General features: G+C 39.2%; 2 protein-coding genes, 1 long non-coding RNA gene and 1 pseudogene across 4 annotated transcripts in view; 2 read left to right on the forward strand and 2 right to left on the reverse strand.

Moving 5' to 3' along the window:
* Positions 1-1,660: 1,660 nt before the first annotated feature.
* Positions 1,661-6,636, reverse strand: LOC107990227 (uncharacterized). The gene is made up of 2 exons (XR_001761780.2): positions 6,379-6,636; positions 1,661-2,453 (listed from the first exon to the last, which is right to left on the reverse strand). It is a non-coding gene; the product is annotated as an uncharacterized LOC107990227 (long non-coding RNA).
* A 4,474-nt stretch (positions 6,637-11,110) lies between these two features.
* Positions 11,111-14,849, reverse strand: LOC103398248 (chymotrypsin-like elastase family member 2A; annotated as a pseudogene).
* Positions 14,850-22,209: 7,360 nt separating this feature from the next.
* bco2l (beta-carotene 15, 15-dioxygenase 2, like) lies at positions 22,210-36,066 on the forward strand. Of its 2 annotated transcripts, none has more exons than XM_008336798.3 (12): positions 22,210-22,366; positions 24,890-25,067; positions 27,558-27,769; positions 28,704-28,819; positions 28,954-29,056; positions 29,148-29,288; positions 31,090-31,250; positions 31,638-31,808; positions 32,349-32,486; positions 33,404-33,586; positions 33,760-33,870; positions 34,763-36,066. In XM_008336798.3, the coding sequence occupies exons 1-12, from the start codon at positions 22,234-22,236 to the stop codon at positions 34,877-34,879; spliced, it is 1,764 nt and encodes a 587-aa protein (XP_008335020.1). In that variant the 5' UTR covers positions 22,210-22,233; the 3' UTR covers positions 34,880-36,066. The 2 variants fall into 2 exon arrangements, with proteins under 2 accessions (XP_008335020.1, XP_024908939.1); XM_025053171.1 differs by having other exon boundaries at positions 22,230-22,366; positions 24,897-25,067.
* A 10,469-nt stretch (positions 36,067-46,535) lies between these two features.
* LOC103398250 (GDNF family receptor alpha-2-like) overlaps positions 46,536-56,624 on the forward strand; it is a 72,429-nt gene continuing 62,340 nt past the window's right edge. Inside the window, exons 1-2 of the mRNA XM_008336799.2 lie at positions 46,536-47,150; positions 48,194-48,550. Of these exons, the coding sequence (XP_008335021.1) occupies positions 47,099-47,150; positions 48,194-48,550 (409 nt within the window). The 5' untranslated portion in view covers positions 46,536-47,098. The remainder of the gene's footprint in view (positions 47,151-48,193; positions 48,551-56,624) is intronic.

Genomic DNA, 56,624 nt, shown 5'->3' on the forward strand with positions numbered 1-56,624 from the left:
CCCAGAAGAGTTGAAGCTGTAATAGCTGCAAAAGGTGGACTGACATCATATTGAACTCTGGGTTAGGAATGGGATGGCACTTCAGTTCATAGTATGAGTCAAGGCAGGTGAGCCAATACTTTTGGTAATATAGTGTATGTGGATGTGGTCGTATGTATATATGTATATGCATAAGTAATATACTATGTATAAATAAATATATTACTAATATCTATCCTATATAAAAGGACATGTATAATTATAGTAACCCCTAATAATAATGGCTGCATAAATATAAGTATATACCTATACATATATATTTATATATATATATGTAACACTAATTTAGTTTAGTAATAACAATACTATAATAAAAATATAATAAGGAAGGAAAGTGAACTACTTGTCATTGTGTGGGCATGGTACCATGCTTAGAGTACTGCGGTGATAACTTGGCAGCTGGTGGATTTGAACCTGAAACCTTCAGGACCCAAGTCTGCTTCCTTAACCGCTAAGCCACCACTTATTATTGATAAATAATAATTGAGATTACAATCTACATCACACACACAATAATAATAATGGCTAAAACTAATCTACTAACACTAACCTATCTATCTACTACTACTAACCTACTAATCTACTAACATCCACTGTTCACGTTTCTAAACAGTGTGCTGCTACTCCTTTTGTATTTGTATTTTGTAGTATTTATTGTACTTTCCTTATCTGTCTATTTTCCCAAAGGGAACTCCCATGGGATTAATACATTTCAATCTATCTCTATCTATCTACTGTACAGGACCCCAAACAGGTGGACAATAGAAAAATGAGCTGATCGCTGTATAAAAAAAAAAGTATAGTAAGTATATATTCTTATAGTATAATGGAAGATTGAGAAGGCTACATCTGTCTGATTGATGTTTTGTGTTTGTCTCCTGCGGAGTATGGTCCAACAATAATCTAATTATAATTTACACTAAAATATGAAGTCCAATTTGTGATGTAACATTATTTAAATTGTTCTCCATAGACCATAACAACAGCTTTGTAAAATATTTTTCATTTGGAGAAAAACAGACAATGAAGATCCAGTGCAAATATAAACACTGTGTAATGGACAAGTATTAGAAAGTGTTTTCACTGGTCTTGTTTGTTCCTGATTAAAAGCAATCAGATGAGGCTACTATTCCTACTGAGACTTTAACTGAACACAGAGACACATATAGAGGAGTAATCTTATAAGTTGGTTGTTGCTCAATATCAGCAACATTGAGCAACAACCATCCAGTACCAGTAGTTCAAATGTGTCCTCAATGATACAAATGTGAAGGGATATGGCTAATTACTTAACTAAGACTGGGAAATTTAAGAAAAAATATAATTATATATTAACAAGTCAGGAGGACATTTTATGAATGCTGATTCATCTCACCAAATCATGATTAATCGTGATTAATCACATTAAAAAATGTAATCATTTGACAGCCCTTTTAAAAACATTCAGGAAACTCAGAGTAGGAAGTGAGGACATGTACTTCTGAAATATGAAAAGGAGAGCAATCTAAAAAGTGTGTTTTCTTAAAGGAGTTGAAACAAGTGCATTCTGCAGCAGGCAATGTGTTGGAGAATTATCACAGACGTGACATCATCACATTACACAGACTTCTGACTAGTGAACTAAAGTAAATGTATTTTTATTTTTCTTCAGCAAGAAAAAAAACATCAGCTTTGAAACCCAAATGGGAGGAGGGTGATCTTCAAGACTGACATGATACTAAGTAATAATTGCAAATTTTAAGGCTTGAACATATAACATTTTCTCAAATTCCTCATTTGTTTTGATCTGACAGGCGAAATCAAAAGATGAAGAGGGGGAGATCCTGGTCGGCCTGTGTGGGAGAAAATGCAAACAGACTGACAGATGGACAATCCCATCGTTGCACAGCAGAGATAAGAGGATTGGACCCAACTGATGTTGTTGTCACTGGCCTTGTCACAACTCTTTGCTTAGTTAGCTCACCATGAGCTCCACCGACTGTGGAGGGGATGTAGGTGACAGAAAGATACATGTAAAAAGAAACCAGAGATAACAAAATAATTTAATTCTGCCGTTCAACATTTGGCCACTGGCTGGTCCACAGAGTCTCATCGTGTGGTGTTCAGGCTACAGTCAGCAGGTATCTCTGTGTTGTGCTTGGTTGCTTCTGCACTGTGAAAGTGAGCATTTTGTCTGTGTGTGAAGGAACCTTGCAGGCCTTGCAGAGGATGATGAAGAGGACGAGGATAAGAACACCAACCACAGAGTTACAAACAATAGCTGTGATGGCCCACACGGACAGACCCATCCTTAACTCATGCTCCATGCTCAGCTGTGTTCACGGTGCTCACTGTGGCAACATCAGAATTCACACTGAGGTGTAAAATGTCTGCATTTGGTTCCACACTGGTCACTCCACCTCCACCACTAATCTCTGAAAGAAAAGTAAATAGCTCAGATGAAAAGAAATGTTTCCAGGCTCCTGCTCTCACACACTACACACACACAAACACACACTGTCATATTTGACAACAATTAACCTTGATGTCAGGAGAGCCAGCTGGGTGTGCCCCTGAGGTCAACTCAGCAAAGATTACTTTCCTCCTCACAATCAAGTCACTGGGCCAAAGTGGCTCAATCCCATTATTAATATCGTGTTACGGGCCACATCATTGAAAACACCTATTTAACAATGCAAACATCCAATCAGACTTACAACAATTCCACCTGTTGAAGTTGTCAAGAGAATCTTGATGATGATGATGTTGATGATTATGCATGATTTAGGGAACAAGACAGAAAAAAAAAAAACAGGGGTGTCAATAGATTTTTGGTTGGGGAGCTACTATGATTAACTTTTAGGGCTAAAATGATTAACCTACATAATTAACTACATTGATAATATTTAATATGTATTTACTCATATAAACCTAATAAACTTCGACTAAATGCTTAATCCAATACTTATATGATTACTAACTTTAATCATATAAGAGATTCAACGTAAATATAGAATGACATCTTTATTTTAAATTCTATTTTAATTGTCCTCAGTCTATCAGTACTCCCTTTGCGCTGCTAGTATATACAGGAACACCTGATCTACGGTAAGCTTACCCTCTACCTATCTCTACTGTGACTGGGAATGGTCCAAATAAAGTAAAAACATCCAGCTAACACCTTCCAAACTCTTCATCACAGGTGAAAGTTTGGAGCCGAAAAGAAAGCTCGTTCTTAAAATTCAGCATCCTGTCACATGACTAGGATGCTGAATATTGAAGTTGAATATCATCAGTTGCCATATTTGTTTCAATGCAATACGCAAGGTTTAAAATGATCACACAAAAGAAGAATCCAAATACCTTTCTTGGTCTAAATTGTGTCAATTGACGCTGTATCAGAAATTGGAGGAAATAATCCATCCTGCATTGTATAAATGATTCACTGCTGGTGGTGGTATAATAATATTCAATATCAGTGTGGGGGATTCTTTCTTCGCACACTTTGGGCCCATACATACCAACATAGCTTCTAGCTAAGTTCTAACAAGATTGTTGATTGATTGCTTCTGTCTTTTTGGATAACACACTGTGAAGAAAAACCCCAATAATCATGGAGGGGTTTAAGGAACATGAAAATGGTTCAAGTGGTGACCGCACAACTGCACTTTTATTTTCTTTTTTTGAAAATTGTGTTATGTGATGTTGATATTGATTCATTATATAATATGACTTAATTTATCGAGATTTTTGATTCTTGAAAAATTTTGCGAACCACTGTGTACATCCAATACAACACCTTTGATTTTGATGAAACAGGTGATTTGGATAATGTGCAAATGTATAGTATAATGATGTCAAGTCAACGTGAATCAAAATCACTGAGAAACCTTTGAATCCGTCACAAACATTCCATTAAGCTTTAAAGTCAAAAGAGGGTTCAACCTGGAAGTAGCTCCCAAGTAAGGTAACACATTTAATTAAAAACAATATTAGAAATAAAAAAACAAGGCATGAAAGGCATTGAGCTTTATTATGTGTAACACTTGGTGAATAGTGGCAGATTATTACATGACAACAAAATTCTCATTAGCTGCAGTTGCTTTTCAAAGTTTCTCCCTTTTAAATTTTTGATCCCATTACACTGACAAGGAAGAATGAAATTACTAGAGGGATAAAGATGCAGCCTGCAATGACTTAGCCTCCCCTTGGCATGATTTTGAGCAGTAATGTTTTTTTTCCAGATAAATTTGTTAGGATCTAATCGCCTAAATAGGTCACAGAGGTCTACTGCTCTGCTTTGTTTGACACACAGAGAGAAATCAAGCAGGAGAAGGATTGTGAATATTTCCCTCTCCAGGTTCACCTCTCATCCTCTCCTTCTAATGCATTTCTAATGAGAGCACATATTTCCCTATTCACTCCCAACTCGGGGATATATTGCAACAGTCTCAATCTACAGTTGGGAACTCATTTCAAAGTTATTCCTCCTTTTATAGGCATTTTGAGCAGGCAAAATAAAGATGGATCGCTCCGAGTCTGACTAGACAGCAGTGATGCATTTTATCTGCCCTCCAACGTATTTGTTGGGTCTTTGTACCAGATGGGTCCCACTCAGGAAGCTGTTGGCATCACTGTGCAGAAAATTATCCTCGTAATTACTGACTGGGAAACTGTCAATAAAATGGCTCTTGGAGTTTTGATGAATAGATTTCCAAAATGTTAGGAGCTTTTTTGTACTCAGATACAGGAAGATATGGCAGGAAGATTCTGTCTCTGTGTGTATGTTGATCTGAAAAGAGTGTGCAAGCATGTATTGATTTCACACAGTCAGTGGTGCATATAACAAGCACATAACTGTCACACTAGCTATTCATTAAGGCTAATTATAAAAATTAGCATTTATTTACTTCACCAAATTAGATGATTGTGGTTCATGTTTATTTACTACAAGAACAATTTGTTCTCATTTGTTAGACACAGACAGCTCCTTGGAACGCTGTGTTAACTACGGCCTAATGCTGCAATCATTTTGAATTCAGATAAAAATATATGAATAAAACTTTTTCAGGAATTGCATGATTAGAGGGTTCAAGGGTTCAGAAAATCAAACACTTCAAAAACTTCCCTCAAACACATGAAGGAATCAAAATACACACACATTGACAGCCAGAGATAAAATATAAAGATAAAGGTGTAAATACTCGAGGTTTGAGGAACAGTTCTGATTTCTGAAGTCTGGAGTCACGGAACAGCAAAATGCAGCAAGAACAACTAGAGACGAAATTCTCATGCCCGTGACTCAGAAAACAAGGCCTTCTCTGTGCCTGTGCAAACAATACAATGTGAATGTATTCAAATATAAGCTATTGAAGAGAATGGCCTCTTTTACAACACGCACAAACGCTGCCACAGACCTGTGGTGGTCACATGCAAAACAGGCCAATGTTTGTGCCTAAAGCCTCACCTGGCAGCTGACAACTTCACATTAATCTGTTCATTTGCCTGCACTCTTCTCCTTCCTCTCCAGGATACGTGGCTGCTCCATGACCAAAGCTTCTTCAACAGAAACTGAAGAATCAACAGTGTTTGAGGAAGTTTATCAGGAAGTGAAATAGTGATACAGCTTATAACCTGAAGCTGCATGTCATCAGTTTTAGTTGACTGAGATTGGTTGAGATGATACATCTTATCATTTGATGTTGTAACACTCTTCAGGGATGCCATAAATTATGTTGCAGTCAGACATATCTGAGTAATGCAATAATATAATGCATAAACCACAGCCTCGGAGTACTTCTGTTTATATTAACGACACTTTAAGCAATGTTAAATATGGACGTTGATTTGGACTATATATTCATAACATATAATATATCTTAATTGGTAACATATTGAGGTCAAACATTAACAGACTTCACCTTTTGTTACTGTTATCTTAGTAAAGTCAGGGTTTGAATGTATGTTGCATTGTAAAGCTGTAAAGTTGTCAAAAGAAAAATCTCATGCAAATAATATAATTTAGATTTCAATAATACTGTTTTTTAAAAATGCAAAAGTTATCAATGAAAAAAAAAAGTTGCCAGTGAAATGATCAATTTTTAACTAATTTACATACACATTCCATACATACATCTCAGGATAAACATTATTACCACACAATTTCTGCATGTATTGTCGTCGAAACTGGTGTTTTTTTTTAATCCAACATCTACTTCTGTAATATCATTTTCCACGTAGGATTAAGAAACCTGCCATATAAATATAGTGTTGTAAAAGTGTTAAAGGGATACATTAGGGCTTTATCCCGATGCTTTGCCCTGGACATTCATAACATCTCAAACAACAACAACAGCTCACCCAACATTTCTCCTCCGTTTTCTCTTGTCCATGCGTCTGCGGTGGCTTCAACCGATAAATCTGTCCTTCAGAGCGAAGCAGCTTCAGCAAAAACCGAATCAACACATGAACTTTGGCCGTAAACTGTTGTCGAAAACTCCGATCGACCGTTTGTTTGGTCGAAGTGCAGAGTAAAGTGGAGAAGTCGACGGGTCCATTTGACTGCTGACAGGCTGAGGGCGGAGATAGTGTTGTTGGTGTCAAACGATCATCGTCTCCTTCCCCCACCACCCACCACCCACAACCCGTCTCCCTTTGCCTCACCCATTCTGTTACTACTGAGCTATTTATAAACCGTAAATACGCTTCTCATCTTGGAACATCCCATCATGAGCTCGGCCTCTTACCTCTTTAGAGACGTCACATTCCAGAGTGTGTGGAATGAGAATGTCAGTAAATGTGTCAGCTGTGGTTCATGTATTTATTTGTCGACGTTTTGAAGCCCAAAACGATAACCTTTGCACATATAAATGTGTATTAATTTTATTAATACTTTTTCTAATTAATACTACTAGGTGTAAAGCCTAATAATATGTACGTGGTGAGCCTTTCCTTCTCTTTCTAGATACGTATATAGATGATATAAAGTTGTAAGGTCTGTCGCAGCAAGACAGAGTACATGTGTGTAAACGGAAGGGAGAACAGTGAAATAGTGAGGTTACAAGGGGCAGAGGTGGTGAAGGTGCAGGAGTTTAGGTACTTAGGATCAACTGTTCAGAGCAGAGGAGACTGTGGAAGAGAGGTGAAGAATAGAGTACAGGCAGGATGGAACAGCTGGAGAAAAGTGTCAGGAGTGATCTGTGACAGAAGAGTGTCAGCTAAGGTGAAGGGAAAGGTTTACAGGACGGTGGGGAGACCAGCCATGATGTATGGTTTAGAGACAGTAGCAATAGGCAGAAGACAGGAGGTGGAGCTGGAGGTGGCAGAGTTAAAGATGCTAAGATTCTCTCTAGGAGTGACAAGAATGGACAGGATCAGGAATGAGGTCATTAGAGGGACAACACAGACAGGAAGGTTTGGAGAAAAAGCCAGAGAAGCCAGATTGAGATGGTTTGGACATGTGCAGAGGAGGGACAGTGGATACATTGGTAGAAGAATGTTAGAGAGACAAAGAGGAAGGCCGAAGAGGAGATATATGGATGCAGTGAGAGAGGGCATGCAGATAGTTGGAGTCAAAGTAGAAAATACAGAGAACAGGGAGAGATGGAAATCAATGATTTGCTGTGGCAACCCCTGAAAAAAAGGGACAAAGCCGAAAGAAAAAGAAGAAGATAAAGTATATATTGATCTCCACATACCAACATTTGCAAGTACTGTTCTGAGGAACTAAAAGTGTGTCTTAAGCATGGGACTTAAGCTGAGGGCAACAGTTTGTTTTTACTGTTTTTACCTATAATTCCTATAGTGTTAGTAATATTTTTATCCTGTTTGTGCAGTAAGGTACATCAACCATATACAAGAAAACCTATTGAACTAAAAAGTTCTAAGCACAAATGGGGTAGCAGCTGCACAAATTTACCACTTATTGTCAGTTATTTTCCTCATTGGTATGCGGTGCAACCACAGGGTGTCCCTGGGGGAGAACTCTGCTCTCTGTCTCCCTCTTTTGTGTGTGCCAGCGTGTGAAGGAAGTGGGGGACCCTGACCCACAGAGTTGAGGCAGAGACAATGCAGTCTTTCAGAGCCTCACTTTCACCGTTGTGATACAAAAGTCTGGTACAGTGAGCAGCTTTTAATCAAAGTGCTGGTGCTCTTGTCTGATCCATGGTGAGACCAGGACTAAATTTGAATCTGAACTGTCCATGTGTCTCCACACAACATTTTAATTTAAAAATGTTTAGCTGCTTTATAAAAAAATTGATTTTTTTTATTTTTTATTGATGAATCAAAATAAGCTCTGTTGCCCTTGCTTTTCAATTCGGACATAGATGAATGTCGATGAATACAAAAAAAAAAAAACAAACAAAAAAAAAACTTTATGTGAATATAAGTATAAATATGGGTGGTGTTTTAACAGTTCAAGTTGAAGTCCAACAGTTTTCAACACAGAGCTCTGGTTAGAGGTAAACACTGACTACCTTTAGAAATACATTGAATCTGTACTTATTACCTTACACTTACTGACTTGAAAACACACACAAACGCACCCTGCAGTGTCTGGTTAGGAACTGGGTCGTACTGCTTAGTACAAGCAACAATATTTGAAGTATGTAAGTCTGTGAAATGCACTGTATAACAATCTGTCCCAATAGTCTCAGCTTTCAGATTTAGGTTCAGATTCAGAAGACTTTATTTTCCCCATAGGGCAATATTTGGCCTATATTTTGGAGGAAAAAAAACTTTACAAGAGAAACAATAAAAGTTTGTACTGCACATAGTGGTAAAATATGATTTTTATATAATTTTTTCTACAGCCCTAAAATTACTTGTCATGACAGTTGCCTTACATTGGTATGTAACTGGTATATAACTTTCAAACATGTTTATTGTGTGTTTTATCAATGGAGTTAGTAAATGTACAGTAGCTTTAACCACCTGAACTGCACCAGACAGTAAAACCTTTTATCCACCATCATGTCACCTCTTAGGTTCCATAACATGACTGTACATAACTGTGTAAAAGTGACTTAATTTTTCTCTGAAGAAAAAATTCTGCACAGCCCTGACAGAACTTCAGAACTCAAAGTTAGAAAGAGAAAAATGAGGCAGGAAATAAGATCATCCAGGTGTCCTACCTGTTTAAGGAAAAGGCTGACACCACTGTGTTTTCTCTCTTTAAAAGCCAAGGCACGATTCTGCAGCCTTTGCAGTTGCCGTCGGCTAAATCTAGGTGTAGCGTATTGCAAAACTGAGACACAATGTATCTGTACTGATGAGTCTGGACAACTTCAGTTCAGATGTAAAGGCTCAAGAGCAGATGAAATGTACTATAAGCCTTAAAGTACATTTCATGCAAATTTTCACTGCATACCTTGCACACTAAGTTTTGTCCTTCCTCTAGTCAACAGCTTATAGAAGAGTGACCTACAGTGATTTGTGTCAGGAAAAAATGTCACTTAATTGGTCTGAAAATTAATGTATTTTCTGCAAATAATTTCCATTTCACTTCTTCAGTAACATGCAGGACAGGTAAATACTCTTTCACTAGGGGGCAGCAGATGACAATAAAAAATAAGACTATACAATGAGCGCCTAGAGCTGTTGAAGATCTTCTGTGTGTCTTTCTCCAATTCCTCAGTACATCAGAGTTGGTATCAACCCAAGAGGCCCAAGTTTTATACTAAATTGGACCAGAGGGGTTGACAATAATCCTTAAAAAGGGGAGGAGGCACTGCAGACACAGTTTTATGAAACACTGATTTAATGTGACTGACTCTGTAGTAACTGAAACAATGGCATTGCTTAATAATCATAAATAAAAGCATTAAACCAAACCTCAAATGTAATTAAATTAGAACATCAAGTTATTGAAAGATGATGATTTGACTACGACTGCATGAGAAGTATCTCATCAAACACTGCAACATTTGATGTTAAGCTGCAGAGATTTCTAATCAAGAGATTATTTCTAACAACGTAAAAGTGTTGGAGTGTCAGTTCACTTTGTGTGTGTGTGTGAGTGTGTTTTTTCACACCACATACTTCTAAGCAGGCAGTCAATATTTATGAATGTCTGCATCACAGACAAAATAGGTCTGGATTAGTCAGTGAGCAGCACTTGTGCTGGAGGCGACGTGAAAGCTTAGATGGAATAGTTATCAGTGATCACAGGCTGATATGTCTGGGACAAGAAAAAAAATCATCAGAAGAAGAAATGAGACAAATGCACCCAAATGTAGCTTTAGAGACCTGTGGACACACACACACAAACACACGTGACGTCTCATCACTGAACACCCATGCACTCTTCTATTACACTGCCAAAAACCAAACCAGTGAACATTTGTGACTGCGGGTGGACTTTGCAAATGTAGCACAAAGGAGAGTGAATGAGATATAAATGAAACAAGTCATAAGCACTTTAAATCTCTTCTTCATTTTCCCCTCCATCTGCTTTCTTCTTCTCACTCCTCACTGTGAAAACAAGCTGACAGACGGTGTGAAACTACAGTATCTCACCCTTCTCACCTTAGTGTGAGTGTTGTTACCATGACGGAAAGCTAGACTTGTCCTATTTGTTAAGGCCAGACAGGCAGGGAAATTAAATAAATCACAAACACATTTTTTATGCAGATTTGTTTTTATAGGATTCTGCATTATATACCATTAATTCCTATAGTCTTTTTAAGATTATCTTTAAAAATAAACTAAACAAATTAAAGCACCATCACTAAATGTAGGTAAAATGTACATTTGATCTCAACTCTTACCAGAACATCAGAAGTGAAAAACATAATAATAATAATAATTATTATTATTATTACAACAACAACAATAATAATTATTATTGTTATTATTAGTTATTAATAATAATAATACATTAAACCATTGTTGTTTTTAGAACTGCATAACTTTTTATTACAGAAAGCTGTCAGAAGCATTTATATATCACGAGGTAATGAGGACACCTACTGGACATTTGTTGATATTGCTTTTAATTCCATACCAAGGGATTAACCAGTTTCTGCAGTGATTTAAAAACGCCCACATGGTTTTGCTGTATTCTGCTGTGTATAAAAACAAACAAGACAAGTGCAGTGTCACAATTCCATGTTTTATTCACATTTCATCCACGTTAGTTTTCCATCATGACCTGAAAAAAAACAAAAAAAAAATATAGTCATTTAAAACAATTTAGCTTGACGCAGATCTTATGTCTGTGTTCTGTTCTGTTTACCCTGTCGATCCACCCATTGAAAGCAGAAACACGGGTGAAGACGGTGGGTTTCTTCACAAAGTTGCATCCAAGACCAGAGACAAAGCTGGCAATTCCATGGACCTCCCACACATCTTCGCTGTTCTTGCAGTTAAGGGGGCCACCAGAGTCGCCCTGGACACAGACAGCCAAAAGAACAGGTTGTGTTTTATTTGTGTGATAAAGGTTTCATGAGAGAAGAGATATTGGAATGGAAAAATTAAGTAAGGTGCTTTGTTGGCAGCTTCAACCAGATGAATGCGCCTTAAATTCAGGGGATATTCTTTGTTAAGAACACATTCAAATCATTTCTATCCACATATCCTAGCATAACATGGGGAAGCACTGCCAAAACTAGTTGAATAATTTATAATCCCGTGCTGCTTTTTTAATTTCCTGTGAGCTCATTAACACAAAAATGCATACAGAAACAGCTTACGTTGCATCCACCCACGATTCCATCCCCACCAGCGCAGACCATGCTAGTCCTGAGAGCAATACCCCACCAGTCAGGCTGGGAGCAGGTGGTATGATCAGCCACAGGCATCAGAGCCTGCTGCAAATTATCAGCGATGGGGCCTCCAGCTGAAAAACACAGACAGAGAGACTATTACCCCCATCCTCAAACACTACCTGTCTGTCAAGTCTGCTTTATAGCATTTCCCCAAGACCCAATTTTTCAATTTACAAGTCACCACCGCTCCATAGCTCCTGTGGCAAAAGTTTGAGTTAAAATGACATCCGTGGGATTTTCATTCTAACTTTGCAGGATTCCCCAGCTAACAGTGATTACACACATATGTATGACTTTCACTTCATGGGACGACTCTGAAAAGTCTTCTATTATTGACGAACACATAAACACAAAGAGGAACTTACTGTACAATCTGCCCCATCCGGTGATGTAGCAGGGGTACAGGTTGGGCAATACATCCCAGCCTCACATGGTCGTTCACAGGCACAGACTGTGACAGCTTGATCATGGCAATGTCATTACTGTGGGAAAAATCGATATCTGGTTCATAGTGGATTTAGGAGTTGCTTCCAGGGTTTTTGAACAGTGGTTCACAGCCTTTGGAGCTTAAGTGTCTGTACTGCTTTCATTGATTGTAAGTTGTAACATAACTTGCGCTGAAGTCACAGGGGAGGAAAACAGGAACAGAATCCAAATACTGTTGTGCACTTCTACTCCTGTCACTCCTGAAGCTCAAACAACAAGGCTTTCAGCTTTGAATTTAATCATGACAATTCAGAATTCGGTAGAAAAACATTTATCCAAACATTTTCAAAATCCTAGTCAAACAGAATCAAGCCAGAGATTGACACAAACACGAGTGTTTTGATTAACTGATTTTACATGAAGCAGACTGAGGAGAATCATTCATGTTCTCTTTGAGGAAGTTCACACAATGGAGCAGATCTAGGCCAAGGCTGATTAAGGAATGTTGGTGAATAATTATTTACCCCAAACTAAATAAATACAGAAAATACAAAATATGTTTGAAGGAGTTAAAAAAACAAAACATGTAACCTCTTTTCAATGTGTCAGAAGAAATCCTGTTCATTTAAAAAACTATAATTCATCTTTCGTCTTTTTTTCTGGTCTGAAACATATAGCTTTGTGTGCCAATGCACCACTAATGTCCCTGCTTTGGCTGTAAAGAGATGAATAAAGATAGAAAAACTCTTTCAAACGTCTGAGCTGAGCTGAAGTAAATGAATAGAATCTGATGCTCGGTGCAGTTTGTCACCTCGACCCAGGACATCTGAGATTATAATGGACTGTCACAGCAGGAAACTCAGTCTGCTTTTTATACATCACACTGATGCTTGTCTTACCCGAAGGCCACAAAGATGGGATTCCATTTCTCATGAACGATAATTTTCTCGGGCAGGATGGCCTGGGAATCAGCCTCCTCCTCCACCAGGTTGTGTTTGCCCACAAACACTCTGTAGGAGAGCTTGGTGCTGTGGGACAAAGCACACGGTTTAGGTCTCGAGTTGAGTCGAGGACATAAGGTTGGTGCAGTAATTTATAAAGTAATTTATAAAGTCCAAAAATAACAGACATACTGTAAATGTATATAGATAGAATTTACAAATAACTGACAGACACACTGTTGCTTTAGTCCTGAATATAATTGCCTGTCCACTCCAGTCAGTCCAGTCCAGTGCTGTCCAGTCCAGTGCTGTCCTATCCCTTCCTATCCTATTGTATCTAGTCTAAACCAACCTATAAGAGATATAAGAGATAAGAACTGGTTTGCCAAATGTATCAGCTCATTTGTTACATGTGATAACCAACAAAAAGTAAATGTCAAGAAAATGTCTTTTGGTAGCAGTGGGCATCTGAAATGACTAGGTGAATGTAGTAGCTACCTTTCATTTGAATAATTATCATAAAAATATGGTGTTGGTAATATGAAAAAGGTGTCTTTTACTCACTAGCATGATTTCCATTAAATGATTTATTTTAACTTATATGGAAACCAAATAAAGCATACAGTTAACAATTCGCTCTGAAGAATAAAATCCATGCACACAAGTCTGTTCAACATAATCCTGACTGTGGGAAACATTATAGTATGGTATTGTATGGTCTCTGGCCATATCTCGTCTAGTCTGAATTAGCCTGGTCCTGTTCAGTCCTATCCTGATTCCAATAGTTTTACACCGTATGACTTTACATTCTGTTTTAGACACTAACTGTCTGTGTGCAGGATAGAGGAACTCTAGATAAATTTGGAAATAATAAAAAAAAAAGCACCAAAATCTTTTCTGATTTTGCCATGCTGTACATAGGCTCTGTGTTTGTGTTTTTGACCCCATACTTGATGCAGTGAGCAGCAGTCATGACCCAGTTGGCAGCAACCAGAGATCCTCCACAAGTGTGCCTCCACTCACCGTCTCTCTCATACTGCAGTGAGATCTAGAGATGGAAACACAAAAACACAAAGGTGCATACATACTGCTGTACATCTAATAAATAGACAATTGAAGGCTGTTATAACAGCTCCTGGGTGTGAACTGTTTAATTACCAGATGTTGGACCATTTTGTTTTGGCAGTATTCAGGAAAAATAAAAACATTGACAGGTGTGTGAGCATTAGCATACCTGCCAGGGCCAGCTGTGGGGTATGGCATCTTCTCCGTTGACCACACGGGAAGCTAGGGGCTCGATGGATGGCTTGCCACACCCAAGGGCTGGACACGGAGGACAAAATGTGTAAAAGAACACAACAGGGAAGGTAGGAGAAGAATGGAATCACTGTTAGCTCCTTCAATCAGACTCAGAATATATCATTTCACTTTTAGAAAATTGCAGATAAATTAGTGTGAGCTCCCTGTGTACAGAGATGTGAGCCCGCTCCCAACAATCTTGGAGACACAGAGAAATAATTATATACAGACTTCTAAACAGACAGCCAGATGTTCTTACCGTTAGCAATGAGCACTGAGGCCAGCACAATAGAGATCATGTTGATTGATGCTTCTGCTGTGGGACGGCGGGACACTCACTCCCTTTTAAACCACCCAGCGCCGGCAACACCCGCTCCAATTGCAGAAAGAAACACTCCTATTGGTTGGTCATAGCCTCCAGAGGAGTTATGGACCAATGGTAATAAAGGTCAATGTAATCTGGTTCTAGACAGGTGTGTTTCCTTCAACAATTCCCATGAACGTAGTGGTTCCTCAATGCATGTTCTACTATTAAGCAGATTATATTAGATTAAGTCGGTCGATGTTTGACCACATATGTTCTTCTGTTCTTGCAAAATGGAGAAAGTATAATATCACATATCACATTAAGTATTTTCTGGCATCTGTACTGTTTTCCAGGACAAACAGCAGCAGACAAAACAACATTAAATGGTTACATAACAGCATGGGAAACAAACACCTGGGATTAGTGGCACTGGCTTGGTCTCCCTTTAATGTTACCTAACCCTAAATATAGGGTTAATATAGGATATATATAGAGATATACCTCTAAACACAGAGATATGAATACCATAAAATACAGAATGTATTTAGTGAGCTTAACTTTTGCTCAGTTGTTCCATCTCTGAATAGCTCCTAAATCTGGACAGTATTATGAGCCAAGTGCTTTTGAACAGGGAAAACATTTTTAACACAGCATTTATAAAAATGCTTGCTTTATTTGGGACTGTTACATAACCTGTGTGTGTGCATACACCAAGTAAAAATTAACAAACCAACAAAAAACAAGGTCAGTATTAGCCCCTTGTGATATAAATATACATAAATCAGTTGTGTGTTGCTTGAATACACACTGTTGTCTTTGCCAAAAAAAAAAAAAAAAGTCACAATGACAGTCGTAACTGTTGTCCCCTGTGTTTTCCTTTGTTTTCCCCATCCTTGTGTTGTGCACTTGTCTCTGTCTGTGTGGTGGGCGTGGCACATTTCCCTGACTCTGCCTGGATGATCACCGAAGCACACTTGCCGTTCCTCAGCACCTGCCTTCAATCAACTCATCACTGACTGCATAAAAACCCTGGCCTTTCTCCCACTGGTCGTCAGGTCATTTGTTCAGCCACTGTGGTAGCTAACGTCCCGATTGACTTCAACTATTGTTCTTTGTGATTCCTGTTGATTTATGGAATGATCTTTAATCACCGATCTTCTTGTGCTCACGTCCACCTCCTGCTACCTGCTTGCCTGCTCTCCACCAGCCATCTCCGGACAGCCTACACTGTGTGCCTGCTCCACTGCTTTACTTCAGCCATTTCCTCCATCTCATTATCGGAGCCCCTCCTTCCCCGTTTTCTCCCACAGCAAAATAAATCCTTATTTCTCACCTACCATCGTCTGAGCCTGCATTTTGGGTCATTACCAGTTTAAATCATGACAAAAAAGATTTTTTTTTTTTTTTTTTTTAGATTTGGGGGTCTTCTGGTGTGGACCCTGATCTTCAGTTTCAATTCACAGATTTTTTTATACATGTCAGGGCAGATATTTGGGAAGAAAACCATTGAAACCATTAAAGTTTTCAAAAATGCCTGCATCATTGTTGCACTGAATGACAATAACTAAGACATTCAAACTGCTACAGACTTCTCTTCAACATCTTCCTTCACACTTTTTGCCCCACACACAGATTCTCGTCTCCTGATGCACTGAAACATCTCCACAGAATTTCACTCCCACACTGTGCATGGCCAAAAAGCTCTAGTTTTGTTTATACTAACCAACTTGCGTTTCCTGTATGTGTCACATTACATTTTTAATTCCAATTTGTCTTTTTCCTGGGGAGAAGGTAATGTTTGGTAATCGTCTCTTACTTATCCAGATCATGACAAGTTAGTAAACATTTTTTCTTGGTCAACAGGACAACAGGCAGGCAGACTGACAGACAGACCGAGGCCGCCAAAAACATAACCTCCTTGTGGGAGGTATTAACTAGGATAGCAAGAAGCAGAAGGTAACACTGTTGCTGTGATATTGTCAGCACCAAATTTTTTTCCCACTTTTGACATGTTTCTGCTGCGTATCATGCAGAGAATAAATTATTTGTCCTTGAAAAACAAAAGATTTTTAATATTGCTGAGGTTTTTTTGTATCTCTCTGTGCGATGTGCGACCACATGAGGTCAAATATACTGTCACACAGAGTCATGTGTGGTCAGATTGGTAATTATCCAATGAAGAGTAGTTTAATGAGTTTTGGACTTGGAGGGCACAGACACAACTCCTGAGGTATGAAAATGTCAGTGTGTAGGTCTGAGGTGAGTCAGCACGCACAGGTTATAAATATGTCAAAGGCTCCTTGGGTAATATTCAATTGTGCAATAGCTCTGAGGTTAACATGGTAAAGGGTCAGGGGGTTGTGTTCAAACATAAAATGTTCAAACATATCTTGATCTTTGGGAGACAGTATCAGTTTAGCATCTTGGCTTATTGTATTTACAGTTTTTTTCTCTTATTTGAATCTTTTGCCTTTTTTTTATCTATGTGCTCAGACCTCGCTAAACCTGCACTGTTTTGTTTTAAAAACAAAAGTACCGTTTTGAAAACCATGAATCATCCTTTTCTTCTCCACTAGATAGGACAATTGAACTGTTTAGACATCAAATGAGTTATATTTCTTTAAAAAAAGAAGAGGGACATTAGCCATCATCACCTCTTTATGTGGTTTCTGTTGAATAAAATTATGAGTCTCAGCTTGGTAAACGTGGGGTACTCAGCAAATCAATTGGCACTCAGGTCAGGGAAAATGATGACAATGAAAGTGATAGTTGGAGCCTGTCGTACGTCTGATTGAAAACTCCTGAAAAGCTTGTACATAACAATTCTTGCATTCGTGTGAGAGGCACTCACGTATCGTTTCCACACAACACCCAATGAAATCATAGAACTCTCAACAACATTTGAAGGGTAACAAATAAAACAACTATACAAATGGCTTACTGTATGTGTGTGTGTCTGTGTGTAGAAGCACCTGTGTCATCTTTGAGCTTGCCTAAAGCTACTACGCTTACACTATTGCAAGTTCATTTTTTAGATAACATATACACCATCTTCAAAAATATCTTTTTATTTTGTTAGGTGTAATGGTGGTAAACATAGGACATGTAACTATATTTGTGCATGCCACCTTCCTCCGCTCCTTAGAGTGCTGGTACAACAAAAATATGTTACGTTTTGTGAAGACAGGACCCAAATGCAGCACTCTAGACACAGCAAGATCAGTTTGTTAAATGGTTAAAAACTTAAATGTATCTGCTAACTTTATATAAGGAATAGGCAGGAACACCAAGGAGCAAAACACACAAAAAAATCATAGCATGGACAACAAACACAGACCAACATGGCAAGAGTGAGAGTAACTACAAAGACACAGGTAAGGGTGATCACACTGATTACCCCAGCAGACACAGGCACAAGGAATGGAAGACAGACCTAACATTATTACTAATTAAAGCATAAAGCAAAGCAGTAACTTTTTAACAAAAAAAGTAACATTTCATTTTAGAAGCTCGTAAGTGACCATTGAATCCTGGAGATGTTCACAAAATATATCCAAACCAGAGGTTTAGCACAGGTTCCAGCTGAGGCGTGTTCTATTTTAATACATTAACAAAATGTTAAACAGCTTTTTAACTTATTATTTCATCAAATTTAAAATAAATTAAAAATTACATACTTACTGTTACTTACTGTTTCTTTCTCTGTCCCTCTTTAGGTTTTAATAGCAGCTGACATCCAATGAATTGAACAGAAAAGAAATTAAAGGCAGAGGGCAGCATTGCTCCAGGTCAACACCGCACAGTATAATCTCAGTGACCACTGTAAAGTAAATATTCCTATAACCATCCGATAATTTATGCATAGATTACTTTTACGTATCTTGCGTAAAATTACTCTTTGTGGAACCAGCATGGATAATATAAACACATATAAAAGAGAAATATGAAAGATAATTTAAATAAATAAGCTCAGCATATTTTGCAAAACAATCCAGGCCAACCTAAATTTGAGTGTTTTAATTTAGTTAAAAACCTGCCATGTCTCTTCAGTTGGCTCTTTACGTCTGAGGTATATTTATATACAGCCAGTCATGTCTGCTGTGTTATGAAATGAGCTCTATAAGCCTCGTGACTGAGTGACAGCCAGAAACCCCTGGGAGTTTTGCAACATACACACTTCAACCTGTTCTGCCTCTACATTAGAACAGATGTTGAACTCTGAATGACACCGCTTGTGCAGTTTATGGTGGGTTTATATCACTTTTTAGGCAGTAAACATTGTTCCGGTCATTGCTGCTCTCCATGTGAAGCAAAGGAGAAAGATTTTGCAATAATGTGTAAATATTATTGAGGCAAGTCGGAGTTCTTGGCTGCTTTCAGCTCCGGCTTTTTCACCTCACATGTCACACTAACAATAGTTCCAGCAGTATGCCTTTGCTATTGTGCTGTTCCTTTTAGTTTGGACCAAATATTGACTTTTTTCACATTCGGAGTTGCTCATAGCTGTTCATAATATGAAACTTTTGAAAACATACAGAGCTCCGCTCTTTTCCTTTCAGAGACTACTTTATTTGCCAAAGGCAGTGTTTTGGAGCTGCTAGCGTAAAGTAATTTCAAACATCAGCTGTCTGCTGCTGATTTGCTTTTATCATTATCCCTCCTACTGATGTTAACAGAACAGAAGGCTTTCACTGCCTTCGCTTTTCAATCACTGGTTCATAGGGTTATTTTCATTTTGATGTCTTTTGTTTACTGCTGTTTTAATTTACTGTTTCCTCATAATGTCTGATTTGTCATCCTGTAGTTACTCTCCCAGAAGGAAACAACTAGACCCATTCTTCCTACAAGTCCTGTAGCATTGTACTTGTGAAGTTTCCATTTTTTTAATGATGAGTGGGAGAGATGTGCAGGAGCAGTGGGACTGGCTGTGGTCTGTCAAATAACAAACAGTTCCAAAATGCCTTACTGCTTACAAAAGTGTATCTGATTTTAGTGAAGTTATGTTGAACTCCAGGTCTAATGGAATAAGTGCAGTAAAGAGTGGAGCTACTGGCGGTTTCAGGAGTTGAAACACATCTACAGTAAAAGCATAAAGGCTTTTCACAAGCATTGGACGTCTTTTTTTATTCTATCTGAGATTATTCTCTTATGATTTTCTTTTGACATGTATTAAAGTAAATACTGTAACAGTAAATCTTAGTTTCTACTATAATTTTTCTTATTTTATACATATTTTCAGTTTAGTCACATAAATCAGACAGAACTTTTTCCAATAAAACAAGTTATACATTTAGTTTTTAGAATTGCCTGCTGTGTACTTGATGAAAAAACTACCTTTTTATTACAAGAAAACCTTTATTCACGGTAGGACAAGTCCAGGTAAAACTCCACCTGCTGGTCATGCTGTAAATTGTTGAACATCAAGTGATCATTAGAGTTCTGCATGTTTAACAATGTTATGACATATTGTGCATCAGTCTAGACAGACACCTTGGGGGCCAGACACTGCAATAAAATGAAATAAAAATCACAATTTTGTCTAGCATTATTATTTGATGTTTAATCTGGAATCCATTCGATGGACCAGATTTGTGGATTCTAACAATAGTCAGTCCATGCTGATTAACTGATCACAACTTTTCCTCCCGCTAACTCTCTTTCATGTCATTACTGCCTCCCACCTACAGGGTGACATTTGACTAGGAAACATTCATATCCAGAAATATAAATTCTTTGATTTCTCGTGAAAGGAAAAAGAAATGCAGACAGAGGGCAGTATCCCAGTAGATACACATATGTATACTGCAGAATTTGTGACTATTAACTAATTAAAAAGGACAAAATAACATACGATTGAATGTACATATGTTGTGGTACTGATACCTAGAGTTCTCTCTCTCTCTTATATTTCATGGCCTTTTCTACCTTTATTGTATGGTAAACAACCCAGTTGTATTAGCCCATGTTTGTGTGTTTGATTATTGTTGTGTTGCACAGTCAAACCAAAAAAAGATTGCTTGAGGTCTTGATGCGTTTATTTATGGTGAACCCACTCGTTGAGCCACCACATCTGTTTCAGATTTATGGTTCCTGTTTCTTCTGCGTGGGATCACTTGGATAATTGGACTGCACACAGAATCATGGAACATAGAAGTTGCAGAAAAGTTCATCGCCATTTGACAAGGAGTGGACGTCGGACATGGAAAAAGAAAACAAAGCATTCTCTCAATTTCACTCTTTTATATTTTCTTCAAAAAGAACCCACACATTTTTACATTAATTAAATTTGTCATTGACAGTTACTGAAGTGATGAACATTTGCTCATATGCTATGATTATGCTTTTAAATGGTAACCTAAGAAATATAACCCTCTCAAGCTGGAGCAGGAAGAAGAGAGATTAGATAAAATTCGCTAACAATTACTGTTGGACTCTGATTGAAGGTAAAGGTCATCTGTGAAAACAATATTATGTGATATTGTAGTGGTGGCTTAGTGATTAAGGAAGTGGACTTGGGGCTGGTAGAAGTTACCAAGTTACCACTGAGGTGCTCTGAGCATGGCACCGTCCACAACCAGTGCTCCCCTAGCAGCTTAAAGCTGCCCACTGTTCACTTTGGTGATGGGTCAAAAGCATAGGTCACATTTGGCTGTGTGTGCTTTTTGTAATGTTGCTACAGCTAATGCTGTTTCACAACAGAGGAAGGTAAAGTGTTTTTCAGTGTACCCGTGCCAAATGTTACAGTGTGGATTTGACTTTGGCCTCTATATAACAGAAAATATGTTAATTAAAATTTCTGCACTACAACATATTTTTCGGTCATGTGAGTTGCTCCTTTTTCTACCTGCCTTATAAAATCACAATGGAAATAGATTTATAAATGCCGTTTTTCAATTTACACAATATTATATCACAGGAGACTTGGAGTTTTTTATTTTTTTATTTACACTGAGGTTTATTTTTCTTCTCGGTCAGTAAAGTAGAAAGCCAGAAGGAGGACATTTTCGCCAGCTAAGCCTGAGACACTCCCATTTCATTCTAGGGCTATTCATTGTTATAATAAAGAAGCTGCTTCCTTGATGCTGTTTTCTTTCCTGTTTGACTGCACCACAACACTAGACAGAATTGCTTCCGTGGTTTTTTTTAACTCTAATGGTAGGACATTTTACAACTTGTTTGGTTTGATGTAACTAAATACAGGAGAATGTTATACTGCAGATTGTTTATTTGCATAGTGACAAAGCTGTAGTTCATGTAAAATTGTCAAGATTACATGTTGTGTCAGGCTGACCTGAATATTTACGTAGCACCAACCGGCCTGTACTGCTGTCTAACACTGGACTTTGTGCAGGCTGGGCTGTAATTTACACCGTGTCCCTCTCTCAGACATGCTCAACACACCACTGAGTGTAACCTGATCGCAGTGTGACCGGGGGCGTGGTGTGGTAGGTCCAGGATTGTTTGACAGTCAACAATGATCCAAAGATGGCAATACTTCAGGGGTTCAAAGGTTCTCCTCAGAGCTTGTATAAATCCTCTGTGTTTATCTGCACAAATACGCAGAACCAACACCATGTCGAAGAACCCAGCAGCCCAGACACAGAGCAGTGAGTAGAAACTACTTTCCTTTTATAATTAATAATAATTTTGACAAAAAGAGCCTCATTTCGTTTGTTTCATTTAAAAGTGATTCGGTTCCATATATAATTGTAATAATTAAAAAAAGCACAACAACATTGACCCGCTGCTACACAAAGGTATACCAAACACTTACTCGTGGTCAGTCGAGCCTTTGTGTTTGGTCATAATGGCATTTGTTTAATTTCAGAACCAGAGCTGCAGTTTCAGCTGGACATGTTGGCATTTTTAGATTGTTCTCCTTTTAAGGTCTTTCCCTGAATCAGCGTTGGTGAAAGAATAAACACAATGTCTCATTAGAAGCATTTAGTCATTCTCAGTTGTTGAATAAAAAAGAGAAAACTGCCTGACAGCTCCATGCACAATTAGAAAGAAAACAGACAGAGCAGGGATGAAAAAATTCTAATTCTACCAGGGTCATGTTTTCTGTACACTGACATAGTGTTGGTGCCTCAAAGAAAACAAGTCATTAATTCATGAGCTGTTCTAAACATACTGTTATAATTGCAATAAAAGAGAACTTTAAAAAAAAGCAATACCTGAAGCAATTATCCACAACAGTTCTGCTCATCACTGTCATTGCTTTGTTTTCATGAGACTCAATTTTAAAACTGGCCGAACGAAGGTACACAAAGAAAATGACAGTGCACGTTCAGGCTTCATTTGCAAAGCGGCAGTAATCACAATCAAAACTCACAAAGTCAACATAGTAAGAGATAGTTAAACTCCATTGTGGTTATCTCTCTGATGCACATTCTTGTTTTTATTGTCTGCTTCACTTCAGTTACGGGAGTGAACGAAATTCAGCCACTACTGATTGAATGCAATAACAATTCCCAGCGTCAGGAAAAAGTTAAGGTCAGCATGGGACTCTGTATTGAGCTGAATTGATTTGCGTTTGCTAATCATGTAACACTCATATATATTTTACAATCTCCATTATGGGTGAGATATGAGGTAATGAAAGGGAATTGGTTATTGGACAACAGATAAGACTGTAGGTGGTGCAGGTGTCATCTATAGTGCATGACCCCCAGAAGACCAGGAGTTCGCACAGGTAGGAGCTTGTCCACCGTAATGTTATCTTATGTAATGTTATGTGATCTCATTTTACAACACTTGTTCATCACACTGCCAGTATGATTCCTGTTTTTCTGTGTACACACAGCTGTACACGCCAATGAATTAAATCACAGTCATCTAACAGTGTTCTACTGTTCAACTGCGTCATACAACAAATACAAATTACATCATACTTTTATAGTTTGCTTGTAGTACACCAGTCTTTATACACATTTTGTCTATAAACATGTCTGCTTTTTTATTTTAACACAGGGGAAAATTTAAGATTTGGTTTAAGTGCTGGATTTAATGATTTAGGATTAAGATTTAGGGCTGAACATGTGATTGGTTCATTAAAGTACATTTGGCTCTGTTTTTAGTTGTTTGCCAGTACCATCGTTATGAATGGGTATGAGTACGAGGACATGTGATCCAACACAGCTGTTAAAAACAGGATAGGATGTTAGGACCGAGCTGTTGACCTTTAAACGTGATCAGAATATCATTACAACTGCAATACAACATGATCCTCTTCATCTGTTTTTAAATTTGGTAAGATCACACTTCTCAATAACCACAGGAGTAATACTGTTACTTTGTCCAGGTAATGACATCATGTAGTGATTTACTGGAGCACATATATCAAACACATGGCTCATGGGCCAGATATCGCCCATCAAGTCTTTAGTCATGAAAAAAAAAAAAAAACAGAGCAGCGGTGTTGTTGTGACCTCATGGAGATTGAGGTCAAAATGAAACTGGGGTTTTGTCAGTGAGGTTTTAGTAGTTTTAAAGCACAGATCCCTGGCTGAGAAACATCCAGCTTTTTCTCATGTTTGGGTTCTAATCAATGCACACTGTAATTCACCTACTATGTAACTTCCTGTGTGGACAGTCTATGTAACAGAAGAAAAGCACCAAGACATATTTTGGAACACAGTAACAAAACAGGCAGTAAACATTGAAAACCATCCTACATTGAAAAAACTTTGTTTAGTAGTATTTTCAAGTAAAAGTATATTCTCTATAACAATAGAAATGGTCAAAAAAACTCATGTGACAAACACTATAATCTGACACCAGTGTTATGTTTGTTATTCATTTTTTAAATTGCTTGTTATATCTGTCCAGATAATTTCCACACAAGATGTTGTTTGAAATCAGTAATTCAAGCTGTTATTTATCTCAGCTGTGAATACTTTTCCAAATGAGTTGAGTGAAACTGAACATTTCCGCATGTTCCTGTTTTTACATGACTGATGCCTATACCACTGCTTTCCCCTCCTCTCTCCTCTCCTCTCCTCTTCTCTTCTCTTCTCTTCTCTTCTCTTCTCTTCTCTTCTCTTCTCTTCTATCCTGTCTGTTCTTCTCCTTTTCTCTCCTCACCTCTTTTCTCCTCACCCTTTCTCTCCTATCCTCTCTTTTGGCAGCATCTAGTGGTCAGCGATGCCCTCAGGCCAAAGGCCTGGAGACCCTGGCTGCTCTGGTGCAGTCAGTAGAGGAAACCCCAGATCCCATTCCCACAACAATCAAAGGAACCATTCCAGAATGGATCAATGGAAGCTTCTTGAGAAATGGTCCTGGGAAATTTGAATTTGGAAAAGACAGGTAAATTTAGGAACACCACAGGAAAAAGAAAAGAAATCCCTAAACCTTGATAATTTACTGTATTGTCACCTCAATGGAACTAAAAAGTGTTACGTTTTAAAATGTTATGATCACAACTACACATTACAGAAAATACAGAATAGAAAATGATTTTTAAACAGGAAGTTAAAATACATATCAGAGTGAAACACACTTTACAACAAGTGGTGCGAGACAGATGTGGACTTTTACACACACGTCTATAAATATACACATGCCCTCAACATTACAGCCTGTAAAAATGACTACGACAGCAAACAGAGAAAGGGTAAAGAGAATATAAATCTGCCCTGTTTCCCACCAGGTCAATACACGTTTACTTTTGTCATGGGATTAACATTAACTCCACATGTTAACTTGTATATGGATCACCTTAAAATCTAGAACTTTTCTTCTCTGAGCCACAAACTACTTACTGCTGAAATATTTAGTCCAAATAATTTTTTCTTGCCCTTTAAGTAGTGGCGCTTTGGCCCAGAGGCAATGTCTCTGTCATTGGTGTGGAACCCCAGGGTTCACCTCCTGGGCAAGTTCGAATCCCGGTTAGGGTGGTTGGTACCTTCCAGTGGACTCACCACCCGCAGGAAGGTTTAGGTATGGTGCAATGTGATTTGGGTGGCAACTGCTGCCCCCGCGACCCGGTAACGGATAAGCGGATGAAAATGGATGGATGGATGGATGCCCTTTAAGTTTTTCTCCCAGCAAACACACAGACATACGGATGCAAAAAAAACAGAAAAAACAAAACCTTCTGGCTGTTGCTAATAATTACATGCGTTGAGAAAAAAAAATCTTCTTGATTCTTTACAGAACACTGTCACCACAGTTGATGGTAAAATAAGAGATTTTACCAACATGACTCAGCAAGCCAATTGGCACCAGAACAACAGCTAGGTGAATCTTCGTGAGCTGCATGTAAATGTGCAGCATCCGTTAAAGTGAATTTAAACAACGGCCACCACCCACAGAAGAGAGAGAGAGAGAAAAAAAGGAAACCCCAAAACATTAGTGCCAGCATTTATCAAGTAACTTCTCACATATTATTCAGAAATTGTGACAACTTTAAGATTTTGGTTTCACTTTTCACAAAAACAACATCATAGCACAATAAAGAACTACTGTGTTTCCGAGGTGCAGCAGATTCTAAAGGCATTTTCAAAGTTAGTTTTTGACATGCAAATTTAGAATCTCAAACAAATTTATAATCCACCTAGACTTTGGTTTGGTGCAGTAATATACTGCTGGGACCTGGTGAACACAACTTAAGGCATGGTTTGGATAAATAATGCTTACGGTAGTTTGCTCATATAGTAGCAGATGTTTTTACCAGGCATTTTACAAACTCCTCCAACGGGCTTCATTATTTCAGTATTTTAATGACACCGCCACAGAGAGCTGAAAATGCAAGCATAGACAATATATGAATCTTCCTCGAAATAAATGAATCTTCCATTTTATTTTAAATATTCAAATCACTTATTCAAGAATCCCAAACAACTGCCCTTAAACTTTATGTGGTACATTTACCAAATTTGATTAGCATATTTTGCAAGTTGAGAAAAAAAAAATCCATATCCAAACCACATCTTAAACTCAACATGAAGTCTTCTTCTACTGCATGACATTCTCCAGGGCTGAGAGCTGAGTGAAAGCCACACCCAGCCATCCATGGGTGAGGGAGTGGTCCACTCTGAATGGCCACTAGTGTTGGAAGATACCAGAATTTTTGATACGATACAATTATGATTTAGATACAATACCAGTTACATTGGCAAATTGATACTGATAATGTGTGTGAGTTTTTTACTCAAATAAAATACTTGACAAATACTGGCTATTTTACAACAAGTAACAAGTACTTTATCATAACATAATAATAATTACTTTATTTTGATACCATTTATACAGTTCAATTGCTACCATTAAGGGACAAAGATATCTAATTGATTGATAGTGACTCGATCACTGCTCTCATCTGGTCACTGGTCACGTGACATGAATGGATCACTCACTATATGGAGACAACTGTTCAATGTCACGTCTATGCCCATGGTTATTTTGCAGTGTAAAATGTATTCATGTTGCATGGTTCTGAGCAGTTGAAAGAAACCTGTGAACCTTGAATAAACCTCGCTAAGAAGTAGTCGGATATTTTAAATAATTAAAGGAAATGTATTCCTATTTTTTATTCCTTCTTTGAGGACACAGCTGACTGACTTCAAGTGACCAAGGTCAGCTGTATCTAAACAGGGCCATCCTTGCTTAGGGTTGGTCAGTGCTGCCGACAGTGTTAGTGCTGGATTCATTTATTATAACAACAGATAAAAAAGCTGCTGTTATTCAATAATTTCCTCCCTCCTGAATTATTTCCAAATTAGGTTTCTTCTTCTCTATAACTTTAAACATCATGTACAATGATTGAAAATGAACTCTGTTGGATTGTTTTCAAAGATACACTCATTGGTTTGACGGCATGGCCATGATGCACCGGTTCCACATCAGTGAAGGCCAGGTCACCTACAGCAGCCGCTTTCTGCGCAGTGACTCGTACGTGCAGAACTCAGAGAAGAACCGTATCGTGGTGTCAGAGTTTGGGACCATGGCGATGCCTGATCCCTGCAAGAACATCTTTGCCCGCTTCTTTTCACGCTTTCAGATTCCAAGTATGTCTGTCTCTTTACAGTCTTCTTTTTTTTTCTCATTTCTGCAGCTGTCCTTGAATATTTACACTGCATTGTGCACACCAGCTAAAGTCTAATGAATGCTGATGTTTTATTATGTGCCTCTGTCTTTATGTTGTTTGTGCTTTCTGTGAAGTTTTAAAAAGAAATGGGGGAATAGAAATAAGCAAAAAAGCCACAGATTAAAACTGATGGAATTATTGTAAACGGAAACGGACATCGACATCCTTTCAGTGGCGTACATTTGTAATCAAAGGCATGAATGGCTTAAAAAAAAACTTCTGTTTTGTGTTGTACAACCATTTATGTCACATTGACCCTTGACCCTTGAGTCTATTAACAATCTTATTGATTAACAATCAATTTTAATTATCAATATTTTCTTAAACAAAGGCCCAGAAACCACAGCAGTATGTGCTTTCAAACGTACATTTAAATCTATTTATCAACATTAGAAGGAACTTTAACAGGATAAACACTGTATTGTCCCCTTAATATAACTAAATTAATTAAAACTAAAAGCATTTTAAATGTGCACATTGAACTCCTATTATAAAGGCAAAATCATGCATAATCATAAATTAGGTTATTTAATCGTTTCCTTTTATGAAATAACAGCACTTGAGCTCTTTGGGTTAATTTGGTTTGCCTGTATCTCTGTCTGCCTGCAGATGTGACCCTTAAAGGACATGTTTATAATTTGATTTACTAGAGAAGGTAAAACAACCCAAACTTTGTGAGCATGTAAATAATACTAATACAATGTGTGTAGTTGCATACTTTATCCGTATACCTGTGAATGTGTCTGTGTGTTTTGGTTTGAATCTAATTTGTAGTTTTCAGCTGTGGCTTTGAGTCCGATTAAGTTTTCTTTTGTGTTTAATTTAGTCTTCCTATTGTGTGTGTGTGTGAGCAGAAGCCACAGATAATGCCAGCGTGAACTTTGTAAAGTACAAAGGAGACTATTATGTCAGTACAGAGACCAACTACATGAGACGTGTAGATCCTCAAAGTCTGGAGACAAAGGAGAAGGTCAGTGAGTGGAAAAAAAGAAGGAAGACAATGATAATGATGCTGCTGCTGATGATGATGGTGAAGATGTTGATGATGGTGATGATGGCAGTGATATGAGGAAGGAAATGACTTGATGATGCGACGTATTTTAGGTGGACTGGACCCAATACATTGCTGTCAACTCAGCCACAGCTCATCCACACTACGATCGAGAGGGGGCCTCGTACAACATGGGAAACTCCTACGGGAAAAATGGTGATCTTCTCAACTGCTTGTTTCATCTTCAGTCATAATCAGTTTCGTGGAAATACTACATTTTATTTAATTTTAAAACAATCTTTTTCAGGCTTCTTTTACTCCATCATCCGTGTACCTCCACCTGAGGTCAATGCGGTAAAGGCGGACAGCGCAGACCTAAGTGGAGCCAAGGTGATCTGCTCCATCCGTGCAGCAGAACCTAGAAAACCCTCATACTATCACAGCTTTGGTGAGATTCACTTTAAACAGACAATAGAAAAGGACTTGCCACCTCTCAGTGGTCTGCATGTGGGGTTTACACTAAAGTGTCTTGTTTTTTTATGTCCGTACTGGGAGGATGAGTCCACTTTACCAACAGAGAGAACCATGTTATTAATTACTAATTTGAATTCTCGTCTTGTCCTGCTTCTCTTTGTCAATTACAGATCTTTTGTTAAGCCCCCACTATCTTCCTCTGGCTCTGACTCACACATAGGAACACACTCCGTCTCCCGCTCCCCTTAATACTTCTGCTGCCAATATATGCAGCCACTGAAATCCTGTTTAAACCATTTTGTCTAGTACAGGTCTGTCATTTGGGGACACTACAATCAAGACATTTTACCAGAGAAAATGCATGAGGTTATAAATCAGTTCTTTGCTGCTTAATAAGCAATAAGCAAATCCCAACAGGAATCTGGATTGCGTGGCGTGAATTAATTTTCATGATAGACAAATACAATGTGTGATACATTTGATACATTTACAAAAATGATACATTTATGAGGTCAGTAAAATCAACTGCATTAAAAGCTTAAAAATATGAACTGAGCTGCTGTGGATGCAGGGTTTTGTTCCAACCAAGCAGCAGCACACCTGACTTGGCTTACTTAATCAACTGCTATGAGTCTTCAGACAGTTGATTGGTCAGTCAGTGTGTTCTGGATTGGTTGAAAGAAAACCCTGCAGCCACAGTGGCCCTTTGTGCCCAGGTCTGCCTTAGATAGATATAACGTAATATCAAAAGGTAATGTGTCCATAACATAACGATAAACATAAAGACTATGACTCATCTTAGATTTTTGGAGAGCCAGTTGGATCAGGTGAGTGTCAGGTTTAGTTGAGAGCAGAGGTGGAAGAACAGTGAGTGCTACAGTTCCATCTTTGTCTGCTCGATCGAAAGCTACATTGCTTCATTTTGTTTTCGTACTGCACCAATTCCCTGATTACATCTCAGTCTATATTTTCAGCAGACCACCCTTGCTCTGCCAGACTGTCTGGCACCAAGAAATAACACAAGCAACATTGTACAGTTGCAGGAGGCTCCACATAATCAGCCTTACACTGATGACTTCATGGACTCATCACATTTAAATGCATTTTCCCACAGTGACACAGCACAGCTAACATGCCGGAGAACACAGTCAGTGTCACACAGTAGGTGAGACAGAGAGAACACCTGTAGTGTTGGAGAGCGAAGACAATGTAACAGGAGAGAACAAATAGTGTACTATCAGGGGGGTGACTACATCGGTTGCAGAAAGAGCTTGCAATGATGATGATGATGATTACTTACAGTACGTCCCTTAGTTTACTTTTCTTCGTCAAATTAACAATCTGCAATTTAAGCAATTTAACATCAATTAGTCCATTAACATTGATAAATATTTACACAGATGGAACCCTACAGAAAGAGGTTTAATAAGAGAGAAAATACAGACAATGTGCAGAGTCTAAGCTTAGGGACATAGAATTATATTTACAAGTAGTCTTTTAAAAGTGACTATAGGTATCGTCTTTTTACAATCCTGTTTTTTAACTTTCAACAATTCATGCATTAAAACCCAGATAATACATTCTTGTATCCATTACTGAGCAGTTAACAACAAAACATTTATGATTTATCAATAGACAATGGCCTATATCCATATCCAAAATCCATAACATATACATTGACTTCAGTTTAAAAGAGACAAATGCAACTAAAATAAAACCATAACTGGTTTTATGGAGTGGTTCTAACTTGTATGGTGTGTCCCTTCCTTCTGCAGTCATGTCAGAAAACTACATCGTGTTCATTGAGCAGCCAATCAAGCTGGACCTGTTGAAGTTTATGCTCTACAGAATCCAGGGTAAGAGCTTCCATAAGGTCATGACATGGGAGCCTCACTATCAAACTGTTTTCCATTTGGTCAATAGGCACACCGGAGAAGTAAGTCAACATTTTACATTCATGTCACATCACTCTAAAGTTTGTAAAAAAAAAAAAAAAAAAAGAAAACTAAAAGGTGTGTGATTATCTATTCACAGATGATGCAAAAACGTTTTTCTTTCGGTATTTTGATGAAGTCACACTCTGATGGTGCAGCTTTTTTTTATTCATTTTATTCTCAATTTCCTCATCTCATTACACAGACTACTCATTAGGCAAACAACACTTTCAAAGTGTGAGAGGCACAATACAATCAGCAGCCGAATGCCAAAAGTCAACAACAACAATGCACTTCTTCTGTTTACTCCATCTATTTATTTATTTTTTTAATTTTATGAATGTCTTTAATTTCTATGTCCTGACTGTTTGGTGTGACTGATACAACAGGAGAGTAAAGTGAAGTATGTGGCAGCGCCAATGTTCACGCTGCACCAGATCAATGCTTTTGAGGACAACGGTTTCCTGGTGATGGACATGTGCTGTGGAGACGACGGTGCGGTCATCGGGGACTTTACGCTGGAAAACCTCCGCAGAGAGTCAGGGGAGGAGATGGACGAGGTAATTACACACAGAGGTTCAGACAAAAACAAAGTCAAATCATTGGCTGACAGTGCTTTGAAAAACAGTGAGGATTGTAGGCTGAAGTGTTGGCTTTTAACAAAACTCCTGAGAGTTAAAGTCTGTCATCCATTCATCCATCCATGATTGTCCACCAAACATGAAAAAAATAAATACACCAGCAAGTATCCAGACAATTTTTATGACACCATTTGACCAGGCAATTTTTCAGCCAAGGTTATTCCACTTCTTCATCTCTCTATTCCACCTTTCATAATATTAAGTCCATCAATAGACAGAGATTCTCAATTTGTGTCAGATAAACTTGTGGTTTACTTCTTAATACCACAAGCCTGGAAGTCTTGTTGATTTCACTCACGTGCCGCTTCAATCAGAACTAACTTTCCTCAAATAGCTCCAAACAATTTTGCCTGCTTCATAAAAACAGAATTTTTGTGTTTTGTCTGATTGCTCCCGAGGTTACACCTTCAAAGGAATCAATCGAATACATTTTTATTCCTCTCTGATTTCTTCTGGCAGTTTTACAATGGGCTGTGTCGAAACCTTCCACGGAGATATGTCCTTCCCCTGACCGTGGATGAAATGACTCCTCCGGACCATAACCTTGTCACTCTGCCTAACTACACAGCAACAGCAAAGAAGACGAAACAAGGGGAGGTAGGAAAAACAAGGAAAGAGTTCAGCCCTGCAACATAAACTATTGAACATATTCACAGATGAAACACTGTGCTTTAGCAGTAGTATATGCTATTTAATTTACATAAAAGTAAATGCAGTACAAATAAAAACAGTCATTTATTTAGAAAAATAAATATCCTTTTGTAAGCGGTGCCAGGTTTGGGTATTAAATAATAATATATTATTTAATTAATATAAGTCACAAAAAGTGACAACTGCAGGCACAGTTTTTCTAAAAGATTTAAATGGTCAGCACTGAAAATTCCTTGTAAAATATTAAGGCCTGTCATCAGACTGCTGATTAAAAATATATGTGTTTTTATGGTAATATTAATATCAGCCCAGATCCTTTTTCTTGTAAAATGGCTGTTCAATAATAGGAAAATCAGACAACGCTGACATAAGGTTTTCAAATGATTTTAAGGTGACGGAAAATTAAAAAGAGGCACAGCAGTCTACTGCTCATTAATAAAAGGTGTCCTTAAAATTATATTTTTTAGTTTTCATTCTATTGTATTTTTAAAATTTCTCCTTCTTTTCTGAAAATGTGTTTTGCATTTTAAGCTGCTTCTTTGTCATATCTGGAATCTCTGTGGAATGAATTCCGTTTATCCTGTACACCTCTGCTGATTCTGATGTGGTTTTTCCTGGAATCAGGTTAACAGCAGGGCTCAGATAATCACCATGAATACATATTCCACACACTGCAATTATCCAGCATGTTGGGGAATTATAGGTGGCTTCTGCAAGATGTTAGCTTCACGACTACCACAGATGATGTGAAATTGAAAGTTCAGAGCATGGCTGCACATCTGCCCTTTAACAGTGAACGTGGCTGAAGTGTAAAACAATCACAGATTTGATTAAAATCATCACTTTTCGCACTGACTCTCCAGGTTTTCATGACCCACGAGGAGCTGTACGATGATGAACTGATGCAGTACGGCGGCCTCGAGTTCCCCCAGATCAACTATGACAAGCACAACGGCCGGCCGTACCGCTACTTCTATTCCTGTGGCTTTGGCCACGTCTTCAGTGACTCTCTGCTCAAGATGGATGTTCAGACCAAAGAGCTCAAGGTTTTAAATCAATCAAACAATAGGAGAGAATGCCTGTTGTTATCCCGACTTGAGGGGGAGAGGGAGATTTCAAACATCCCAGTCGTGTTGGGTGACAATGGTTTGGAGTATGGTGTTGTGACATGAAACAGCTTGGAGTAAAAAGGAATATTTTTGTAATCTTTCCTGTCTAGGTGTGGCGGTATCCCGGCTTGTTCCCGTCTGAGCCTGTCTTTGTTGCTTCGCCCAAAGCCACAGAGGAGGATGATGGAGTGGTTATGTCAGTCATCATCACACCCAGAAAAGTAAGTTAACAACAGCAAACCCCCGTAACGCTCTACACGACAGGCAGCACACATCAGACATCATTAAGTACAACAGTACTCTAACCCACACTGACATTACATTCCACTTTGACAGTGTTCAGTATAGATGTGTTTTCACTATCATTAGTGCTGAGTCACAAACACACGGCCGAGGCTCCAACTGAATCATATCTCATTCACTCTGGATGAGGAATCATTATGCAGTATGGATGCAGTGCTTCGCTGTTCCCCTGCTGAGTGTAACAAAGGTTGAGAAATGTTTACCTTTAGCAATACTTGTGTGAGCCCGTTAGACTGCATTATGCAAATATCCTAATGTGGAACCGGGAAGAAGACCTCACCTATTATGATAAAGTGCGTCTGCAGGGTGTAGCTTGTTAGTGTTGATCTTTTAGTTTCAGATCCTGCTGCTATGGAATAATGCTGCTGTGAGATTACAAAAAAGAGATTTTAGTGCAGTGATACTACTACTGTACTACAGTAGCCATGTGCGGAGATGTGACAATGCCATTTAACTATTCATAAATGTTAGCTTCGTTTAGACACTATATTTCAGCTGCTAGGTAACATTAAAGCGTACAGTCACTGTTGCACAGTCCTGTGTTAGCAGTCAGCAAGTAAGACAACATTGAACTACATTTTGAGTTATTGCTACAATTGTCTATAATTTTATTCTTTCTCACCGTTGCATTAGGAACTTTTCTTCTGTGTTAAATTATAAAATTTCTACACAAGTGCCCAGCTCCCGATATGAAGCTCGCCCACCTTAAAACCTTGAAGCGACATGTATGTGTGAGTGAGCACCGACAGGTGCAATGCTGCCTGTGACCTTTTTCTTACACATTGTTTTATCTTCCTTTTACTTTTCCAGGAGAATAGTACATTCTTGCTTGTTCTGGATGCCAAGACCTTCACAGAACTGGGCAGAGCTGAAGTCCCTGTCAATATCCCATATGGGACCCATGGTGTGTTTAACGAGATGGGCTAGGACTGATGGTGTTTGCAACTCTGGGGCAAATTGCTGAAACCCGATCAGTGACCAGCCACTTTATCCACAAAACAGAATATCTCTGTCTGTGTCACACAGAAAGGGTTGAGCAGAAGCCGCAGATTCAAACTATTTATCTGTGCCTTCTTGATGAGAACAGGTGCATGTCTTCACTGTGTGCTGCCATTACTGTGAGAAAAACACCAATCTTTTGGAGCCTAACAAGACTAAAAGCCCAGCATGGCAGTAGTTTACTGAAAAAAAAGTTTGTCCTCTGTGTGTATGATTCTGTAACACCAGATGCTTTGAAGGACATGTACTTAATGTGGAAAACATTTAGAAAAGATTACATGAAAATCGATACACACATTAAAATAAAATCCATTTCTCTTTTTTTCTGTTTAAACCTGAAGTGTTTCTGGATCATCACACCACTAGAAACACTATCCTCCCAGGGAGGACATAATAGCACTTAGTATACATAAAAATGCATCAGAGGAAATTCAATTTCTGTCAAAGTAATGTGATAGAAATGGACATTGTCTGTGATGCCCCGGCAAACAAATGGATCTAACGGGTCAATAGCCACCAGCAAGTCTGGCAGAGGTCATATCAGAAATGTCCTGTTTTCTAAATAAAGCATGAAAATGACCCATAACAAAGTTTACCACTGTAATATTCTCACTTTGGACCTCGTGTTGGCTCAGAAAAATATGATGTGGAGTATGTGTGAAAAACCAACAACAGCAACTATTACTTCACTACCACATAAATGGTTGCTACTCAAGGTTACTGCATACTGTAATTAGAAAAAATTAGAATATTTGACCGACTTGTTGTTTATAGAGCCATACTTTTATCATAAAGATTGAAAAAGGAACACTGTCCCCTGGCTGAAAAGGTTAAGTAATGCTTAACCAGGTATGTACGTGGAGTGACCACAATATCATGGGGGGAAGGTTGCTATAGAGCAGGGGTGCCCAATAAGTAGATCTCAAAGGTCTATGGTAGATCTTGCGCAATTACATCTAAAGAAACAAAACATTTTTAAAAAATTATAGATTTAATTCTATTTTAAGATGCTAAGTGGTGTATACTTGTTACGACAGTGTGATGTCACATGACACTGGTGTAAAGTGTTGGCAGTTATGGTTATGGGAAAATAAAGTACACAATGAAGGACTTTAGATCATGTTATGGTCATGTTATTATCTACCTCATATGGCAACATTTATAAGGATAGTGTGAAAGTTTGATCAGTAGGTCCCTTAAGGACAAAAAGATTAGAGAGTGGAGTAAATGTATGTCTCAGGGTGTTTACTACAATGTTTATTCTGTAACCTAGGGGGCATACTTGAGTCACTGAAAAGGGAGCATATTGCTTAGTAATCTGAAGTAACATCCTGCAAACTGCTGCAATGGCAGATAACTGTGAAGACCCCGAAAACAAGTCCTTAAAAGGAAAACACATGAACAAAGAGATTTGCCCTCAAGTGACTCAGGAGTGTGCCCTAGGGAAGTTTACAACATGTAAGTTCTATGAGCATGCATGTGCTGCCGGAACTGTCATGCTGTTGATCAAGTGACCACTGGCCGGCCATAAAAAGGGTAAGCAGAAACCTGTTAAATGGAATTCTGCATATTGACAATATACTTAATTAAGTGTCCACTTTGATCTACATGGTTTTGATAGTGGAAGTAAAATAAGGCAAAGCAAATGAAATTTAATATTTGTTTGATGGTTCGGTATTAAAAAAAAAGGAAACGTTTCGCATACAAAGTAAAGGAAATGTAGTGTCTTCAAAGATTTGGAATAGAAGACAAAATTTATGAATAAGCAAAGTTTCAGATACAATAGAGTGAAAAAGTTAAAGACTTTGTCATTGGGTGTGGCAACCCCTGCAGTGAACCCGACGTGGTGACGGATAAAGCCTGTCTTTAGAAGAAAAGCCGGGATGACCCCTAAATAAGAGAGTAAAATAAGATTTCAGGAATAAATAAAAGTGGTTTCAGATCTAAGAAAAATATGAATGTTTTAGATATGTTTTAATGTGCCTTTTTTTTTTCGTCTGTGTTCCAAATTATCTAACAACGTTTGTGTGGTTTGAAGAAGTTTAACTGATTAGATTTATAGTGTGGAGACTTGAGTTTTTCACATACGTTTTAGTATGACGCGATTGTTTTGGCTCATACTGTGGATTCAGCAATAAGAAATTTTGTATGTGTTGTGGAAGTTTAAGCGTTTTGTGATTTTAAAAAAGGTATGTTCTGGTGTGACGTGATTGTTTCGTACATCGCGGTTCAAAAGTGTGACATTTTTGTATAGGTTTAGGTGCAAATTATTGTAAAGCAGAATCTAAATTGAATTTAACTTTACTGGGACTTTTGAAAGTTTAGTTCATAATGTAAAATGGCTAGTTGGAAGATGATTGACGCCCTATACCAAAGAAGAAAGTAAGGGGGGGGTGAGTGGAATTCTAGAACACCCACCTCCCCTGTACACATTATACAATTGAGATCTCGGGAAAAAAAACAGTTAGGAGTGACAGGAGGTCAATATCCCCTATTGCGAGGCGAGTTAGGGAAGACCAAGTACATGGCGTATTCGTTCGGTGACATCTCCTCCACTGTAGAAAAGATGCCCACACCCTGCGAAGGCAGAGGATTGTGGATGGATAAATTGGCTGAACTAACTACGGGGGTAACACTCGCGTTAGGAGATTTTAGAGCCATAGCCCAGACAATGATGTCTAGGGCAGAGTTACAGGAAATAGAGGGCTCTGCTAAAACACTTATACTCCCTGACCACACCCGGTTTACGGCATTGTGAACGGAATTTCCATTACCAGTGTCGACAGGTCCACCTAAATACATGTGGGATCCCACAGTGTTTCCCAGAGAACACCTAAAGTGTAAGGAAGACTGGACCAGACAGACTGGTGTGAATCCCAGCCAACCTGACGTCCAGCAGCAGTGGTACCGAAGAGGTGTAGAGGAAGGCTTACCCAACACTGTTCAACAGGCCCTGAATGGCAACCCTGATCTGCCAGGTAGTGAGGCTACTGTGTGGGAAAGGCATGTAGTTCACCATATGAACGTCCGAAAACAGCAGCCGATGGAGCCTGGAACTGGTTGAGGTAGTCCACTCTCGGGCCAGGAATGAAGAGGACGATGACTACTACATGGATGTTCCTTTGTAAGGGTGTTGGTTGTGATCTCTTAGTAGAGATCAAAAGGGGAATTGAAGGATTTTAAATCATGTTATCTACTTCTTATGGCAACATTTATAAGGATGGTGTGAAAGTTTAATCAGTAGGTCTCTTAAGGACAAAGAGATTAGAGAGTGGAGTAAATGTATATCTCAGGGTGTTTACTACAATGTGAAGATCCCAAAAACAACAAAGAGTTTCGCCCTCATGTGACTCAGAAGCGCGCCCTATGGAAGTTTACACCATGTAAGTGCTATGAGCGTGCATGTGCTGCCAGTACTGCCCCAACAGTATATAAGCAAGTAAAGCAAAAAGGGAGTTGTTCTTCCTCTCTGGATCGTCTCTGAAGGTGGTAAGTCCTGTTTGCATTATTTATGTTTAATAAATCTTTTATTTTTGAGCTACCGTCTCATCCTCTGTAAGTTTGGGGCTTTAGAGGACAAGTTCATATGTGATGAGCTGGCAGAGCACACAATAGACAGTAAACTGTGCGATTAGCTGCTCACATCCCCTGATGACACGTCGCTCTCAAAGGCAGTGTAAATTGTTTTCCAGCTCGAGTCTGCCGCACTGATAACATCACGGTTAGCGGCTTCAGACATCCCCCCCATGGCCTCAGCTTGGCTGGCGCAGACGGTGTTCCCACCCCCTCAGGTCATTGATCCCACTTCTCCTCATTACAACACGGAGGTGAACATCACGGGTCGCCAAGGAGCTACAGCACACCGTTGAGGTTCTTCCTCTCAGTCTGCCCAGCCACTGGACAACGGTGCCAACGCTACAGGGTGTGCCGCTCAGTGCCACTGTCCACATCCTCATCACGGAGATCCTCTAATTCAAGCCCAACCACAATCCACTCTGTGGGTTCCTGCGCCAAGCCCTTTAAGTGGTGCACAGTGGAGCTGGATGGCATCCGCCTACCATTGCAGCTTCCAGATCCCTGCTCAGCGAGTCCACAATCTGGCAACTCTTTTCCCGCCATGCAATCAGGCCAGATGCAGAAGAACTATATGGCTATTGCCATACTAAAATTGGCATGATGGGCAGTTTCCTAGTACGCTACAGCACTAGCGTCCTCCCAGCATTCACCTTCCAGGTGTCTCGCCACGGTGCCAACCTCCTGGGGTTTGACCTGTTCTGTGCCTTGGGCTTGTCTGCCACAGACAATACTGGCTCTACCATCCTGACAGTGTCCACACCCTGACAGCATCGCTGGCCTTTGCTCTTCATTGGACTGGGTTGCCTCACTGCCTTCAACCACCAGCCACTCATTAATCCAGCTGTCTCCCCTGTCATTCAACCTCTGAGCCGGCTGCCACTTGCCCTCTGGGATGATAGCTGAGCTGCCGAAACAGCAGGATACAGGAATCATCGAGCAGGTTGATGCATCACCCTGGATTTCAAACCTGGTGGTGGTGAAAAAAAGTGTGGCAGTCTGCGTCCCTGTGTAGACCTTAGACAAGTGAACAAAGTCGTGACCCCCGATAAATATCCGCTGCCCACAGTGGAAGAGCAATCTGCCAAATTCCATGGCTCTAAGGTCTTCTCCAAACTTGATCTCCACCAGGGCGACCTGCAGGTTCACCTACACCGAGACAGCTGCAATCTCACGGCATCTGCCATCGAGTTTGTGGGTTTCCGCCTAACGACCGATGGCTTGAGCCCCCTCCACTCCAATGTTGCAGCTGTGCTGTGCCTGCCTGAGCCCTCCTGTCCTGCACAGCTGTTATCGTTTCTCGGGATGACTGCCTTTTACCTGTGCTTCCTGTCCCATTACTCTGACACTACAGCCCCGCTTCGTGCACTCCTCAAACAGAATGCGCCCTGGTCTTGGACCCCTACTTGCGTAGCCACTGTCTGCCGGCTCAAATCACAGCTGACTTCTCCACTTGTGCTCGCTCACTTTGACCTGCTTTGACCTGCGATGCCTTCAACACCACTGTTAGCGCAGTTTTGTCCCAGCTCCAGGGCAGAACTGAGCGCCCAGTGGCGTTTGCCTCATGGTCATTTACTTAGCAGAAGTACTCAATTGGAGAGAGAGAGGCTCTGGCCTGCCTCTGGGCATGTGAGCGGTGGCACATGTATGTCTATGGCCGCCATTTCACTCTAAGGACCGACCACTAGGCCCTGACAACTCTGTTGGACACAGGTGGGTCAGGACAAGCCACTGCGCCTCTACCGCTGGACTGAGCGGCTGCAGGCATACAATTTCACTGTACAGTTCGCTCCAGGGAGGGAGAACATAGTGGCAGATCTGCTCTCCAGAGCCACACCATTCTCTTCAACCGATGCCACCACAGACACGTCAGAGCCAGAGGTGGTCCTCATGCTGCACACACCGCCGTCTCTTTGAAGGAGCTTGAGGCAGCACAGGACCACATGCTCACCTAGCTCTGCACCTTGATCCGGGAAGGGTGGCCTGCAAAAGTTCCAGAGGAGCAACACCATTCTACCAAGTTAGACATGACCTCTCCTGCTTTAACGATGTTTGTGTGGCAAGAGGGCTGTGCACAGTGGTCACCAGTGCATTAAGAGCACAGGTCCCACACATGCTACATGAAGGGCACCTAGGCATTGTGAAGGTCAGGCAGTGCTGTAGGAGTTTAGTCTGGTTGCCTGGTATTGACAGTAACATTGAGGTGATGGTAAAAGGCTGTACAGCCTGCCTCACTAGTGGCAAAATGGGCCAGCCTCCACCTCCGCCTATGCAGCCCCTGCCGTGGCCACCTTCGCCATGGTCTCACATTCAGCTGGACATCTGCTGGGAGCTACACAGCGTTTCTCGCACTTAAAACCTGTAATTTTCTCAAAAATTGACAGTGCGCCCTTATGTATTTCTTTTGGTTTCGCTTACTGATCTCGAACCGATTTTGTAAAGCCAAACACAAAAGCATCAAACATGATGTCACACAACTGAAGCACACTGGGAGCCAACAATGACGTTTAACTCTGTTTTCACAATTAGAAGATGCTCAACAACAATTGTTACAGTATGGTTGTGTAACCCAAATACGTGCAACGTCGCGTCGAGCCTCCAAACACCCGGAGATTCTGCGTTGTGTTTTCGTATTGTCGATGTATGGCGCGATACAGGACGACTCAGACGCATGGCAGTCGATTTTTTTCGTGTTCAAGAACCTTTTTTATCGATCGAGGAAAAACACACTCTCTGAAAAACAACATCCGCACTTCCGCACGGAACAGCGTCAAAACAACAACACGGTGACCAACCAGAACAAAAATAGTGACAACCGCCTGACTCTGGAGGAGCGACCAACAACAACAGCGTCCTCCAGTGTCCAACTTAGGTCTCTACCATTTTCCACAAATCTCCGTCCCTATTGCTCTGCGATCCCATGCGCGCCCATCTCACCGATATTGTCAAAACGCAAGTGAAGCAAATTACTTCTGGGCATGCCATCATTCCGGGTGGATTGACCAAAGAATAACAACCGCTAAATATTGGGTTTGACGGTCGTTTAAATCTGCGTGGGAGCACTGGATGACAGAAGGCAAACACACATTCACCAAGACAGGGAGGCAACGCCGGGCGAGTTACGCCACTATCAGCCAATGGATCGTGGAAGTCTGGACTAAGATATCAGTCTCTAATGTCGACCTTTCACGAAGGTCGGAATCATAGGAAGCACAGCAACGAGACTGACTCAGATAATGGCGAGATGGATCCGGGCGTACTTGATTGTTCCGCTTGATTGTTTCGCTGACTGTTTTGTTTCGCTTAATGTGCTTTATAACCCTGCGCCTTATGTATGAAACTATTCCAGTTCATTAATAGTGCGCCTTATAATGCGGTGCGCCGTATGGTCCGAAAAACGGTACTTGTTACGACAGTGTGACGTCACAAGACACTGGCGTAAAGTGTTGGCAATTATGGTTATGGCAATTATGGTTATGGCAGTTATGGTTATGGCAGTTATGGTTATAGCAAAACAAAGTACACAGTTGACACAGCCGTTGTCTGTGTTTTGTGCGACATAACACTAATCACTAGGGCTAAAGTAAGGACCATAGAACTATTGAGTCACACGGTATTGTGCCATACAACTACAGCCATTTAATATAAGTAGTAAATATATATTTATAGTTTTCAATGTAGGTTGATAACTTTACCCATTTGAAAAGTAGCTCCCAAGCTGAAAAACTCTGGACACCCCTGCTATAGAGCTAACGTTTCTATGTCGCTCAAAATATGCTCACCAGTGCTCTGCAACATTAACCAGTTCCTCGTTTTTTAACACAGTGCACGTTTCAAACTGAAACTGTTTAAAAAGAACAATACAAAACATCAAGGACTCGTGGAGTTTTTTGTGTTAAAAACTATTTTCTGAATGTGAACAATTTATGATTACATACACAGATAGAGATTAGAGTCCAATTTAGTATCCCAACCCCAACTAAATGAATCAGGAAATATCAGAGCTATCATGGTGTACTGTTAAATAAATGTAGTAATGGAGGATGAGTGGCTCTGAAGTTTTATTCATGTTTCATACACAAGTCAGGCTGTGTCTGCTAATAAGCATGCAGCACAGGTCTTTAAAGATGCACATTAATTAGCCACATAATTCCTAATCTAATCAGTCATGCTTAACCTCTGTGTGTGTGTGGGTGTCTGTGCGTGTACATGTGTGTGTGTGTGGGTTTGCATGCATTTTATTATTACTTTCTCCAAAACGCATGACCAGCACACAGAGATACAGGGACCTTTGCCCCTTTTAGAAATCTCAAGATAAATTTTGTGTTTGCAGAGCTTTGAGGTGAGGTGAAGCAAACGCTTATCAACATTGCCCTCACAACCCATTTGAATTTAAATTCTTATTGGATTAGCTGTTAAACTTGAAGACGGTGGCATTTTCTAGGAGGGTTAACACCCTGATGGCTAAATGAGGACAGGTTAACACTTGGCAATTACCACTTTGATAGCTAAATGTCCTCAGATCCCTTGGGTGGAGTTTGAATAATGGCCAGACAACGGTTACAAGCATTCTGAAAGCACTTTTATTTCCGAGAATATGAGGCTTTAAACACAAATATCCTGCTTTCAAGGTAACACACTGTAAACTCTCGGTTCAACTAAGAGCATATGCCAGTGTTTTGCTGAATACAAGTTAATATGCAGAGGCTCAACTTTAACTGTTCTATTATTATTATTATTTCATATCTTGTGAATTGATAATGATATCTTCACCATTTTAGACACACTTCTCAGAGACAGACGCTTATTTCTTTCAACAGTTGAAAACAATGTCTTCCATATCCAGATTTGTCATTTCCTATCTTCACGCTCTCAGAGCTATCCTGCGGGGGGACTGGTTTATCTGACATACAGATTATGTGCATCTGCATGAATGTGTCCACAAGCTCTTTTTCCTTTGCACATAAGTATATGTTGATTTATGAAGGGGAGTGTGGGGGCCTTCAAAATTTGTGTTCATGTGTGTGTGTGCGTGCGCGCTAGTTTCTTTGCAGTCTCTTATTTGATTGCACATGCAAGAAAACAACAAATGTCTTATGAAGTCAGAAAGGAGCAATTAAGGTTCCTCAGAGTCAGCTAATCACGCCGACATCAAGAAGAATTAACTCTCACGGTGGACCTCACAGTCTGGGTCAAGAAAGAAAGAAAAGTGTAAAAAAAAGGGGGAAATTAAAGATGTTGTTCATATAATGGAAGGAAATGATGTGATGCTTGAAAAATACCAAATGCAAATCCTGCTTTATTCACTGGCCTTGAACGTACTGCTCATTTTAATTCTTTCCAGTATAAGTACACATTTCTTCCTCCTCCTCCTGAGGCTACTGCTCAGGCAGTTGTAAAATTTATTAAGTATTTGCCTCTGTTCTTCCTGAAATACAGAAAAGGGAAAATTGGCCTACTAGTGAAGATAATTGCTAGAAAGGGAAAAGGTTGCAGCTCTGCACGGAATTATACGTATATGCATTTGGGAGGCAGTTGAAGTCTAAAAATGTTGCAGCCAGTGCTGCATAAAAGTAAAACTGATATGTTTGTGGTGGTGGATGATGCTTTACAGTGTCCCTAATAATGACAGAAAATCTGGTGGGAGAAGAGAATAAGCCCAGGCCAATATAGGCAGAATGTGGCTGATTTTGCCATCATAAGAGCAAGAAGCTTCTCCCTCTTGGTTGGCAGCCTGCACTGACAGTCAGACATCATTATGAACCAGTGGCCTTGCAGTTTGTCACTGTCACTGCCTCTAAATAGAGACTTTGTTTTCAAGATTTGCAAAGATTTATGACATTCCTGGCACTTTTTTCAAAGCAATGATGCACAACAAAGTCATTTTGTTTAATGCAAAACCACTTTGAAAAATGACAGCTTCTGTGGGTTTGTGGGCTTATTTCCTGTGAACATAGATACAATGCCAGACATTGTGCCTGATTCTTTTATTCCAATATTTCTTTCAATCAGAGGAAACAGATGCAACGTGAAGTGCACGGGATATTGCTGGAATGAATGATGACATTTTCTTCATCACTGCTCCATCCACTGTTCAACTTCTGAATCATTTGTGCATTTCTATAGTTGCAAGAATTCAGGCCTGAAGGCTGCTAAAAATCAATTGTCTCGAGGCCCATATGAGGTAAATATGAGGTCATTCACTGTATTTTGGCAGACAATTTCATTAGTAGACAATTTCACAGCAGACAATTTCACTATCAAGTGGCCTTGATACACACACTGTGACTATGGCATTATATTCATTATTGTTATAAAGACAAAGCATCAGGAATAATAATCCTCATTCAAAGACATTTTAGAATAATACATGATAATCCAGCAAAAGAAATGTCAAATATGTCACGCAGAGGCCAAGGAAAGTAAATGTTTTTTTTTCTCTTGCTCAAAAGCATTTTTTTTTTGGTCAAATATAATTGTTAGAACATATTATTATCAGACTTTTTTTTTATCACTCTTTAGTTCAACACTTTTTAGTATCTATCACTCAGTTAGCAACCCCTTATCTTACAATGAACACAACAACATAAGCCATAAAGTGCACAGTTCCTTGAAGTTCATATCAGATGTTGACAATTAGTGTCCACTTATTTGGTCCATTACTGCCCACACATCATGTTTTTTCCCCTAATGGACTTTAAATGGAATTTGCATGAAAAGCACGCCATTTACATGTTCTTTTTAAGAAGAGCTACAGATATTGACTACAAACTCTTTAAGGAAATGATGATACAGACCAATCAGAAGTAGCCTCATTCTTTCAGTGTTCTTTTTGCAACAAGTTGGTGTAAAACTACAACCTTGACATCTTTAGGTAGAAAAAGAGTATTGCCAATGTTCTGCTGCTATGGTTGCTTGTTTGATTAACATGAATGGAGATGCTGAAGCTAGCCACCACTCTCTAAAATATATATTTTGTTATCATTATCAAAAATGCTATCCAAATGAATGTGTTAATTGTGTGAATTAATTTGTGAAATTTATCAGATTAAATTTTTAATACATTTAAATGCACATAGATTAGCACACAGTGTGTATCCAATAATTTCAATTTCACCCAAGCACTTAAAATACAATCATGCACGCACAACATGTTTGTGGGGTTTTCAGGTCAGCTTGGGTCAGACCGGTGTAGGATGGTGAGTAATTCAGGGGTTAACAAGCTGACTGACACTATTATCAAATGAACTGTGAGGGACTGTAGACGTAAAATTTAATAATACTGTTGAGGACAACAACTTCACCTTAGTCTGAAGAGTAACTTTTGACACAGTCTGCAAGTCACTGACAGGATGCACGGCAATGACCACAATCCACCACCTAGGTGGAACATGCAGGAGTTTTGATTTGTTTTTAGAAATGTAGATTTATCTCTATTAATCATTGTCAAACCTGATCAAGTATGATTCCTATTGATTGGTCAATATTAATCCACATTTACCCTGTGATTAGAAGATTTAAATCTAAAATTACTACTACTACTACTACTACTAGTAATAATAATAATAAAACTGCTTACTACTAATAAAAAGCAAGGAAATTCACATTGCAACAGCAGCAAAGTACAATACAGATTACAGATTATTGAAGTATAGCATAGTGTTATAGCAATTAAAGTATTGTGTGTATTTTTTTTAACTCCGTGTACCATTCCATACTATCCCATACCATACCGTACCATACATAAATATATACAAATACATAATACTACTATTATTACTTCTACCGCAACTAAAACTACTACCACGGATAATCATGAAGCCCCCTGTAGGCACTGACCACAATGCATTTTTGAGGTGTAAAAATGTATTATTAGTGTGAAAGAGTCCCCCCCTTTTTTCCACACAGTGACTGCACCCCTGTAGCAGCGCCATCTATCGGCTTTTCAAATTCCGCTCCCTTTATAAAGTGCTGCGAAGCGTCGGCGCGCCTGCATTCAGTCAGTGCTAAAGGAGCTCTCAGTGCCGGTGCCACCAGAGGAGCGCGTTCCAGTGGTGAGGAGAACACGTCCGGTCTGCAGCTCCCTCCGAGCCGTGGCACTTCCTCAGCCTCGATCAGCTGATAGAGCAGAGATCACCGGCTGGAGGAATGTTTTAGGCACAACTTGTCTCCAGAAGGTGCCAGTGAAGCGGCCAGTGTGCGCCCTTATGATGCGGAGAGAGCGAGTCTCTGTAGTTTGGCGTTATGAACGGAGCGCAGACGGAACCCGACAAACCGCTTTTATGGATTGAGTGACTGACGTAGTGATTGATTGGCATTTTTATTTCCTATAATATTAGGCGTTGTGTTTATGTCGTGGTAAGTGCTCAAATCTAAAAGAACTGTGGATTAATTGGTCAGACTTGGATATTTCTCGGGTGGCGCGTCTGTATTTTGAAGTTGAATAAGGATTTGGACTTTTTACACTTGACCTAAACCACGATAAAGGATTTTGAGAAGAGGAGTCCCCCCCGCCCCCACGCAGTGGAAATATCAGTCTAACTGGACCTCAACTCATTTTCTATCCCCACCAAAATGAAGTCTGTCACGGTGTGGATGTGTGTTCACATCTGTCTCCTGCTTTTAGGTAAGAAGTGCACAGATATGTCTCATAATTGTGCGTTAATGTGGATTTGTGCGTCATGAAGGACATTTTTAATTATTCAGGGCTCATGGCGGTGTTTTTTTAAAATGTGAATTTATGTAAGAACTAGTAGGTAAATAGCACAAGGTTGTTCCATACAAATAAATGCCTGAAAATGCTTGTGGGTGGTCATATTACAGTTGGATGGTTTAACAGGATTATGCGTAATTTTCACCCAACGCCGCACGTCAATCATTGAACGAAACCCAAATATACATAACATGCATATTATTACAGAATTCAGATGAACATTTGAAAGTTTTTTTTTCTTCACCAACGTTTCTTTTTCCATACACTTTCGGAACATTTGAAGCAACCATTATCTTTTCTGTTCTTTTTTCTTCCACTAAAATTTTTGTTTTGTTATAAATATTGGCCTATACATAAATAAATACACAATTGATCCCCACCCCTCCCCGCCCCCCCGTACCAAGTTTTCTCTTCTGGTGATGATTTTCAACATCTCCACAAGGGGTCTCTCTTGTCATTTCGGCTGAACTCCTCTAAACCCGAGAGTAAATTCTGACTCCTGTCAAACTGGAACATCTGTTCTCAGCTGTGTGGATCAGCCGTTTGCTCAGTATAAGCCCATTTCTGGAGAGCCCGATATGATTTCAAACGCAGCTTTACACTGAGCTGTTCATTTAATGAGATAATTAGTTGTTTTGATCCCATTCCATTCTGAGAACTACACCACATTGCACTAAAGTGGGTGGGCTACAGTTTTTTCTTTTACAGGTCAGTGACTACGTAATCAAGCAGAGAGGAGAAAACAAGACCCCCAGGTGAACATGTTGACGAGTGAAGTCATTACAACAGAATGGGACCAGCCAAACTAATTATAAGTCCCTGATGCAGCTTCCTTTAAGAGCTTAACATCAGGAAAAGTTCCCTAATTACAATGTTTGTACACAGATTCCCCCTGAAAAAAAACACCTTCAGCTTCTTTGTCACTTATAACTCTTGTTCCCTTATTCTTAAAACAGATGGGGCAGCAGGTTCATGGGAAGGCCCTTCATCCTTGTCTCTGTCCTTGAGCACCAATGCTCCTGCATCCACAGGTGCTGGGTCTGGGCCTCGAGCTCAGTCTGAATGGGTGGACTGCATCCAGGCCAGTGACATGTGCAACCAGAACCCTCATTGCAGCTCTCGGTACCGGGTGATGAGGCAGTGCCTTGTGGGCAAAGAGAAGGAAGTCATGCTGGATAACAACAGAGAGTGTCAGGCTGCCCTAGAGGTGCTACTGGTTAGTCCTCTGTATGACTGCCGCTGCAAGAGAGGCATGAAGAAGGAGCTGCAGTGTCTGCAGAACTACTGGACTATCCACATGGGACTCAACGAAGGTAGGCAGACAGCTTTAATTTGTCCGTCTGACAAATTCTATGAAACATAATGGGTGAAAGTTGCAGAACACCCTCTATTTCTCTATTTTATAACTGAAAACATATTCAGGAGGAATTATCAAGGTTTTTTTCCCTTCGTCTTTTCATCAGACAACTTGTTATGAACAATCAAGGTCTTCACTGTCACTTTTTTCTTTGTGTGAAATCAGCTCACGTCACTTTCATGGTTTTATAACTGAACTGCAGAGCTCTGCACAAGCCTACACCATGAAAAGGACAACAGTCTGCAGGTTAATGATGCAATAACTATTTTCAACACACGTACATCACACTATATCACTAAATCCAAATGAAATCCTCAACAATATAAAACCTATTTTACACCAACCTCAGGATTCCAAGAACCAGTGTTTATTCTGGGCAAAGCCATGGAATACATACACCCACCAGTGATGACTTATTCCCAAGTGCCCTCTTTAAGTGATACCCTGAAGCCCCCTGATGAAAAATATATGCTTTACCTTCTTTCCCCAGCCTTTTGGAGGTAATGGAGCAATAATGGAATTACATTAGGTGGACCTGTTATGGTAGACTTATTGGTTTTCACCTAAAGTGTTCCATATTACCATATAATTAGGTTACAATCGTACACCTCAGTGCCCTTTATGTGTCCACTTACACAGGACATAAAATAACACTCTTGTTGTAACACTGAAACCCTCTGGTTTTACACAGCAACACATTTAGGGAGATTAAAGAGCCCTTTCAGGGGATGGGTTTACATTTGGTCTTTCTTTAAGGGTGAAAAATGGACGTCACTTTTTTAATCCAGATATCTAATCCAAACATTTGTTTGAGCTTTGTTGTAAAGGTTTACACACCAGGGTTAAAAACCTTAGACTATATTAGACCTAAACAGAGCCATCTGTAAATCCCTGAAAAAGATTCAGTGGTTTTAGAACATAATCTCTACAAATACCAATAAAAAAGAAATGTATATGCACTTCGTCTTTTTCTTCTTCTTCTTCTTCTTATTAATTTTTTGGCTGTTCTATTGAGGGGTCACCAGATCTTCTTCCTCCACCATCATGACATTAACAAATCTTTTTCCTCTTCTTCTTCTTCCTTCCATGGCAACTCACATAACTTCACTACCTCTCTTCATCATATGACCAAACCATGTCAACCTCACCTCGTTAACTTTATCTAAAAACTGCTGCAACACCTGTCCATGGTACCTGCTAAGGTTGTTCTCAGTGAAAACCTCAGCATCATCATTTCTGACCTCACACTCATTTACACACTTATGTCTAGCTCCTGACATTCCTTTCGCGATTTAATATACAGTACAATATCATTAAATATTTTCATGACAGTTTAAATCTTTAAATTTTAAGTTTAGGTCTTCATCTATTAAACCTACATTAATGTTGGTTTTGTAAATTATGATCCCATTAAGAGGAAAACATTAAATAAAAATGAGGCTGTATAATGTGGGTGGCTGCATGAGTGATGTGAGCTGGATTGTTTTGGTAGGATCTAAGGACAGGTAAATTAAATCTGTATACCTCTGTTGCTAAAAATGTCCACAAATATTTCAGTAGTTGCTTTTTGATCCAGCAGAGGGTGCTCTCAACACCACTCACTTTTGGATACCACCTCATCAGTAAAAGAAGACAGTTCTGCTCATTTGTCCACAAGAATCTTAAACAGCCTTCCTAAAAAGAAGTGAAAAAGTACATCAAAACATTTTAAAGTTGGATTGTTGTAGTTTCAAAGTATCTACAGTACGCCAGTTATCTGTTATTGTGTTGATTGATGACTAATGCTGCTCATGGCTTTAGCCTTGTGTCATCCAGATGCTAATGTGTTTTTGGCCCTTTTTGCAGCAACATGAAAAACATCTTCTGTATGGAAATTACATTAACAAAGTGTTGGAGACAGAGTAATGATTTTTATGGGTTTAAGAGTTTTATGACGCTCTCCTCCATAGTTTTATATTCTGTATGTATAATACTGTAGTTTCTGCACAAAAAGGATCTAAATGATCAGTTATTTTGACAAGTCAGGTGCTATAGGTGAAGTTTGAGTGTGTTGGTTCTGTCTGACTAATTTTCACAGAGACATACCTTGTAGCACATTTACCAAATTTTTGAAAAAGGTGACAGTCCTAATTATCTTACCTTGGAACACATCTGTCTGGTTAAGAGCTTCCAGGAGATCGTGTGCTCCTGAGATCAGACTCTTAACCCCGAAGTGACATTTCTTTACTTCGATCAAACTCTCAGCGACTCAAGTGTCACGGCACGTAAAGACGTGCAGAGGACACAACGCACTCTGCTGTTTGACACGTGGGTCGACGGTGGAGACATTACAAAGTCTCAGAGCTTTGAGCATCCAGGGCTTTTGTGTTGTGATCCATGAAGTGATGTGCTGCTCTGATTGCTCATAGCACCAGCTATGCTTCATCAGACTGATAGCAGCAGAGGGTCCGTGACATGAGTTCAAGGAAAACGTAATGACATGGCTGCTCCCCGGGCTTTTTGTCTCCTTTTCTGTCTTTCTCCTACACAAGCAACTTTGCACTTCGTCTCTCTCTCAACTCCTTTTGCTTTTTCCTGAAAATTACAGTGGCTGCATCAGTTTTCATTTGACAGTATGATGTAAGTTGTTACAGACAAAAACCTCTGGTACTTGCACTACATCCTTTGTAGAGATTTTGTCTACAAAAAAATAATGCTTCTCAGCAGCGTTCTGTGTTTGGCTCTGTCACCGTCAGAGTTAAAATCACTTTAACGCAAACAAAAAGCTCTTACAGTGCAGCTTTAATCTAATCTGGATCCATTGTGCAGCCAAGCAGGCTTTTGTTAACTGGAAACAATCTATGTACAACATCCATCTCTGAAAACAAATACATAGGACTAAATCCCAGCAGGCCGTGTTGAAATGGTGCAAAACCACTTTAAAAATCATTTGTTGACAAAACAGGAAGGTTAGACATCATGTAATGGTGCTCTAACGGTTTTATTTTGCCCGGTCTCTTTTGCTGGGTAATGAGGGCAGAGGAAAAGCACTAGGCTGGATATTAGTGAAATAAGGAGCTCAAGTAAAAGCACATGTGTGACCACAGGGCAAACAGTCAGCACTCTATGAATGGAACACGCTAACAAGTCTTAGCCTCATTAGCATCACTGACTGATTGATGACCAATTCTTCCTGCAATGACAACTTTGTGGAGGAGTGCATTTTGTAGCCATGCTGAATGCACCGCACTTTTGGCATCCTTTACTCTCACCACTGACATCATCCAGAAAATTTGGCCTTTACGGCCTAGGGTGGCAGCTTGTAGATGAGAATTAATGTCACTGCGCTGGACATTTGTGTGGGTTGCTTCATTTTAATTCAGAATATTGAATACAAACGACAGAGAAAAGGCTCATATTTAAACAGTGGTGACTCCTCCACAGACTTGACCTCGACTTTTTCTATTAGTCATTTTCTAACTTTACACCACAGATGATGGCTTGTGTTAAAACTGAATATTCCTGTGACTCAGGCAGTGAAACAACTGTGAGTTGACTGCCCGTGGACACAGATAGTGACCCTGAGGACATGACATTAAATTGTCCTCAATGACTTTACTTTCCTACTTAAGTGCTTGACAGCACTGGACAAATTCAGACACTGATTAAAACCCCATGAGCCGAATTTGTACCTTCTGCATTCAACTTGTGAAGACATAAGTCCAAATTTCTTCAGTGATTGGGACATGGACAAACTGTCGTCACTGAAATCACTTTTGTTTTTGTGTGACTTAGAATCAGACTTAAAATCCCTGAGACTCAACTTGGACTCCATTTACTTTTATTCAACAAATATGGTTTTAAAATGCAGCTAGTGCGTTTCAAGAGGCAAGAGACTTTTTTTCTGATTTCCCATAGAAATGTAAAGACTCAATTCAAACATTCAAGCCAACTTATGTGATTTTAGTTTGGTCTCGAAACCCTGGGATGTCCATGCAAACTATGCCGTGGACAAAGAATTGTGGGTACTTTCCTTGTTCAGAGGATACATGTGAAAGAGAAACTCAAAGACTTCTACAAATTGCTACAAATGTGTTCTGGTTAGATGACGTAGTTTCCCTGTAATTAAAATTCCATCTTTTGTGAAGTTGAAAACACTATTAAGAATATTTATGTTAATAATGTGTGAAAATGCTTATTGGTTTGAATTCGTGGCTGCACACATTCACTCCAACCTGGGGCTAATATTAAATTTGAAGTGAAATCTCACGCTTTGGGTCTAGAGCTTGGTATGTGTGACCTGTGTTGACCAAGGGCAGGAAGTCAACTTCCCTGCTGCAGGGCTGAACCATTGTGAGGAGAATTCTTATGTCAGACACAGATGGACTGAGATCCAACAATGCAACACTGTTGCCAAAAATCCAGCCGACTATAATGATGAGGCAGCTCAACTGCCTCAGGCAAGGTCATCACCTTTTACTGTTAGTATGTTTATTAATATCATTTTATTTAAAGTTTTAGGACCATATGAATAAAAGTTAGATGTGAAGTATCGGACAAATGTGGTACAAAACAAATCCTACACTAAGACATGTATAACATGGGATAATTTCTACTAGCATGGCAACTACATCTCGTGATGAGTCAACATAATTTTAACAAAGTACACATTAGTATCACTCAGGCAAGTCAAAAACATGGTAATCTACCTAGATATGTCTTGAGTTATATATATTTTTTCATCATTACAAATAAAATCAAAAACTAGTCACTATTCAATGTCAAAGGAACCGTTGACAGAGCAGAAAGTGGTCAAATTTCCAACCTCCCAGTTGAAAGACACTTCTGTCCTTTATAATATATTTGGAAGCAATAAACACTACTTACCTTTGCAATAAGACAAAGTAATTACATGTGATACCAGGAAGTGTAATGGCTGGATGATGTAGTTCATTTTACAATGCTGCGAATGTCAGAGTGATTAAATTAATATTTTACCACGTATGTGCGTCAAACCTCTGTGTTAATATATTCTACATGTACCTGTCACTTTTACCAGAGCCTCTTTGTCCCCAGACTCTAAACTGAAAATGTCAAGCAACCCTGCAGCCTAACTACACTGAAATTATATAGAAAACAAAACAAAACAAACAAACAAACAAAAAAACCCGACAGGCTTTCAGTGGAGAATCATCATAAAATGGGCCTGTGAAAAGTATTTTCTTAAACCTGCAATGTCCTGTGTCCGCAAAAGGTGACCATCACTGGCTGTAGTGGACAAGGCCCATTAGTCTAGTTTTATGGTCACTTTTTGGTTTAGAGTTAACACATGAAAGTAAAAGATACCTTAAAGTAGATTATAAAGAAATCAGCATTGAAAAGAGGAATAATGAAGTCTCTACCAGACACAAGCAAAAGAAAAATATTCAGAATTAATTTGTTGGAAATAGGGAACAGACAAATCTACCTGATCAAAAAGAACTGACAGGCATTTGATATGAAAAACAGGGAAAGACTTTTAGACATGAGGGAGAGGTAGAAACAGGTGCCATAAATAAACACATGGTAAAACTCACCAGAGACATGGAATAACCAAGAGAATGGAACTGAAGTAAAAACACAAGAAAACTCCAACAAAAACCACAGAACACTGAATACTTAAAATTATGGTAGTCAATAATATTGACTCCCATTTCTAAAATGTTTGTGTAGTGAAACTTCAAATATGTAATTCCATCCAAGAGACAAACATTAAGCCTGGAAAGATTAAATATTTACACAAAAGCCTAAAGAACATAGACATAATATCATGTATTAGCATAACAGACTAACAAGTTCAACAAGATCCTGAACTTCTTCTGTATCTATCAGTCCATCCATCCTTCCTTCATGGCTGTCATCAGACTTGACTTCTGACTCAGGTTTTTTTTCATTTTTCATTTCCACTGCTAGCTCATGGCTCTTAGCTTCATGACAATCTGCTGTTTTTTTGCTTTAATGTGCAGTTTAACCATGGATCTTCTTCAGTGGTGCAGTGGCAGTGTAGAAAGTGCCCTCCTGTGGCTTTAGCCAATATGGGTCATACTGTTGCTGTATGAGTCCTTCAGAATTTAAATCTGAGGACCAGCCAATATTTTTTTTTAAGTATGACTTACATTCAGAGAAATACAACAATCCTTTTGTTTTCCATAACATACCTTAACCAACCTGTTAACAGTCTGGGCACCAAAAACACCAACTGTTACAGTTCTAGAATTGGACTTTTAACCATTTCTTCACATATCAAATCCTAAGCAGTCCAAAGTCACAGTCATCTGCTTCTCTTCCTCATGATAAACTGGTCTTATAAAGCAGGAGACAGACTTGGACTGCACATTGCCAATCCATATCATTACTGACTGTGCACTAATCTAACAGCAGAACATATCCATTCATGTTTTTCCATTTCAGATGAGTGTGGTTTGAAAGGAAACTTGTAGGAGCTTATGTTCAACAGCTCATATTAAGCTCCAAATTTCCATCCAATGCACTGCCTTTAGTTGTTCAAGGCCAAATGCTTTCTGCAATGCTGCCCCAAACTCCTCAATCAATTTAACTTTTTATTTTTATTTTTACATTTTTTTAACAAAACCATTAACTATTATTTATTGTATTTAACAACAGACTGACAGCTTTTATACCAAGGTATACACTGTATGCAGACCTTTGGTAGATTCTTAAACCAAGTTGGATTTTTATCAACACTTCAAAATGAAGAATTTGAAAAAATGAACCCTAACCCTAACCACATCATCAGTATTAAACTTTGTAGTGTTTTGCCAAGATAAAAGGGATTAGGTCGTTTTTTTTTTTTTTTTTTTTTGTATTTTTGTTATTTTTTATTAAATTAACATTCAAATACATTATCAAACACCTACAGAATCACCACACAGACATAGTGCGAGATAATAAGAGAATTTTTAAAGAATGCTTTAATTTCAGCACTGTTGTTGATGAGAGTCCTGCACTGCTGAGAAAGTATTTGGTACAGTTGGAAGTGTTCGACAACATCATGTTTCAGTTTCGTCATCACATGTTGCTTGACTTGTATTCCTGAAATAGCAGCGGTGAGCATGTTCACAGATATCAGCAGGCGGTGACAGTTGCTTCTTGGAATCATTTGGAAATTCAAAACACATTCTTTATATGTGTGAACCTGCCCCAGGCCCTGCAGGTATGGGGTCAAATTTCCTAGTTGATCATTTTTATGATGCTGCTTGCCTTCAAGCTACAACCCTGCCCTGTTTAGCTTGAAAAGCCCAGTTGAAAGGCATTAAAATGCCAGTCTTTGAAACGTTGATAATGGTGCTAATGGTGACCTGTTAATTATGTTTTCTAACGGAAAATGGCAGGTAAATTCAATGAGTGATTGCAGCCTTTTCTTAATGCATAATTGGTGGTTTCTGCTCTGACCTGTGTCAGAGTGGGGCAATAATGTCTGACAGTCTGAATCTATAAAATAACTAACTACTAAGAAAGAAACATTGGCTGCTCCTCATGGCAATATAGTGTACTGCTCTCTAATTTCTGCCCCAAGCCTTAAGTGGATATAGCTGCCAGGTTTGTAGCGGCATTGTTACTTTGAACATCTTTGTATATCATTTTGTGCACTCCACCACCAGAACCAGAACAGGAATAGAAGATTGCCACTGATGAGTTTAAATACCCCAAGTTAAAAGAAGAGATCTTCACATGAAAGGATAGACAATTAAGTGGAATGATGTTTTTCTCAATTCTCACGTGTCAACACTGCAAAGGTCATTTGCATAGTACTACATCATGCTAATACCACAGGTTGGCCCCCCCTGTAATGCAATGGAACAGTACATGAAACAGCTTAAGTACTGCACGCTGTGAACATCATGATAGACCTCAGCTGGGGGGAGAAAATGGAGAACGCAATGACAGGAGGTGAGGACTGGAAGGTTGATAAATGATAGAGAGGGAACAAAACTCAGCGGAGAGAAAGAAAAAATAAAGATTGAAACGGTAAGGAGGAGAAAAAAAGGAGA

This window comes from Cynoglossus semilaevis, chromosome Z (genome assembly GCF_000523025.1).
Source record: "Cynoglossus semilaevis isolate Cse_v1.0 chromosome Z, Cse_v1.0, whole genome shotgun sequence".
NCBI lineage: Eukaryota > Metazoa > Chordata > Actinopteri > Pleuronectiformes > Cynoglossidae > Cynoglossus > Cynoglossus semilaevis.

Excerpts from the sequence above, each read along its gene's own strand:
- bco2l (XM_008336798.3), top strand. The coding sequence starts at position 22,234 with ATGATCCAAAGATGGCAATACTTCAGGGGTTCAAAGGTTCTCCTCAGA. Across the intron at positions 25,068-27,557 it reads TTTGAATTTGGAAAAGACAG|ATACACTCATTGGTTTGACG; the intron begins GTAAATTTAGGA and ends TTGTTTTCAAAG. Across the intron at positions 31,251-31,637 it reads TCAATAGGCACACCGGAGAA|GAGAGTAAAGTGAAGTATGT; the intron begins GTAAGTCAACAT and ends CTGATACAACAG.